Source organism: Vanellus vanellus (assembly GCF_965231255.1).
Source record: "Vanellus vanellus genome assembly, chromosome: 4".
Lineage (NCBI taxonomy): Eukaryota > Metazoa > Chordata > Aves > Charadriiformes > Charadriidae > Vanellus > Vanellus vanellus.
In genome coordinates this window covers 49188648-49260736 of record NC_138909.1, presented here as the reverse complement: position 1 = coordinate 49260736, position 72089 = coordinate 49188648, and positions in this window count along the sequence as shown.

Genomic DNA, 72089 nt, shown 5'->3' with positions numbered 1-72089 from the left:
CCCCTCTACTCTGCCCTGGTGAGGCTGCATCTGGAAGTACTGCGTCCAGTTCTGGGCTCCCCAGTTCAAGAAAGACAGGGATCTGCTGGAGAGGGCCCAGCAAAGGGCTACGAAGATGATTAGGGGATTAGAACATCTTTCATATGAGGAAAGGCTGAGGAACTTGGGTCTCTTTAGTCTAGAGAAAAGAAGAATGAGGGGGGATCTTATTAATGCTTTCAAATACTTAAAGAGAGGATGCCAGAGGGATGGGAGGAGTCTTTTTTCAGTGGTGCCCATTGATAGGACGAGGGGTAATGGGCACAAGCTTGAACATAGGAAGTTCCATCTTAACATGAGGAGGAACTTCTTCACTCTGAGGGTAGTGGAGCACTGGAACAGGCTGCCCAGATAGGTTGTGGAGTCTCCCACTCTGGAGACGTTCAAAACCTGCCTGGACGCTGTCCTGTGCAACCTGTTGTAGGTGACCCTGCTCTGGCAGGGGGGTTGGACTGGATGATCTCCGGAGGTCCCTTCCAACCCTGACTATTCTGTGATTCTGGGATAACTATAGGTCCACAATATTAAAATGAAAACCTTTTGAAAGAACACGGTAATTGCTTTTTTGGTACTTTTCTACTTTCTTCTGTGAAGTTTTTTCCTCATGGAAATATTTTAATTCTCCAGAAATGTATTATATATTACATTTTCTACTTTGCTTCTCCATTTCCACCTTCTTCTTCTCTCCTTTCTCAGAAGAAAAAGAAGGAAAAAAGACAAAAATTAAACCTATAGATGCTGGAGGGAAAAAAATGTTGAGAAGCTTTTTTTGTTCTTTATTTAAACATGAAACCTCATTAGTAAATAATTACTTTCTTGTACAGAATTTTCCCTTCAGAAAGCACAACTTTTAGTTGAAAAAGATTTTAAATGCAAGCTTTAATCACTTCTTGAAAAAAACACCACATTTCAATCTAAAAGAATGTTTGTTTTATTTCCAGTCTGTTGTAATTTCAGAAAATGTACTAACTATAAGGCATCGTGAAATAAATCATGATATATTTCAGTCAATTATATGTTGTAATAAAAACCCTGTAAGTGTTTTGAATCATGGCTGTTGTTGTGTTCTTTCAGAAGATCTCTCAAACTTCTTGCCTAATCTATGGAGCTGTTCACTCCCAGCACAGTTTTCAATCTATTCACTGTTGCAGAAGCCATCTGGTTTTCAACTGAGTCTCTCTCATAAGCTCAGTTTGTTTTTGTTTTTTTCTTCTGGCAAGCTTAAGCATATAAAGACTTTTTAAAGTATGGAGTTGGGCTGGTTAAAATACAATGCATGTTCTCTGTGGAAAAAAAAAGGATTTGAAACAAATTTTCAGATTTTCAACAGTTTGTTCCCCCCTCATCTTTTAAAAAATCAAACAAAAAGTCTAGTCTTCATTTGGACCTCCCCTCCCCCCTGTTTTTTTCTTCTCTGTGATTTTTATTTTGTTTGCCCCCAGATCGAATAGATAGAAAAAGATAAAAGACAGAGAAATACTTTTAGTGCAAGTTCTCGAGCACTTGATTCTTTTCCTAGCTTGGTTCTTTCACAGTACATTAACCTCATTGACCTTCTGCCTGACATTGCCAAAAGTATCAGCATTTGCAATGAAAGAGAACAAGTTTTGTCTGTATGGAATTTGTTTGGAATTTGTTGGAACAGAAGAAAACTTTGAATATACTGAAAAAGAGAGCAGCATGCCTCCTGACAAGGAAAATGACAAAGAGGGTTGTCTCTTACTATTCAGCTCAAGATTATATGAATGGTTATTGCTGTCTGGGTGGGACTCATGGTTACTCTGGTGGATCACGGGAATACGTTCTCACAGTCTCCCATTTTTCACTTCCAACCTAAAATTTTTCCATTTTTAAACCTGAAAAGTCCTAATGGGCTGCACAGAGGTGGCATGACAGATCCTTACTGTCATACAGAAGCATCGTCAGGAGGCAACTAATGTCCTTTATGTTAAATATGCTGAGTCATCTTTATTTGATTAAAGAAGAATAAAAAAAAAAGCAGCTGAGGTGGAGATTTGGCTTTTGAATTTCTTTTATTACAGAATTAATGGGTGGGAGTAGGCTCAACATTAGGTTATCATCCTTCTACAGCAGGTCTTCCTTTCAGTGGGTCAAACATAAGCTATCTGAGACACCAGCATTGTCCTGGCAGAAATAGCATAGGAATTATGGGACACATGCCATGAAGGAAATCCTCAGTTTTATCTGGAACCTACCATAGTGTTCATCAGCGAGCTGAGAGGGTAAAAGCTGCAAATAGGAAGGGCTATTTGCCAGTTCTCGTTGCATTGTGCGTTGCGTTGTGTGTAGTTCACCTTTGAGATAGCCAACTGCTCTATAACTAAATGCCTGCAGGACTTTCTACAGTTGCTTCTCTTTCCCTGGTGTTGAATTATTTATTACTTCTCTTCCACCTAGAGGCTTTCATAGTATATTTTCTCATTTCTATTTAAAAATAGTTTAAAAAAGAAAACAAAACAAGCAATTTGAGAGGTTAACTGGGGCTCTGCCTGTTCTTTCTGATTTCTGTGCCAACTTTTAGCATACGACTGTTATGCTTTAATATATATGAAGAAGTTTTTTGAATTTCCAATAGAATTTTTAATATTTGAAACCACACTGATAACTGAGGATCAAAAATATTCTTTCAAGAGGCTTTTGCGGTCTTCTTAGTAATCCAACATAATTTTAAAGCTATTTTTTAACATAAAGACACACAGAAGAGTTTAGATTAAATCTAATGACTCCTGAAAATGGAGGATTTTGAACAATCTAACTTTTTGGAGGAAATTTATCTCAAAGCCAAAGATAAATCCAGATCTGTACATAATTAGTGGACCGACTTCTGTTTTGGCAAACTCCTGCTGGCAACAGAAGAAGAACAAGGGGGAAATATGTAAGCAAGGGCTAAGGCTGTGTAAAGGAATAACTGGCTTATACAAGCAATGGTCAGCAGGGAACGGAGAAACTGCTTTATTTTTGCCTGTAATTGAAATGTCAACTCATGGCGCTATCGGTGTGGGGTTATTAGGTTGAGGTGATTTAAACCTGCTGTCCAATTTGACCTGTTGCCATAGGGTTAGAAGTATTATGTATAAAAAACCCCACAGGACACTGATAGATTGGGAGCTGGAAATGTTAACTTAATTGGAACCCATGGCTCTGATATGACAGATAGCATCAAGTCAAAGAGGAACAGAGTTACTTGGTCAAAATGCCTGCCCTATACTCGTGCTGTTCAAGTTGGCATTCTGGCTTTACCCTTCTTTAAGAAATTAAGTTCACAAAGACTTCTGTATTTAAACTAGAAGCTTCTCACCTCAGGAGGTTGATCACACCTTATTGTATTCTTTTGCGGCGCTTAGTATCTCAAAGCAGTTTTGTTTCTGGATAAAAAAGGGTCTGTTTAACTGAAAATTGACTAAACAACAAAAGGAAAACAAATGGCAATGCCAAGTATGACAAATGATACATGAGTTGCATAACTGTAAAGATGAATAGCTTTCCCTGTAGGCAGGCCTATTATAAACGGCATCCTCTAGCTGATTTCACTGGACTTTGAAATTTCCCCTTAGATGGTTTAAGATTAATTAAGTAAGGCAATACTAAAAAACTGGTAGCTCTTTGGTATGAATAATTGTCACGACTACCAAATTAGCCACTGAAAAAGAATTAATCATCTTTAGTTCAGTTCCTTTTCATCAGCAATTGGTTTTGTTATGAATGAAGTTCATGTGTATCATTGACCTACTCTTCTCAGCGGTAATGAAACCTCCTTCATTCAGAATATCAGATTTCTCTAAAATTCAATGAGAAAGCAGTATGTTAAAATTACAGAAAGATTGATTTTTGAAGTTTTCTGGAGGTGGTGAATCCAGCTTCACTTGAATACCATCGATCATATGTAGACAGAACTTATATATGTTTGTTTGGAAAGATAAAGAGGCTTTCCAAAAAGCAGCCATAATGACACTTAATCTGAGGATCAAATCCAAGACAGAAAGCTGGATAACCTGAGTCTCTCAAGGAACAAATGCTTTAAAAGTCGCGGCATTGAACACTTGAATCAATGAACACATCTACATGTATTGTTATGCTACCTGTAAGATGAAAAGACCACCATCCTACCCAGATATGAAGTGTCTTGTCCTTAAAATTTAGAGCATGACTTTTCTCACTAGGAATATTATTCAGCCAAATTGGCTAAACAATTTTCTAAGGCCACTACTGAGAAAAAACTTGTGTCAAGAGGCTTTAGTAATATTTGTGGTAGCAGCCTTGATAAGCCAACTGTCCAGTCTTGTCATTTAATGTAGTTCACATTCGACAAATGAGAAAAAATAGGTTTTGTCAGGAAGCTGTATCTTCATCCTTGGTATTTGAGCTTTTTATAAGTCCTGACATGTGACTTTTGACTCTCTTCAAGATTCATGTTGAGATGTAATAATACTAATATTCTCGCTAGGCATATAAACATGCATTCTCTTTAGGTATCACAAATTAAGTTGCTCTTAAGGTGTCCTGCAACAGTGAGTTGCATATCTGGATTGCCTAATAGTTTAAGGGAAAGATATCTGATCTACGAAATGTCAGGTAATAGATCTGACTAACCATATTAGTATAATAAGAGCACATCTTATTCTGGAATGTGTTCATAGGAGAACCTTGTGTCAGCTCTTGGATGTTACCTTTTCCTGTGAACTCCCCTTCCCACAACACCAGAGTGACTGCAACTAGACTGCTGTGTCCACTTTTTTTTGTGTACCCCTTCAGAACTTGAACAGGAACTTCACCAAATATCATGTATAAGGGATTCTTGAAGCGTCTGATTACTGTAAGCTGAAAAGGACAGGTTCTACCTTCTACAGTAGCTAAAACAACAATCTTCCAATGTGTATAGCTTTAAATACAAAGCAGATGAGTTTTTGCTATGTCCAGTTCAAGGTAGGAAGAGAAATATTAGGATTACATTGCAGCAAAAAGGTGTGAGGAGAGATTCACTGAATATTCAGAGACCTTTTCTAACAATAGTAGTGCTGCAGCACAAAACCAGCCTTCTTGGGTGGTTGCTGCATAGTCTTCACTGAGGTCTTTCTCATCAGTTTAAACAGACACCTGTCAGGGGTAGTTTAAATATCATTATCCTGTCCAGAACAGAGGATGATTTAGATGGACACATGGAGACGCTTTCAGAGTAAACAATCTTTTTTTAGGCTGAGCAGTTCTGCTTCCTGCCAAGGATATCTAATTGGAAAGTGAGACCACTTCCCCATTGCCTGCACAGTTTACAAAATATTTCACAGAATCATAGAATCACAGAACGGTTTGGGTTGGAAGGGACCTTAAAGATCCAAGATCTAGTTCCAACATCCCTGCCATGCACAGGGACACCTCCCACTAGACCAGGTTGCCCAAAGCCCCATCCAACCTGGCCTTGAACACCTCCAGAAATGGGGCATCCACAACTTCTCTGGGCAACCTGGGCCAGTGTCTCACCACACTCACAGTGAAGAATTTCTTCTTAGTATCTAATCTAAATCTATCCTCTTTCAGTTTGAAGCCATTATGCCTTGTCATATGACTACACTCTCTGATAAAGAGTCCCTCCCCATCTTTCTTGTAGCCCCCTTTAAGTACTGGAAGGTTGCTACATGGTCTCCCTGGAGCCTCCTCTTCTCCAGGCTGAACAACCCCAACTCTCTCAGCCTGACCTCATAGGAGAGGTGCTCCAGCCTTCTGATCACCTTTGCGGTCCTCCTCTGAACTCAGTCCAACAAGACCGTCGCCTTCTGACGTTGGGGGCCCCAGAGCTGGATGCAGTACTCTGGGTGGGATCTCATAATTTCTAAAATGATGTGGAATGTTACATTTCAAAATGCACTTTCCATAAAGAGAGCCATGACCACCTCCCTTTCTCTGTTGTGTGCCACATGCATTACTATATTGCCTGGGAGATAGGACTGAAAAGACTTCCAGAATTAACACACATCTCACATTGAAATCCATGTTGCTCCAGCACCAGAGCCAGCTGGTTTGAAGCCAGCACGGTCACGTTTCCAGAAGTTTCTGCCTTAGGCTGCTGGTGCTTTCTGACTCTTCCCTGCTCTGAGCACCTTGAGAGCTGTCATGCTCTTTCCCTATGCTAAGCAAAAGCTTTGCTCCCTTTGATACAAATCTCAGCTTTCTTGTTTAGTTATATAAAATCTTATCATAAGTGCTCAGAAAATGTGTAACAGGAATGAGGGGGAAAGTAACCATCTCTGATGTGGCACTCTTCAAAGAATAAGCTGCTTTTTAATTAACCCTATGGAGTTTTAGCAAGACGAGCCAATTTGTCTATGCTACCATTAGAGTCTTGTTTCCATAGGACACTTTGGGCGGCAGATAGCAGGTCAGGTTTATTTTAATTAACTTTGGGTAACTAAAAAAGACACACATTTCTATCTCGTCCGTCATCTCTAATCTTAACATCTTTCTCAAGCAGATTTGAACAATAATAACGTGGTAGGCTCTTTAATTCCATTCATTAGTTGTCCATGAAAGAGAGAAAGAAAAAAAAAAAAAAGGAATTAGGTTTCTTGTAGCCTACAAAGAACATTTTAGTCCTTTATAATAAATTGTTTAATCTGCTCTCAATTAAATAAAAAGTGTTGAAAATACTTTCTTTTCTGAAATGCAATTAATTTCAGATTAAACCTGTTTCTGTTCCTAGCACCTTATCCTTTGGGGAGCATGCACTGGGTGATCAGTGCAGGATAGAGCGAGGCATGTAAGGCTCTGAGCGGTGGAGAAAGGATAATAGTAAAACGGCAAGGAGATGGGCACTTAAACCTAGGAAGCTGGAAGAAAAGTCACCCTGTTTTCTGTTTGCTTTGTTATTTCACAGACAAGTGTTATAGCCATAAAATTTCTGTGACTAGGAATTTCTTTTCGGTCCTTGGCATATGGCATTTAGCACGACGGTATTCTGACCTGCACACGAAGCTCTTGGGTCTATTGCTGCTGCCATTGCATTAGACATTTTTTCCAGCATAATGTCAACCAGATCCCTGAAACACAGAGCCTGTGCAGCAGTGGTGTGCATTATCATTAGGGAAAACACCGTGTCTTACAGCTGCCACCACACAGGGTAAAATCATTAAGAGAGACTACTGTAAGAGAAAGTTTTCTCAGCAGTTTGCAGCCTGAGCCACCGACGTGGTGATGCCCTGAGTCCCCCTGGACCTTTCATCTCAGCTCCAGCAGATGCTGGTTGGAAAACAAACTCATCTGGATCTGGACTTACCAGATCGAACTACATGTCTGCATACTGAAGCTGTGAGGGTTTTCCATGTAAGGGTCATCTGCTTGAGAAACAATTTATAAATCATTAATCAGCTTACTAACAAGAGCTCATTGTAATTTTATTTTGCCAGTGAACTCTTTGCCATACTTATTGGGTGTACTGGATTAAGCCAAGATGAGTATTTGCTATACAGTGATTATCTTATTTTTCTCATTATGTTAACACTCAGCTTCCTTCAACACCCTGTTTGAATCCAGAGCCTTTTTCCCAGCGTTACCTGCCAGTCTCAACATTTGTCATTTCTCACCTTTAAAATTGTGCACTACTGTTGCAGTTGTAGGTAGGTTTTACTATATGAAACTCATTTTTCCTCCTTTATGAATAAAAGAAAGAAGTTTTAAGAAACACTTGAGTCCCATTGCTTGAATTATTCATGTTTTTTTCTAGTAATTTATCTACTAGCTCTGTGATTTTCTTCTCGCTGTATCTTTAGTTTATACTTTTGGTAATACATAAACAATTCCACAAGTAATAAAGAAACAATCAGTTGGCTGAGTGCTTTACTTAAGAAAAAACCCACAAACACCACAAATATGTCCTTTTCAATAAACCGAGACAATTGGAGCTGGGTGCAACTCTGACACAGAGGTGAGCACAGCACTGTGGGCTTGCTTCTAATTTTCACACAATACGAATCGCGTGCCATGGTGGGTCTTTCCTTCCCTCGGTTTATCTGACCCCTCACCCCGCTTCTCCCCATCGGAAATCACAGGAATTAGAGAAGCGGTCTCTGCTGTCAAACCCAGATGATGAAAAATAAACATATAAATCAGTGCTTAGTGGTTTTGGGAGTGAGGCTTTTGAAGTCAGAGGAAAGGCTTGAATTGATTTCAGCGCGCTCTTGAGGGGCTGCCAGCCTTGTTTCCTCAAGCGGCAATAGATGCTTCAACCCTTGTTTGCATGAGCATTTTCCATGTAAGTCACTGGGAATTGCTCACCTAATTTGTGGAAAAGACGGCTTAGCTTTTTAAGGAGCTAAAAGAGTTACTTCAAGATGTGAGGGCCTGACCCTGAATGCACGTCCATTTTGTCCAAGACAGTTCTGGGACCAATGACTAAATTATAGTTTGGTTTTTGTTTGGTTGGTTTTGGGTTGTTTTGGTTTTGGTTTTGGTTTGGTTTGGTTTGGGGTTTTTTTTGTCTGTTTTGTTTTGTTTTAATTAAAGCTCACATATGTGCAAATCTCTCCTTTTAATGCTAAAGGATGAAGCAAAAAAGGTATAGAGAATGTAGTCTGTAACAGGCCTGAACTGCAGAAGCAGGAATGTGTCACCTTTCCATCTGGAGACGTAATAGAGACCATTTTAATTATTTAGTTCATAAACGCACCACCCTTGACATTGCAGTCAACATTTTAATTTCACATGCAATACAGTGCAATTATGACCTACTGAAAGAAGTGACAGCACTGTTTATGTCACTCAGTAGAGAATTAGAATCAGATGAAACAATTACTGGGGCTTTATTTTTGTTTATAAAGAGAATTATGCTCATGCCTTCTTTCACGCACTGGGTATCTGACAGGCAGCTCATGACAGTAACACAATCCTGTGAAGTAACTCGGAGTTATTAAGATAATTTCTCAAAACTACTTCCCTAAGGCAAATGCTAAACTTTTCCCCACCTTTTTTTTTTTCAATCTTAACATGCCTTTTGGTGGAAACTAGAATGAAAAATGAATGATAATTTACATACTTCAAGCCAAATTTGGCACTGGCTGGGGAAAACCTCCATTAGACTCTGGGTTCAACACTTTCAGTTATCTAGAGTTTTAGATAGAGGGTTTTGATCATTTTTAAAAGGAAAAAAAATTACGCAGAAACTGAAGCAATCACAAAAATGTGAACCAATTAAACGGGTAAATCTTCCTAGAAATCTGTTCAAAGCTGAACCCTTAAAATCATTAGACACTGGAAATCATTAGACATCCCACTGGGCTGTGGGACCAGAGCTTCACCAGAACAAGAGATGTGCCTGAGCGTGCCGCGTACATGCCGATCCAGTTATACTGCTTCCCATTTCGGATCTGGCTGATTTACTGCTACTTGCAGGAACCATGTGCAGATGTTTCCCTCATCTCCTCTGATAAAATAGGGTCTCACTTCCACTTGTCCTTTGCTCTAACTGCTCCAGTTTGAAGTCCTTGAGCACTCAGGATGGGAAAGTTACACATCGTTCCAGAGGACTTATTATTATAATATTATTATTATGCATTATATTATATATTATACAGATGCTTTATGCAATGCCGATCACCCAAGTGCTTTGCCTGGGGCTCCATTTCACTTTTCACCCATCACATCACCGGCTTGTAGACTCTCATCAAAGACATGAGGGTCTTTGTCATGGCATTGACAGTGTTCTTGCTTGTAACATAAACCTCTCAGGCATTTTAGAAAAATTTTCCTAGCTTTTTTGATACAGGTCTAGGAATCAGGAATCCCAGAGAACAAACACTAATTTTACGTTGATTATCTTTTTGCACTTGAACAAGAGCTGCTCGATGCCTATTCATCAAAGGTTTTTGAGCAATTTAAGTGGTTCTCCATAGTTCATCTGCTTAACTTTTCTTTATCACAGTTTTTCTACCTGTTAATTTACAAAAAGAAGCAGGCAAATAAAATACCAGTAGTACAGCCTGATAAACACTTGTTTTCTCAAGAGTTTGTGGAGATTTATTACTAAACAATTTGAGGTGTAAATATGAACGGAATATTAAATATGAAGAATATTAATACTGTGCAGACTGTTGGTCTCCAAATATTAGAGCTCTTACAGCTTGTGTTGTTTGTCTACACTGGTCTACTTCAAAAGAGTCCCTGTGATTGATGCTGATGCACTGCAAGAGACTTATTCTTGCTAAGGGTTTTGGAGATATCTGAGGAACTATCCTGAAGCAGCATAAATAGTAAAGCTCCTCTTCTGCTTTAGTATTTCAATATTCCTTGTGGTATTGTTTGCTTAGGGATAGTCAATGATTATCTTGGTTTTAGCCTAGGACTTGGGACACTTGGTATCCAGCCTCTGTTTCCCTCCCCAGAGTGCTTGGGAGATGACAACCTTCTTAAATGTTCAGAATTCACGTGCTAACATGGACTTGCAGAAGCACCTTTTTAATCATCTTTACTTTAACGTTCATTTTAGCATTATCAATCCATTTTAATCACTTCATGTTTTCAGAATTCATTTTTTCTGTGGATCTTGGTATTTCTTTCGAGTATTTCTGCGTGTCTTTGGCTGAATTGTCCCCTTCTTAGCTCTCTGCACAGATAACGCTGAGCTGTGAAGGAGTCAGAGCAAAGATAAACTGGCAGGATGAAGCATAGAGGTATAGAGCCCAGCATGCATATCGATTGATGTGTTTTTAATGTACCTAATTGAAATTCAAATTTCAGATCTAGGCAAAAAATTACCTGGTGTGCAAGATCAGAGGTGTTCATTGTAAAGTTGACCTCTGTGTTGTTTAAAGTAGAAAAAATCACATACATGTGATGAAAGAAATTGTCCCTCAGAGATGCAATCTGTGAAGGGCTCCAAATGACCTAATTAGTAATCTCTTCGAAGAGTATGCTGCCTGAAGGCAGTAACGAACCTTAATTCTTCACACCCAAACCCTGAGTGTTTATCATCTAGGGAAGATGAACTATATTGTGGAGAGATAGGATGAAAATAAGGATATGAAAGGAAACTCTGGAAACATGTGTAGACATCTTTTATTAAGTGAGTTTACATAAGTTCCTTTTATGGCAAGCTGTTCTGTGATAGCACTATCATGTGCTGGGTACATCCTGGCAAAATGAACCTCAAGCCTATTAACTGTATAATTTGCTTTTTACGTTGAGATTTCTCCTGTACACCACTGGGGTAGTTTCTCGTTATGTATGAATTGTTTTTTCTTAAAGCACAGGTGAGATTACGGTACTGACAGCCACCCTGAACAGTCGTCTTTGAAAATGCTTTACTGTTATTACATTATCATGGTTACTTTAAAGAATAATAATAATCCCATTAACCTCATTAAAATGTCTACTGATGTATGATCGTATTTTCTGGCTATGAACTGCAAGGCAGCCTGTGCTGTACTAATGAGTCCTTTGAATGCTGAAGTTGTACAGCAGGTACCCCCTTGTGCCTCTTGCAGAATTTCTCCAAGAAATCTTCATTTTCAATCCCATCTCCTTGGATACTTGGTTGTCTCATTTAACAAGATGTTGTGAAACTTAACACAGAATTCTTTCCTCCATAAAACACATGCAGAGTTATGTTATTCCTTGTTGAATGTAAAAATTTTATTTTAAAAGGCTATTCTCTAAAGCTTTGTTCTGTGTAATTCACCTCATATTTGTGGCAAATATTCCCTTGGACAGACAAAATGAGTTGAAAAATTTGTAGGTTTTGATTTACATGAAGCTTGCCAGAAGATGGAATTTGGAACAACACATCCTCCTGTAATACATTTCTTGGGAACCAAATGCCTTCTCATCATTCACCTGCACTTTTAAAAAATTCATTTAGTGCTGTTGAAATGCCTTACCTTAGCAGCTTTGGAAAGAAACATCATGTATCTACCCCCAGAAAGTGGTCTGCCTTAGGCAAAGCAATCCCAGTGATTTATTGAGTCCACATTCGTAGAGATGCCTGTTAGGCTCCTTCCCTCGTAAAATTGCTACTTTTGTGGCCTTAATTCACCATCCAGTGATACCATGGGAATCCTTCCATCCTGCTTTGAGAAGAATTTTGCCAACAAAGGTCAGACCAGATGATCTTTGAGGTTGTTGCCAGTTCTGCAGTCTGCAGTCCGCAGCCTTGAGACATCCTGTGTTTCTTTATCTCATGGCAGCCTTGCATTCTGTTGTCAGAGATAAGTTCCACTTAAAGAATTACACAGCTTATATATACATTTCACAATACAACTGTTTGTTACATAGTTCATTGCTGCTGCTTGTTTAATGCTTTAGGAAATCAGGCTCTCACATCAAGGTCCCTTCCAACCTGGTATTCTATGATTCTATGAAGCTGTAGGAGGTCACCTTTATTCCTTTAGAAAACAGAAGCTTCCAAGGTTAGGGGTTCCTGCTGAGGGAATTATTTTGGTAGAAGTTTTTTCAAGTCCTGAGTGTTGAATAAAGGCAGCACACAAAACAGCCTGATGGAGCAGTGGAGCCAGAGGAGGTTAATGCAACACAGCTCAGAGATGGTAGAAGTATGTTGGCCACGGCACAGGTCTGCACACTTTCAGACCAAAGTTGCATGGTGGAATTGGCACACAAGCTGGAAGTTGAAGTCTTTGGAGAAGAGATGCCAGAGAAGCATGCACCAGTTATCAGTGTGATCCCATTTCAAAATAATCTCACTGTCGTGTTCTCCATAGGCCACACCAGAAGGTAGGATTTAAATACCGGGTGGGGTATGGGTCTCGATGGGTGAGGAGAGAAAAGAAGCTTTCCTTAAAGAAGGCTGATACCCCAAAATTTGTTTGTTTGTTTGTTTGTTTTTTCAAGGGAAGGAAAACTGATGAGTCCTACTGGAAAGAAGCACACTGTGGCTTTTGCGTTGCTTCCTGAGAGCCTGTTTCCTACTTCCCATGCTGCCTGGCTCCCTGGGAAGCGGGGGAAATCAGTGAGCACCAGCTGTCATACTGAGCAGGAGCATCACAGGCAGCAGCCCATGAACCAGCAGCAGCCAGGTGGCCGGGGAACCTGGCAAACCCTGACCCCAGCTTCCCGGTCCATGAGCCAAGGAGCTGTGGACCCCGGTTCTGATGCAGACCAATAGCCAAAGAGCAGGGAAATCCTCAGGCAATGTGCATAAAACCCCAGATGACTATGAAACCTGGGGGTTTGCCTTCCAGCCAGCAAAGAAGGTGGTGAGCAGGTGGGTTGGCAGAAGACCAGGATCATGAGGATGATAAAGTGATGCAAGTTATGTTTAATATTTTAGAGAAACCATGGAGAACAGTGCAGCAGCAGCAGAGTGGCAGAGAAATTCAGTATGAATAGGATGTTTGTTAACTTTTAATTGAACTTTGGGACAGAAGCCAAGGATCTGACAGAAACAGTGATATGAGTCATAAAAGAAAGGCCACAGGTACTGGGGCATAAAGTTTGAACTCCAAGATGGGTGATAAGCTCTTTGACAACAACAGAAAATGTGAGGCAGATACATGAGAAAGTTACTGTCTGAAAAGAGACATAATAGTGTTTGAACAAAGGGTAGACATCATCATGTTAAAGATATGCTATGATGTCCTTGATGGCATCAGAAGACGCACTCAGTGGAGCAGTGGTGGAAAAATATTTGAGGCATAGCTGGAGTACCCTTTTAAATTGCAAACAAATGAACGTATTTGAAAGAGCCACTTGTCCCTGTTTCCCATTAGGACAGTCCCTCTCAACATGAGAGACCTGTAAAGAACAAAGTGGATACTGACGTTTTCAAAGTCAGGCTGTGAATAGAAAAAAATAAGAGAATGAATTGACTTATTTCACTGGTACCAGCAGACAGATAAAAACAGACTCAAGTTTGTACTCATGAATAATTCCTGAGCTACTCAACAGGTATGTAAAGGAGGAACACTTGTGATGTCTGCAGCACTGGGGAAGATGGGTATGAGCTTGTGCTCATGCAGTGATCTGCTTGAGAAATGTCGTTTTTGTAGTTTGCTGCTGAGGTTGTGTTTTGTACCCAAAGTGTTCCGGCCATAAATATCACCACTGGACAGCAGACAGTGGAAGGGAATATCATAAGTAGATTTTAGATATGTAATAAGAGAATTTTTTGTCTGGGGGATGATCGTAGAAGTACACCCACCTCTTCTTGTGGGATTTGGGAAGAATCAGAGCTAATGGACTGAAACCAACAGGCTGCATGTAACAAAGGAGAAAAGCTAACACAGCAAGGTAAATGGGTTGAACGAGGTAAGTGTGGTGACATTCATATTGTGTTCATACCAGCAGAGATAAAATGGGTATAAAAATGTCTTGGAACAATGATCTATATACCTAATTTATCGTCTGAAACCAGTTATCTGAGAGCACTGCAGTGCTAAGATACTTAATGACAGTGAGGTATAAATCTTTATAGGAGTTTGAAAAATCTGGAAAAAGTAAATTCCAGAAACCTTTGTCCAAAAGAACTCCTGATGTGATTCTACTCTATTAACTTTACCTGCCTGAAAATAGTGTGTCTTGTCAAGTCAGTGTAGATCAGGTTACTTTAGTAACTCCTAGGTTGCTTCCAAGATAATTCACATTGTCCAATTTTTGCATCTGTTTTGGAAAAGGATGAATTTCTCTCTGTAACTGCCTGTCTTCCTCCACAGATGGTAAGCAAGTCAAACGCCAGTACACTGTAATATAAAAGCAGTGTTTTATTTTAGACCAAAGTAGCAGTATTTTCCAGAATTTAATCAGGGGACGATTTGTTAATCTGAATTGGCCATAAGCCATTTATCACTGTTGACAGGAGACACTGGCAAACACCCCCCCCACTCACCTTAGAATACAAAGATTGTCCCCCCACCCCACCAGCCACAAGAGTATGCCTTGCAAATTGAATGCAAACCCGGGCTGCTGGTTTTAGTCGGGCTCTCTGGAGGATTTGACGAAATGCAGTGAAGTGAAGTCCAGAGCAAGACTGGAAACAGTGATTAACAGACGCTAGCATAGGGTGAAACAGAGAATATGTTCCCTGGGCCCATTAGATTTTAAGGAGTCATTTAATAATAAAGGGACTTTTCTCTCTAAGGCTATTAACCTCTAAACTGATACAGAAGAATTTTAAAAGATAAATGAAAATAATGTAGACGTTGAATGATCTAAGTGCAAGCCTAGACACATTTTCTTCTGGCCTCACCAACTATTTCTTCTGAACAACTGTAACATCAAGGAAGCTATTAGGGAATGCATATTCTGAAAATTCAGGTCAGCTTAAAAGACCACGCTAAAGGCCTCCTGGAGGAAAGCACGCAGACATTTTTATATAGCCTGAGTAGACAACTCACGTTTATAGACTTGACTAAGCTAAACAGGCAATTATTGCAATCAAAAATATGTTTTTGTTTAACAGTTTAACATGAAATGTTTATTAGAACATGCCTAACACGGGGTTGCATTTTAGCAGGCATGGAATTAAATAAGGAGTCTGCATAGGCAAAAGCTGTGTGAATCCCATTTGTCTCCAGGTAAGACTGTGCTTATGAGCAGTTGACATGCAGTCACGTGTTAAATCATAGTAACTGAGTTATGGAAGACTTGAGTGTAGAGTTGGAGGATTTCAGTATCAGATCGTAGCAGCAGAAGCCTGTTCTGAGTTGCTTTCTGATGCATTAACCACTGTAAATGTCTCTCATTTAAAGGAAATTATTATCTAATATTTTTAACATCACTGCAGTTGCGCTGTTTCATACTCTGTTGCTGATTCAGATTCACTACTCTATTTTAAAGTTTTGATAGTGTGGCTGTTAAACTAAAGAGTATACACTTTGTTAAAAAAAAAAGATACAAGCTTTGTAAGGGCACTCTGAAAATTAGCTGTCTGAGAACCAAGTTCATAGCTTAAGGCGATATTTCTCACTATTCATTTTGTGAAAAAGAACAATCTGAGCTATTATTCCAGGAACTGAAAACAGTCTGTGCCATGGCCAGGTGAAAGCACCTGGTATTAACACAATTTTGACTTGTTCACTGCTTTAAAGAACTTACAATTGCTGACTATTTATAGTACAGGGTATGAGAAATTTAGTGGTATTTCACTGCTTTTGGTTGTAAAGCTCAGCTGTTGTTGACTTACCAGCCATATTTCTTCGCATAATTGTATTAATTAATGCAGAAACGTTACGTTAATTAACTGAAAAAGAGAGAGGCATCTTATGGGTTGCCAGCAGTAAACCAAGGGTAGCATCACAGCCAGATCCATCAGCCCATCATGTTGCATTTCTTCCACTGTGACCAATGGTCACCATAAGCCATCTCCAGTCTCCATGTTGTTACAACAGTAACATGGTGCCACCTCCTGCTACCATCAAAAGCCTCATTATTCTTGCCTCCATCCCTTATCACGGAATCACAGAATCACGGAGTTTTCAGAGTTGGAAGGGACCTCTAGAGATCATCTAGCCCAACTCCCCTGCTAAAGCAGGATTGCCCAGAGCACATTACTCAGGACTGCATCCAGGCGGGTCTTGAAAATCTCCAGAGAAGGGGACTCCACAACCTCCCTGGGCAGCCTGTGCCAGTGCTCTGTCACCCTCACCGTAAAGAAGTTTTTCCATGTATTTGAACAGAACTTCCTGTGTTCTAACTTGTGCCCATTGCCCCATCTGACTTCTAGGATGCAAGCAGACCTACCTGCTCATAGGAACTGACTCCTTAAGGATTTCATACTGTGTAAGCCAATAACAGTCTTAAAGAGTGGCAGACAGTGAACTTAATTACCCATTGATTTTGACACTGAAAAGAAGAGTGGAAATTTAAAGGAAAGGAAATGAGAAATCTGAAATACTTTCAGGATTAATTAAAACCCCCCGTTCTTCTATTATTATTATTAAACTGTAAAAATAGCCTTTCACATGTCTTTTATAAGATAAGATCGTGGTAGCTGTAGGAAAATCCTCTGAATGCATCAACTGATGCATAGAATTGACTGTGAAAATGGTACTTTCCAGGAAGAATTACAAAGGATCCCAAAAAAGAAAAGAAATATCAAGACAAATGTCAGTGGCATGAACAGGTATGCCGCCTGCAACCTGTTATTTAGTAATGGAAGATGAAAGTTCTGCATAAATCTGGACAACACAGAAGGTGTTGAAGAAGAAGAAAGAATGTGAATGTGCACAAAGTAGGCTAGTGGTAGAGATTTAATAGGGCAGAAATTAAGACATCTGGGTGGTCTTTTGAAACCAGTTTTTAAACCAATGCAAATTAGCAACATAATGCAGGCCTACTATTTGATACAGGATAAGGTATCGATTGCAATCATCCACTTTCAGACATTAACGCAGGAAAAATGATCCCATCTGCCTTTACCCATTGCTTATATCACGTCATTAGAGATCTGAGCAAGCCATGCCATCATGTTGCTGAGTTTAGACTCATTAGACCCGCTTAGAGGAAACAGATTAAGGTAGGAACAGAAGTGTACTGAGAGTGCTCTGATTTCCAAAGCTCAAGTTAACAACGCTGCGTGGCGTTTCTAATATATCACATAGCTTATCTGGAGATAACATGGGTATCTCCAAACTATCCTGCGTCTGGGATTATCAGGAGCAAGTCTCTACCCTGGAGACCACTGGTGGACAGAATCCCATGCCCATGCAGAAGCAGATGTGTTGGAAGGGTGGTTTTCTCAGTGTGCTCACGCATGCTCGTGCATCAGACGCCTCTTGGGCCTTTGCTTTGTTCGTTTCTAGGTCATGTCTTCCAACGAAGAAGTCATGCTTCTGGTTAGCAATGAGCTCATAACTGGGCTCACTGTAAGTGGAATGCATCTCATCTATCTTCAGCTGTTTAATAATGGCTGTTGAGATGGACCTGTGATGAAGCACAGGATATGGATTCACTTTGAAAAAGCTTCTGCAATGCTGTAAGTATTGAGTTCAGGCTCATGCAGAGTGAAGCTAAATAAGCAGCAACAATTTTCTGAGATAGGATGAAATACCGTTATTCCCTCTTGATAAGATTTTTTTCTCTCATTATGTAAAACTAAACATGGCTAAAACAATATAAACTATGATTTTCACGATGGTATATATAGTGATATAATAAAGTTTAATTTGTATATTTTTCGGGAAGCCTTTATTGAGTAATTATTGCAATGTGGGCTTTTAAATATACTAAATGCAGAATTAGGCTTTATTAAGGGTTTTTTTTTCACTCTGAACAAGCTCTAGATGGAGTCATTTATCCATAAAATTATTTTCTTTAACAAAGATTGCGAGATGAACAAACCAGTATAATTGAAAAAAATGCTTTGAGAATTCATTTTCAGACTCAAACTTACTAAAAAATAATATAATTTATTAAAGGATAATATTTTATACAAATGCCAATGAGAAAATAGTTTGTAAATGTTAAACTGAAGCTGTAAATAAATGATGTGATATTATGCTATACATTTTAAAAATATATATAGATATATGCAGATTAAAAGTTACTTTATATATTCCTTTTTGATTTAAATGTAACTACTGGTAGGATTAAATGAGTACTTAGTTCTCTTTCTTAAAATAATTGTTAAATGGCTGTCCTTAAAACGTTGGGGAGGCATATCACATTTCATTTCTGAGGGAGACCTCCATAGTTATTTAATGAACAGTGAGATCATTCTCTTTAGTATATCATATGTGTCTTATATTCATTTAAATATATCTATCTGTCTTAGAGTGCTGGGTAAAAATAACCAGATATTAATAATGTTTCATAATTATGCTAATGACATAGGTTGTTATGAATATAGTGAAACTTACAGACAGATAGATAGATACACAGACTGACAGACCTGTTTATTAGTATTCAGTTTATAGCAATCATTACTCTTTCCATTAAGTGCAATAGTAAATCTCCTGTTGGATTCTGTGCAACCAGAAAACAGAATCAATTCCTCTATAATTTCATGCATGGCAGGAGAATTGCCTTAGTTCTGCTGAGTACCATTTTAAACCCTAATCTCACAACATTTAGGCCTCTGCGTATTTCCAACAGCTTGATCAGTCTTTGGTGCAAGACACATTGCCTTGCAGTTAAGTATGTGCCTAATTATTTGCAGGGTTTGCTTTTTCCTAAACCAGAAGATAACAAGGGAATGAAAAACGAAACGTGAAACATTCTGTATTTACACATTTAAGTTGTTAGATCAGATCAGTTCAGAGCAAGAGCCCAACTCCTCCAGCACGCTGTCTCCACCGCGGCCAGAACCAGCTGCTTCAAGAGAGGTTGGTAGAAACTCTCAGACATGTTGACATGCAATAACCTGTGCTCAATGTTATGTTTGCACACTTCCTCTAAAGAGTTGTGATCTGTGAAGCACTACATTTAATTTATCTTCCAGCACTTGTGTTGTCGTTAAATAGACAACTCTGGATACCCTTGTTGTCCTTACAAATGTCCCTGCTACTTTGTCTATTGCAAGTCTTCACTAGAAATGAGCTTCTTGGTTTTAGAAGGTGTTGTGTGCGAATACAGCGTTTTGTCTGGTTTGACTTTCCCAACATTTAATTTTATTTAGTGGTCCTGTGTAGTGAAAAGAACAAATCATCATTGATTAAATTATCATAATTCCCTTTTGCATAATTTTCTACATTACATCTTCACTTATACATAGGATTTTTAAGGAGAGAATGATTCTCACTCCCTTTTTTATTGACTTAAGCTCTTCCCCTTTTTCCCCAAATTAAAGGCAGCCAGGACCACGAAAACCTAAAAAAGCCTGATAAATCATTGAAAATTCAGAGTGTGACAGATTTTTGCCTGCTGGGACCATTTCAGATCTTTTAACACCTTTCCACAAACCTTCCTCTTGCCACAGTGAACTAGACTGCCGCTTGGTTCTCCCAGTGATATTCACCTGCGTTGCTCAATTTTCTCCCCCCCCAGCAGCAGACTGCAGGTACCAGCTCAGGCACTGAGGTAGGTCAGCCACGTTTGTACAGTGTCCTGTCTGGGAGTTGGTACTCTTCCTCTCACCGTGCCGAATTAGCCCTAAAAGTGCCACGTTAACACCTCTCCCTTGCTTCCAGGGCAAGGAGAACTTGCTCACGCCTGATTTGGCTGCCTCTAGAGAGCACTGCGACTCTGCTTTGTAAGAATACACAGCGTTCGCTCTCCAGAAGCCAACGGTGAAAATTCAGGATTCTAATAATAGGAATCTTAAAATCCGTCATGCTGAAGAGGAGTGAAATGAAGGGCTACCTTAATCAATCTCCGGGGGTGGTGGTGGGGGAAATCTGTATCAGGAATGTCATCCTTCTTATGGTCTTAGTCACCTATGTGTAGGAATTAGGCACCTCTGCACCTTTTTTAATTTCCTAGTCTGAAACCTTTACTGTGCCTATGGACCTTTTCTGGAATGAATGACATCTAAGTTATTAAATGAGCACTGTGTGGGTTACTCACATTAATGTACCTACACAAATTCTTTATAAAAAGATCACTTATGCAGCTAATTCTCTTTGCCACTCAAACACTTGTAAGAAACATTTACAAAGATGGCAGAAGTTCATAAAACCTGGCAGGGGTAAAGTTTCAGCGAAAAGTTTAAGGTAGTCATTTTGTTTTATAGAAAATCCTCAGTCATTATTTTAACCTGACCTTTCCTGTTACAAAAAAAAAAAAAAAGAAAAGAAAAGAAAAAGTAACGCCTAAACCAATCCACGGCTTTAAGTTCAATGTGGACAGGGCAGGTCTTGCATGTTTTCAGCTCCCTGAAAATTGTTCACGATAGCTGGTAATGAGCAGCAATTTGCACTGACTCCGATTAGGACTATAATCTGCAATGTCTCCACCCCAGCACCTCACACAATCACTCAGGCCCCAAAGTGATCAAACTGTGTAATTGGAATACAGTGAATTTAGAAAAGGTACAACCAAATTCCATTCTCAGAATGTTGGTGACTTCCCAACTATGGGGGAATAAAGTTTTAAAAATCACTTCCGTAAAGTCCTAACATCCTTCAGGCAAGTTGTTTTCATTCCTGTTTGCTGTACTTAGCATTTTACAAGTAGGTTGAGCTGTGGTTTCAAGACATTTGATAAAAGGTCTTTATAATTTGAAAAGCTTCCCTTTACTAGCTTTTCTCTCACCTTCACCTGGACACAATATTGTCAAGTGTCCTGCATTCAGTGCACACACGTGCTCCATGCTGTTGCATGGGGCTCTCATCAGACTGTTAATTAGTTCTGATATATTAACCCAGTAGGCTGTGAAACAAGTCTTGTAGAGAAAGCATGATTTACTTTCTTCTTTATGTTATTTTATAGCAGTAGAACTCCATCAGTTTCTGTGGTGTTACTCCCAAATTACACAGAGGCAAGCAGCAAAAGAGCTGAGGGTTGTGAAGTGGAGAGAGCAGCCAGGACAACTTGAGAAGCAAGCAGATAGAAGAATGAAAGTTATTGTTATCACCTTGGCCAGTGATAAATACAGACGAGTTCAGCGAGATGCTGAGCTTCTCATCTTCCTCGGAAGAGCTCAGTTTCTTCAGATTTCTCCTCTGTGTTGCAAATAAACCTAATTTTTAAATCCCCATATTAAATAAAAGTAGAGCTCTGTTCCCAATAGCAATGCATATATTTCACTTACTGTAGGCTTCATCTTTTCCTAACTCTTAATTAGAGCTGACGGATGCTTCTTGCCCAACTGATTTTGATCTCCAGTGCGCTCACATCACTATGCATGTTTATACAAACACTTAATCACCAATGTTACTTGAAAATGCATCTCTCTGCCATGCATATGGGTAGGAAGACTCTGCGACTTCATTCAGCGGTTCCTTTGTTCAGGCATGGACCCTGGTGCTAAATGGAGTATGTCAGTGTTGCCATGGAAACCAATCAAAATTCATGAAAGGACTGATTTGACTGGCTCCAGCTAGCAATGTTTTATTTCATTTGAGTGCACAATTGCAAAAGATATTGCTTTCATCTACTTTAAAAACAGAGTGGATTAAATTGTTGCATCAGAGTTTGATGGTAGCAAGAAAAACAATGTTATTCAGCTGATTGCAGGAAGGTTGTCTGTTTATCCTTGATTGTGACAACCAGCTCCGCAGCTCTGTGCACATCCCAGTGCCACAGAAGCAGCTGCAGCAAAGCAGCGCAGTGGAGGCAGTCCCAGGTCCTTCCCTCTCCTTCCTCTTTGCCCACTCTACAAAGCAGGGAGATCCTGCTCCAGGGTCCTGCTCAGCCGCAGCCCGTCTCACAGTTCCCTGCTCCCCACCTGCCCGCAGGCACGAGCTCCTGGGCTGACTTCTGGATCCAGCTGCAGTGCAGGGGATGCTAGTCATATGTTTAGAGGGTGACTTGCCCTCAGGAGAAGACTTTTGGGCAATAGAGACAGCAAGACTGCGGCTGTGGCATAGCTCCTCCATCTGAATGCAGGGGCACCCTGTACAGCACATAGAGTCCCACAGGGCCAAATGCTCATATTGGTTTGTAAGGCATAGGGTCACTTTCTATGATATCAACTACATAGTACAACCACTAACATAAGCTGTCCCCAGCCTGCCCACGGGAATCTGTGCAGGTGGATTGGAAGAACAGGAGCATTACTCTTCACCCATGAAGAAGAGTGCAATTTTTGCATTGTGTAAAGTCTCAGAATATTCTGATCACAGCTTTGTTTCAACAGCTATACTCTCCAGCGAACAGAACAAACATGATTCTAGTGCTTTCATTGACTTTAGTAGCAAAATATATTACAAATTCTTAGTCATGGGATCATAATATTCCAGCTGGGGGAATCTGATATATAGAGTAATTATTCAGTTGTTACTTAACCTCACTTTACCAGTCATTTAACACAGAGTCTTGATTTGTATAATTTTTTCAACTGGAAGAAGAAACTGCATAAAGTTTTATGCCAGACTTTATTTACTGTCTTGTACGTTGTTACAGTAATAAACTCAGCATGATTGAATGCATAAGTTAATTTAAAGCATTGAAATTTTACCATTTACATGTATGATGTATCTCCAGTTTGAAAGTTCTTAGAGCCAATTCTGTTTGACCCGGAGCAAAACTGTTTTGTGCAATCATTCTCATGAACCACATCCCAAAATTCAGTATAGAGTTCTATTACTGCCTTGCACGTTACAATGAGAAATAACAGCAGAGGGAAATGAAGAAGAATGGAGAAGAGAGGATAGAATAGGCTTGTATTCAGCAAAGGTTTCATAGTTGCTGCTGCTGCATAATCCATTTAGACACATACTGCAATAGGAAACACAGGTTATGTCATGTGAAGCTGTACAATTGTTCTATATGGAGCACTGAGGTGCCATATTTAGTAACATTGGAAACCTCCTCTCACATTAGGTTCTTTAAAAGATAATTATAAATTTCGGGAAATGAATAGTTCCATCGGGAAGTCTATTATCAGTAGTTGTTTCACCTATTATATGACTGAATTGAAAAGGCTTTGATCAAGCATTGTCAAAGTATTTGAAAAGAGAATGGAAGCGCATAGGAAAGAGGGAGAGGAGGTGAGGAAGGAAATACCATCTTAAATCCTCAGTGAGGAACCTTCAACCTAAACTGAGTGGAAATTCAGTGTCACCCTCTGAGTCAGCTTTGTAGAACCGGATCCCACAGACGATGTGATACTGACACAGTGGGCTATGCCATCCCTAACTTTTGAACACTCTCTCATACAAAATAAAGAACCAGCCAGACACAAAGGGATCCCTGCTTAGTGGGAGGAGAAAGTTAAGTATTTGTAGAAGATAAGGAAAACACCTGAATGCTCCTTTAGAAGTTGACTACAAGTCATATTAAGCTCAAGGCTGTACTTCCAAACTTTGCCCCTCTTCAGCATCTGACAGTCCAGGACAGAACTACAGGGAGTGACCCTTCCTGCCTTGAGAGCCCTTGAGAGCCCTGCCTTTTCTTCTGGAAAAGACCCCCCTCTACTCATACTCTCCTGCCCACTGCCTTTTCCTTGAGAGATGGAGAAGGGCTTTCTACTGTCTTTGTTTTCAAAACAAAGCAAAAGCAATTTGCATGTTATGAGGCACCCAGTCTGCCAGTATGTGGTAGAGGTTCTTTGAGCGCACTTGCTAAGAGAAGCCTTCCCTGAGTACCAGCAATCTTGCTGCTCAGCACTGCTGGCCACAGTGCATCCCAGTCAGGAGGTAGACCTGGGCATCTCTGGGTATGTACACAAGATCTGTAGGCACTTACAGGGCATACAGGTTCAACAGAAAGCTCCTCATCCTGCCATAGGGAAAGGTTACCTCATTGGGACTGTGGAGAACCAGACCCAGTGAGGAGAATCAGTTCTCCTCTGAACCGGCTTGATAATTGCCTCTTCTTTCCACGTGCAAGTCATTCCATCCCCACACAGCTCTGAAGAGTTAGAGGTACACTGTTGCTTTGACTAAGATGTTGGAAATAAGCAGCAGAAGTCCATTTAAATCTAGCTTACACGCCCAAATCCTGTTTTTTACCTGTGCTATTAGTCATCCTAACATCAGGTGAAGAGCTATTTGTTATTTTAAATAGCTCAAATTCCTCATAAAATAGCATGTCTGCCTCTATATTTCTTTCTCTTAATCTGCTGCTCTCACCTTTACAATTATGATTTCTTAGCTATAAAAGGAGCTGCACACAAACATCACTTTAAAGTTTGGGAAAGTTTGCACATCAGTCCCACTGTGATGCAACATACTTTCAAAGAATATGCCTTCTCTTCCACAACAAAGGCATATCCATTTTTTTGTGTTCAAAGGACCTTAAAAGAAATTTGAATGGAGTTACTTCTCTTTCCTTTTAATAAAGGAATACACTATGGAGCTCAGAGAGGAAGAAAGGGACCCCGAGGACACCTTATCACTGGAATTATGGGAAAATATCAAGACTAACTCCCCCATAAGATAAAAAAATGCCACCTTTGGCCAAGTTCTGCAAACATATAGGTGAATATCTTTGTATGTGGAAATGACTCCACTCGCGGCACTGGGATAAAACTGATGTTTGAAGAATTAAGCCCTGCTCTAAGGACTTGGAGAGTCAGAAGCACATTGCACAGTACCTGCCTTTATGGAGTTATAGCAACATAGCAATGGCTAAAGAGGGACCGGTTGTTTTGTTATGTTGCAAAACAAAACACCTACTCAGTAGCTTTAAAGATACTGCTAAACCAGGGGGAATACAACTGCAGGTTTTCAAGCATGGGCCAGACTTCTTGGTACATAGGGGGAATCAGTACAGAACACGTGGATTTACTGGGGTGGGCAATGGGCTTGGGCCATGGACCACTCTGCCCAGCTCAAAACATCTGTCTCCATCACTAACATGGCAACTGAACAACTATCATAAATCTAGGAGAAAATCTCACAAATGCACACCTGTTATGCCTCAATCAGTTCTTGATAGACACTTAAAATCAAGTCAGCACTTTATACATTTTCAAAATGCATAAAAAAATGCAGCCCAAAATTGCTCCATACCTCTAGTTGTTGTTATGCACATTATGTTCTCTTGTTTATATATTGTAAGTCATAGAGTAAATACAAAACAATACTTACTGGTCAGTGGGCACACATTTTTTTAAATTTGTTTCTTTGGCTTGTGTATTGTTGTTTGAGGTTTTGTTTTAAAAATTTGTGTTAAGATGATAGTAATCACTTGCAGAAATACAGATGGTTAAAGTTGCTAGCTTTCGGAACAGCAATGAAACAAGAAAAAAGGAATGGTAATTTCAGAGGAAAAAAACATTCACTTTGGAAGCAAAGGCAGTCAATGCTAATGGCTTTAAATTCTTTTCCTTATACAATTAATAACCCAGTGACATGGATCTTTTTGGGCTATTACTGAAGAGCTGTGTGTTTGATACCATTGTCGACACTTTAACAAATTGTTGTATGAAATAGCCCTTCAGAGCTTTTCTTGATTGATAACTGAGTTAAAGAAACTTCCCTTTGTGGAAAAAAAGAGTAAGGTGGAGGGATGCAAATGACTTCTAACTGCAGATCAAAAAAGGGGCACTCCATCATCCTGTCTGCAACTTGTCAACATAAATTTCAGTAAGTGTTGTTTCAAAAAAAAAAAAAAAGAAAAAGGACTGAGAGTGCCATTTTAAACATCAATATTTCAAATAGGTTCCTGCATAGTTTACACAACCAGCTTAACTTTTGCATAAATAAGGAGATAGAACTGTTTTCAAACTCTAGATAGCATTGACTGAGCTTCTCTTACAATTGCTGTGTATCATTTCTACTTTAAAGATTCTCCTAATGTGAAAAACGCGATAGCAACTTTTTATTTTTAATGTCGTGCTTTTTCTCCCCCTTGTAACACTAGGACTCAGCTGTTGCTTCACAGACTTATAGTAGGGCAAAGATTTATATGCTCACAGAAAGTTCAGCTATACAAACCTGTTCTGAAGAGCAGAACGTATAAATGCTGACCCACACAGATGACTGTTTGCTATGCTTCTGTCGTATTTACTGGGTAAAACAAGGTTATGCCAGACTGCAGTTTGGAGATGACTCCTCAAAGCAAGGTCTGTAGGTAAAGGAAGAAGTGGTATAACAGGTGCAGTAAGCATTATGCTTCCTTTTATTAATCAGTACTTTAAAAAAGCCATGTGCTGTTTGAATGGCACCTCTTCTCTGACAGAGGCTGTAATCTAGAGTTTCAGCAGTTAAGGTCATCAGTGTAACAGAGAGTGAATTGCTTATGATAAGTTTTGGGGTTGTGAGCCTGGTAACCTGAAACGAATGTGAATGCGAGATAGAGTTACAATACCGACCAAATGTTCATTAAAAGACATGTAGTAATTTTTACAAATGTTGAAGTGCCCTGGCTAAAACCAAATAGGTGAAACCATCATATGTACCTTCAGGCTCTCCCGCAGTTATTGCAGAGTGGTGTCAATCAGCACTGACAATCTGCTGCCCTCTGCGTATAGCAACGATGCGTGCAAATGTCTTCCGAACCTCTAGGAGGGAAAGGGCGGCTCACCTGAAGCAAGATTAAATCAATACAGAAGGTTTCACCTCTGAAATAATGTCAGAATTTAGGGCCTAATACAGCACGCTTTGATATTCTTTGCTCTAATTTAGAACACATTTACGAGATGCTAAAATTATTTAATTTCCAGACGATGAAAAATGTCCAAGTCAGAGTAACAGCCTTTGAAAAATGTTGCTATTATTTAACTCTAAAAACAGAGAGCAAGCTGTAAATATATGCATTATCCGGCATTTATGTAGCATGAGAATTCATTTTCGGTCCTTCTTATTGGGTAGGTCATCCCTGACAGCAGGAAAGGAAAGCAAGCAAGACAGGAGAACTTGAAAAAAAGCTAATTTAAATCACCTCAGTGTATAACTTGAGCCAGTAGAAGAGACATATTCAAGATTTCTCTTGCCCTGGACAAAGCTATTACCAAAGAAAACTCCTGGATTTGTGTATTTCTGTCCTCTAACACTTCACAATTTCGTAATTATGAGACGTATAAAGTTGAAATAAAGAACTGTGTTTACAACAGATATCACCTAAGGCTAAAGCACAAAAACTGTCGGTCTGGAAGATTGGAAGTGAGTTTTACAGTCAACACAGGCTGCATTTTTTAATTGGTGTGATGAAATAGTTATTTAATTTCACAACTGGGCAGTTAATTGTGGGCAGTTAATTGTGGGCAGGCCAATAGGTCTGCGTACTTAAGGCTGCCTGACACTCCCCATTACAACAACCTGTTTTCAGAAACTCATGCCTTTGACAAATGTGAACTGCTTGGACTGAAATATCTCATGCCAGGTGTCTACCTCAGAATTAATTCTGCCAGGAAATTTTTTCAAGGACAGTTTTTTTTTTTTTTTTTTTTGAGAAAAAGGCAAGGAAAAAATACTGCGTTTTCCTAGTGAAAACATGGACATTTGTTTTTCATTCTTAAGCAGAAACACATCCGTCTTGCAGAAGAGTTACTCAAAGTTTGTTGGGAGGTCTTGTCTATTTATCAGTGTTTTGCCATCATCCACATAAAAATGGTTATGGTGCCTTTTTAAAGTCACAGTTTGGGACGGACTTGCAAAAAAGCAGTTAACCACCACAAACATCCATGTAGTGCATGCACCCACTGAGAGTTGCTGTTGGCTAAGAAATAATATCCTGAAATTTTAGTCCTAGATTGATCTTGTGTGGAGCAGGACAGGGAAAGTATCTTTCCTGCCTAGTTCTGACACTATACTGAGATCCAGGAGGATAGTGGAAAAAATAAAGGCTAAAAAAAGTATGAAAAATTGGGCTTGCTTTAATTCTGGTATTTCTTAATATTTGGAGGTTGTCTTTGTACTATTAACATTCTTTAAATACAGTTATGTGAATATGTTGTGCAGCATCTATCCTTCCATCCATCCGCCCATCCGTGTACATGAAGTGCCTTCTGTTTGCAAGCAGTTTCTAGCCTATTTCCAATTACTTGTGTTGCAATACAGTGTTAGTTTGATATTAATGAAATATTTTGTTCTTCTACCAAGCCCAAATAGCATGTATATTAGGGAAAGGATGACTTCTCTAAAGGGTTTTCCCAATTCCTTTTCCCAACACAACACTGGGAAGGCAACAGTGGATGGGGTCAGTTCAGAGGGATGCGGATGCACTAGGGGTCACATTGAAATGGGCCTTGTACCACTCAGTGGGCCAAGTGACACAACACGGTGAAAAGCACTTCAATTATCATGTCTTTCTCCTGCAATTGCTCCGCAATCTGCTTCTGCAGTGGTGTTGTGACATGACAAACATGGCACCTGTGACCCCATGGAGCCTCCCCTCCACGGCCCTCTGCCAAGTCTGAGTAGAAAAAGGCATCTTAAGTTGGTGAACCATGCCTTCAGATCACAACAGACTTCTGTACAAAAAAAGCTTTTGGGAACTTATTCTCACATTTGGTGTTTTTTAATAAGAGGTTGGCTAAACATCAGTGAAAAATACTGCACGCAGAATCGATCCCATCTTACAGGGGAAGGATAGGTTCATTCATCTTTCAAGAGCTCTTAAAGCCCTAGTTCATGTGATTTTCAGGTCCAGTGATTTTCTTGAATGGTATTCACATTGAACTTATGTGCTGCTCGGTGCTATAGGACTGCGGTTTTCAAGAACAGACGAGTCTCCTTGCGTGGAGTTAGGTCAACCTTAAGACACAGATGTCCGTAGCTAAGCTATTTGCCTCAGCTCTCGTTATAACTGACAGAGCCCTGGAGATGGATTCCGATGCCTAAATATAAGTGCCTAGTGCCATTTTAGACACCTTAAAGTATTTAGTGACTCATTTTGCAGTCCAGTGGATGTACAGGTATCATTTTGGCATTGCAATTTCAAAAGTGCAGTTTTAACTGTTTTAATTCTGCTGTGGTATTATGGTAATAGTCGATCTAGCCCATTCAGGCAAGGACTTTTTCCTCATGCTTTTAACTTACAAATATTTTGTTCCCAAGAGGAAAACCTTTACTCAGGAAAGAAATTATATCCTTACTCTTTGGCCATTTTTGTGGTAAAGTTTACAGAGAATTTGTCTTGGGAATTTTTTCTTTGTAGGGCTAAAGTACTTTGAAATCTTTCTGTTTCACTTTTCTATTACTTTCATCTTTCTATTAAGCAGTATTAATGGAATGATTGCTTTGTTCCTTTTTTTTTTTTTTTTTTTTTTTCTGGAAAACAGGACAAGAAACTTTCTATTCCCTTCTTTCTAAAATGTAAATAGCCTGAAAAAAATAAGAAGCACATTGTCATTGCAGACTGGCCTTTTCAAGTTAAAATGTCCCAATTAAAACCTAGTGCTTGCTTCAAAACATCTGGTGAGTTTATGAGAATTCATATATTCTAGAGATATGACAATTCATACGTACATATTTTATTGCACTGTTCTGGTGAAATACAATGTAGACAGAAATATGGTCCCTTTGGCTCAGCATGCTTGACAAAAGAGAAAAATAGGGCCACAAAATTTTGAACAGGTTTGGAAATTTATCTGATTTGTGGAAGGTAGTTCTAAGAGGAAGACAGACATCCTGTGAGGTGATTTAGATTCAGATTTTTAAAGGCATATAGATATTGGTCTGCTATGTAGGGTAAGTGAAGCTGAATGCTAATTCCCGGTGTCTAAACTACCATAAGCATTTTGACCTGGAGGCATGAAAAGAGATCACTTAGTGGTTAGAGTTGGTGTTAAGAGGTGGGACACGTGGACTGGTGCCTCTCCAGGATGAGGACAGCTGTGAACTTTGTCCCCTGCCTGCTGTTCAGGGTTCCCAGTTAAAGATGGGTCCTACTGCTTTCTCCTCCAGTCATGTTCAAGTGGTGGGGCTGCAGCCTTTGTTGAACTTAAAGTTGTCTGTGTTGTGCAAGTACCCAGGTTGAGATTTTAGGTAATGTGAGAAGATTCTTAAACTGCTGGAAAAAAAACTCTGGAAATACAAGGCAGGAGAACGTTAGGACCACCACCAACCTGTGCATGTGGCCTCTCAGCAGCGGAGGTCTGGGGAGGCTGGGGCAGCTCTCCGTGCTTATGTGGGCGCAGTCTATTCACATTTTGTGATGAACACCTAAGCACTTCCGTGAATTTCCCCCCAGGCTACTAACTCCTCATGGAGGAGATTTTCTGGTCACAATCAGACTCTTAAGATTAGGCACTTGGGAACTTTCACGAAGGCTGAGGAGACCCTTTGTGAATTTTAGGCAATCTCTAAATGGTCACTGCAGTGTGGGCAGTCTTAGCTGTGAAATCCAAGTGCCTTAGGTGTGGGTGCTAACTTTAATCTCAGTCACGTTTCACATGGTTTGGAGCCCATTCGCTGTTACTTTCTTTCCCTATGACTATAAACAAGTAAATTCACTATCCTGGGTCTCTTTCTCCGCGGACCTTTTGTTTCCCTTGTAATAACTCTTTTGGGAAGGAGTCAGCATGTCACTATATGTTATACATGCTCTTGCGAGTTGTGGAAAAGAAGGGAAAGGGGTCTTTTGGTGTTACAGGAACACAACTATTAAAAAGGGAATCCCAGTCCCTCATGGCTGCATAGATATCTGTGAATTACCATGTTTGATGAAAAATGCTTGAGTATTAGGATTGGACAGAAAACATTTGGGAAACCACATGATGCTTTGGGATTCTTGTAGTCAATCTCTGCAGTCTCATAAGTATCCATTTGCTCTAAATTTCATGAAAACTGTGTTGCATATCCAAAAACCAAAGTATTTTTTCCTGCACTTAATTCTGCCATGATTCAAGGCTCTAAAATGTAATACATTATAATTAGTGATTCCCACATCCTCGAAATGTAAAACAAACTTCCTTCTTTAAAAAAATATTATTGCACTATCTTTCCAGTAGGCCTAGAGAACTTAGAATGATGAATTAGTAAAAATGTTCCTATGTATACATCTTTATCCCAGCTTATAAATAGATTGTATTATAAAAAAAAAAAAACAAACAACCCCCAAAGTACATTTTACCAAGTAAAATAAAACTGTTCAGACTTATTACAGCTTAAGAAAAAAAAAAAGCCAAAAAATAAAAACTTCTACAATGTAATGAATGTCAAGGTAGAAGCTATTATTTGTATGAATCTTGTTTAAAAATCAGCATGCTGTTAGCAAAATATACATTTTTCTACAATGTACTACTTACCAATTTTTTTTTTTTTTTTTAATGAATGGGGGAATTGCTGCTATTTCCTGGAGCACTTTGATCATGAATTGTTATATTGAGACATCCAGCTAACTTACTATATTGAAAACCAGAATGTGTAAAAGGGAAGGGAAAGCAAAAAGAAATCAATAGGCGCTAAATGACCCCAGCTGAAAAGAAAGCGCATGTCACAGATGTACTTACGCATGGCATGTCCAGGAGTAGTAAAAATTAGCATAACTCTGCTGCCATGGAAATCAGCAGGAGTTTAATCATAGAGTTCAATGGGTGATGACTCAGAAAAACGCTGAGTGCTTTTGAAAAATCTCACTCCAATAATTTGACTTTTCTTTTTTTTTCTACAACTTGGTAGTATTAAGAGAAGAAAAAAGAATAATAGACTCTACTCCATTTTGTCACATCCAGCAAAGTGATAAATCTGGTTGTGCAGAGATCATTGTGAGTACCATTAGAGAATCGGAATTTGCTGACTGAAAACACCAAATATTTGAGGTGTTACAGATATGAGCTGTATGAATCACTGTCATTTTTGATTTGGTGAGTGAACTGTTTTGAGACTTCTGAAATGCACTGTCATTTATATTTCATTCAAACTGACATGGATATATCAGCCCTAAATCGTAAATAGTTTAGGCTGTCCCGAAGCTGCATTTTCAATGCATAAGTGACTTGTCTCTCCCAAAATACCCACATTTGCAGCTTGTACTAAGAAATGGAAGAAACAGGCTGCTCCATAGCTTGTGTTAGCCAAATGGAAGCCAAATGGCAAATCACTGCCTTTTGCCTTTTGATCAACCCTGGCTGACAGGGATGGCAAAGCTGACAGTGAATGCTGACAGAATAAGTCAGCGCATGGCATGTTTTAAACTGAGTGTATGAGCAAAGGAGTAAACTGAACTGAGAGAAAAAAATCTTTTTTTTTTTTCACAGACTTTGTAATATGAAGCTGCATCTTGTCAAAACCATAAAAAAAATCTGATTTTTTCCTGCTCTCTGAAAAAGAAGTATCAAATTCTTTAATGAAAAAAATATTATAATATTACTACATTCCGTAAAACATTTTCAAACAAATGGAAAAGAAAGTCAATTCTTTGTAAAATGCATTGATTTAAAACATGAAAGGAATATGTGGAGGCAGAGGAAAGAAACATGTCTTGTCTTTAATTACTGAAACAACTTTGAATTATGTAGCCAATAAACCAGAATAAAATAGAGGATATGTGTTTAGATAATGTAAGACAGGAATGATCTTTATACTCAGGCAGCAGACCAAAAAAAGTGATATTGAAATTAAGAATTTCTATTTGAGGCAGCATTTCTGTCTCTAATGCTTTCCAATTGTTTATTTCTATTCATAAGTTAAGGGATTTAATTCAGGAAACTTGTGTATACTTTACAAAGTAGGTAAATAAAATTAATAACTTGTTGCACACTCCTACAGGAAAAACATCTGACATTTGGATTGGGAATGCAATCTCTGTCATCCCATTTATGCATTTCAGCACAAAAGAAAATGGCTTCTTTCAGTCTCTTTCATTTCATCTCCAAAACTTGGACCCAATATAGTCCAAAGATTTATTTTTCTTCTTGTTCTGTTAAGTTTCTCTGCTTTGCAATATGTTTTTTGTTCTAGTGGAAAGAGAACAACAGTGATTTTGACCTTCCACTTAACTCTGATAAATGTAGAAAGCATCAGATATGATCTGCTATACCAACTTCTGAACTATACATGTTGTAGAGGTAACTAAGTAGTCTTCCAGAAAGGATGTGAAGTCAGCATCCTTCAAACTGTAGACAAAGTAGCTATTACAGGATAAATAAGTACTCTCACCTTGCTTTCAAAGTCCCTGGTATCTTGTTCTGCCTTGTGTGTCTCAGATAAGAAAAAGACAAGACTTGAGATGTTTGTTCAACATCAACATTAAAAAGACAGGGAAAAAACCCTTTGATTTCAGCTAGTAAATGCAGACTTTCACTTCTCCTTTTTGCAAAGTGAAAAGTCACTGTCAACTTTTACATTAGAGGTTTGTTTGTAACAAAAGCTTGGGTAACCTGGCATCTCTTTCTTTTCTTTTTTTAGTGACAGTTTAAAAATAAATTCCTAGAAGCAGATTGCGCTTTCTCCTTAGGGTACATCAAACTCAGCAGGTGGGAATATAAACTTCACCAGATAACACAATGATTCTCACCCATACCACTTGGAAGAACAATTTTTGAGGAGAAAAATGAAGTTAAGTTATAAAAATATCATTTTCCGATACATGATCAGAGAAGAGAACATTCAGAAAACTGAAGTCTACATTTGCACAAGTACTTTAAGGCATTTATTCCATACATCTATCTTAGAAAAATAATTTCTCATTTCCCACTGTAGTTAGTGAATAAAGGAATATTTCATCAGATGGTCTTTTGTGTTCAGATCTTGTGCTTCTCTTCATCCATGATACAAAGATCTCAGCCGTGACCAGGTCTCCACGAGGCACCTCCAGTCGAACAACTAAAAGTCTAGAGTGATTCTTCATCTATTACTACTTCCTCTTCCACCTTTGCTCACAACCACATCTTTTATGAGGGAACATATGAGATGGGCCAGGCAAATGTTTGTGTGACCTTTGTGTTTATTACAGGTGTCATTAAGCAACTTTAAAATGTTAGTGAAAACTTTCTGGTCTGCTCCCTACTTTGGCCTCATGTTATTCTCATTCTAAATCCCCATTATTCTCTTCCCAGCTTTTTTTTTTTTTTTACTTTTTTTCTCTACACTCTGCCTCATCCAACATACTCTCTATCCTTCTCTTCACGTTCTCTTCGTTCACTTCTCACATCCTCACTGCACTTAAAGCATGTGTTGCAATTACTATATTAAATAAAAACAAGTAATAACTAAAAACTGAAATTAAGTTACATTAAAGAAATAAATTTGGATTCCCAATATCAACACCCTGTAGCTTACTCATGATTTTAAATCCCTGCCCCTGCCAGTTTTGCTTGCATGACAGCTCTTTCCTGTCTGTGGCTTGTCCCTGTAGGTTATGAAATAATTCAGGCATGGAGAATCTCTTGTTGCATATTTGTGCAATTGGGGCTTGAAGCCTGGCTGCTGCCAAATGTCACATTTACAATAATCCTCATGACATTTTGTTCCAGCAATAGGCATGCCAGGTTTCAAGGACACCTGCAAAGAAGTCAACACATGTTCATAGAATCATAGAATCATAGAATCATAGAATCATAGAATCATAGAATCATAGAATCATAGAATCATAGAATCATAGAATCATAGAATGGCTTGGGTAGGAAGCGACCTTAAAGATCATTGAGTTCCAACCCCCCTGCCATGGGCAGGGACACCTTCCACTAGACCAGGTTGTCCAAAGTTCCATCCAACCTGGCCTTGAACACTTCCAGGGATGGGGCATCCACAACTTCTCTGGGCAGCCCGGTCCAGTGTCTCACCACCCTTAGAGTGAAAATTCTCTTCCTTACATGTAATGTAAATCTACCCTCTTTCTTTTTAAAACCATTACCCCTCGTCCTATCACTACACTCCTTGATAAAGAGTCCCTCCCCATCTTTGCTGTAGGCCCCTTTTAAGTACTGGAAAGCTGCTATAAGGTCTCCCCAGAGCCTTCTCTTCTCCAGGCTGAACAGCCCCAACTCTCTCAGCCTGTCCTCATAGGAGAGGTGCTCCAGCCCTCTGCTCATCTTTGTGGCCCTCCTCTTGACCCAGTCCAACAGGTCCATGTCCTTCTTATGTTGGGGGCCCCAGAGCTGGATGCAGTACTCCAGGTGGGGTCTCACGAGAGTGGAGCAGAGGTGCAGAATCCCCTCCCTCAACCTGCTGGCCGTGTTTATTTTGATGCAGCCCAGGATGCAGTTGGTCTTCTGGGCTGTGAGTGCACAATGATGGCTCATGATGATCTTATCAACCAACCAACACCCTCAAGTTCTTCTTGGCAGGGCTGCTCATTCTCTGCTCAGCCTGTATTTGTGCTTGGGATTGCCCTGACCCATGTGCAGGATCTTGCACTTGGCCTTATTGAACTTCATGAGGTTGGCTTGTTAGGTGAGCGGTGGTAACGGCTCCTATATACACTCTTATCTGACGGCAATAATTTAGTATAATCCCCTTTTGTAATAGGCTAAGATAAGTTCAATGTCAGATTTGGTGCAGGTAACAAGTATTCAGACAAAAAGTTGCACAGCTCCATTGACACATGGTAGCTTGTAAAACTGTTGTAATTTCATTCTGTGCAAGTCCAGTTTGTTGTTTATTTTTGTGTGTGTTTTGTTTGTTTGTTTTTTCTAAAACTGTTACCAGATAAGGAATTAAATAGTCAATAGTCTAGACAGGGAATTTAGAAGCTTGAGTTTGATTCCTGAACAGGCATTTCTTGAGTGACCTTGCATAAATTACAAATAAATTGACCTGTTCTGTTTTTTATTGCTAGACCTGCTATGGGGGTAAAGTCTATGAATGATTATGAAATAGTAGGATACTGTAACAAGGAAGACTGCATGAATACTTCAAAGAGAAATGAAGTTGCAGAACATGATGTTTTCATTTGTATGGTGTCAATTTTGTATTACCTCAAAATATTCCCTACACTGGGGAGGGAATCCTGGTGATCCATATTGTATCATCCCATGCAAAATAAATTCCCGGTTAAAGGGTATTAAGTCCTACCTCATTTTTCACGCAACATCACTTTTGTGTAAACATTTAGGAATATAACTTTAATATCACCTCAATGGAAGGCAAATAATGCGCCCTTTCCATTCAACGGAAGATTAACCCTGAAAAAAAGAATTTACCACCCATTGTTTTTGCCTTTTAAGTTAATGGAGCTTTTCAATTAATAAAAATAAAGTAGGCTTTTACACAGTGTATTAATTTTATACAGGCAATATCCTCACCTTTTTGTCCAGTCCAGTGTCATAATATCCTTCTGATTCTCTTCTAACTCAGGGATATTATTAGAAAGAACTGATAGTATGGCTATTGCTCATCTGTTGTAACTACAGGGAGCCACAGAACTTTGTTATAAAATGCCTAATGGATTTGCAAGTGCTCTCTGGAGCAGAAAAAAAAACAGTACAAATTGCAAATCCGTGTATTTCCCAAGTGTCTTTGCACTTACAATACTTGTAGTAGATACAGTAGGTTTACTAGAGACAAGAGGACTTCAGCAGGCATTGGTTGTTTACGCTGTCTCTGTGGCACTGAGTTTAGCCTATTTCTAATTTAATGCAGCCTGATCTCCCCAGCAGCTTTATTTCATGTACCGGAGGTGTAGAGCAAAAGTGACCCCACTTCCAAGAAAAGATGCATCTCTCCCCACTAATTCCTGACATAAAATGATGCAAAGAAGGGAGATTAGATTTCCCTGTTCTGTTCCACCCACCACTGTTGAGGCAGTCTCTTCCCCTACCTTTGGCTTTCAAGTCACGCAATAAAAAAAAGTCTTTGCACAATACCATGAACCCATTTCTAGGTTTTGAATACAGTTGGCTCTCAAAGGGAATGTCAGTCAGTGAGTCCTCCCACTGAAGAAATATTTAATTCTGTAGTCCAGCATAATCATGAGCATATGGTATTGAGCCATACTAACCACACTACAAGAAGGGACCTGACATACATTGACTGCAGGGTCTGGTGTACTCCTAATCCACTTTACTGCTCTGTCTCATGGCTTGCAAGACCAGAAGTCTTACTGTGGTGCACCACACCTTTCTCCTTGTCTATGTGCTTAGGTTTTCTTGCAAAGGAGTAGGTGAAAAGGGAATGATATCTATTGAAGATTGACCCTGATATTATGTCAGGACCTAACCCAATTGTGTTTCCTAACTCAGGAACTGCTGGAAGCATTGTGGATAACAACTACTCTGCAATGAAGACAACCATTGCACAGTAGCCCCACTCAATTGTTTATTATGTCTTTGTTCCTGAACGCCAAGCTACCTACTGCTAGTCTATTTTAATTTCCATGTCCTGATTTAGCTGCACTGTCTTGTCTCCTGCCAGTTCATTTGCTTCAGGATGCCAGTAAATTGCCATGTAGCAAACACCTCCGTGCATGTCAGCACAAGGGCTGAGGTTCATCTGAACTTAAGCCAGAAGAGATTTGGAAGTTTATTTTAAGCTGCTCATCTCCATAGTCATTGAGAGGGGATTCACTTACAGAAGATGACTCATTCCAGCTGTCTTAGGTATTCATTTTTGGGCATATTGAACTGCCCTGTGGAAACCTCTAACTTCCATTGTCCACAGAGGGCATCTACTTAAATAGGACCACCTGGGGACTTGAGGCAGTTGCCTAGATCCCCACAGGAGATATGATACTCATCTCCTGTGGAGCCATAAGGCAGACAAATCAACCCCCTAGCTCACATGGAGAAATCTATGAGCAGGTTTAATTTCAAGCCAAATCTCACCCTCATGTCTTAATTATCAGGGGACTGAAGGTAGGAGAGCTACGCAATGTCTAGGTCACTTTTACAGGAATTTAGAGTTATTACCCTCCTTTATTTTGGGACATGCTGCAAGTCAAAACCTGGTGATAACAGAAACAAGATGATTTGCCCACAGTTCTAACACATCCTTACTCATGTGTACAGTCCCCAGGAAGAGTAAAGTTGATAATGCAGAGCATAGAAACTATTTGCAAGGAAATTTCAGATTCTACTGTATTGAGAGTAGGTGATACAGTTTTGGTAATGAGAGGCTTCAGGGGACACCTCTGTGAGAAGAGGTCAGCGGCTGCCCTGTGCCAGACACCACAGCCAGCTCTGCAATGGATCCACTGCAGGCCAAAGCTGAGCCCGTCAGTGAAGTTTGTGGTGCCTCCATGAAAACATATTTAAATAAGAGATAAAGATGCTGGAAAGATGGGCAGAGAATCAGAGAGAAACAACAGAAGGAACACCATGGTCAGGGAGTAGGAGATGCTTCATGGTGGGGCAGATACCCCTGAAGAGACTGCAGCCTGTGGAGGACTCATGACAGAGCAGAGCAGATATCTTCGAAGGGACTGCAGCCCTTGGAGTACCCATGCCAGGGCAGAATAAGAGTGAGAAGGAAGGAGCGGCAGAGAGAAACTGTTATGTCCTGACTGCAGTGCCCGCATGCTGCTTGTTGCCTCACTAAAGGGACAGAGAGTAACCTGTGGCAATAACAAGGAGGGAGGAGACGTGCCTGGAGTGAGGTTATGCCTGGGAAAGGAGGGAGGGGTGTGTTTTCCGTAAGTGTTTTAAAGTTTTTTCTTTTTCTTTCTTGTTTTGTTTTGTTTTGCTTTGTTTTGTTTTGTTTTGTTTTATTTCACAATACCCAATTCAGTAATTATATATTTATATTAACTGGCAATAAATTAATTTTCTCAAGTTGACTCTGTTTTGCCTGCTTGACCCACAAGTTTTCTCACTCTCGTTCTTCCTATTCCCTCCCTGCTACTGCTGAGGCAGGGGAGCGAGCGAAGGGCTGCAGGGATGCTTGGCTGCCAGCTGGTGCCAACCCACCACACCCAGGCACTCTGCTTTTGGTGCAAAACACATTGGGAAACTCTAGCAATATATATTAAATCTCTAGTTAATGCTAGTAGTGATACTTTCCACAACTTAGGAAGGATGTAGCAAAGGCTTGATTAAATTGTTCACATGTCGAGGTCAAATGTTATCTGAGAAGCCATAAGGTATCTGAGACATCTGCAGAGGTTTCAGGACATAGTAAAGCACTTTAAGCCCTTTGGCATGACAGTTGAAGGACCAACAAGATACCCTAGGACATTTCAAATGCCACTAGATGCTTTTCAATGTGCACATGAATTGAGTATTGATAATCTATATGCAGGAGTCTTAAGAATCAGACAGGGACTAATTGAAAGTAGCAACAGTGGCTCCCATGGGACTAGACGAAAATACGCTAAAGATTTGTCTCTTTTTAAAAAAAAAACACATTACTGTGGAGTCTGACCTTTGAATGTTTTAATAAGCAGAGGTATCAAGTGTAACAGCAAATTAATAAAACCAGAATCTAACTCAAATCTGAAAGGACTTACACTGATACAGTTGCCGTAGCAACTTTGCTGTTGACAAGCAAATATTTAAAAAAATTTCTGTGAATTCAAACCACTGTTTGATGCTGCTGAGAAGTATACAATGAAATGATCCCATTAAATTTCCCCTGGAGGAAACACTCAAGTGCTCAGATGCATCTCAATTATGAGCACACAATCCACAATCAGGTGTATGACTGTCCTTTCCCATATCAGGGGAGATTAAGGCATGTGTCAATCCATGACTACTTTCAAAGAATTTTATTAAAAAACAAGTGTGAGCTGGGATCATTAACTCCTGCAATGTATTAGGGCTATAATCACTTTATCTTACAGTGGTCAAATATATAACGCGAATTACTACTGTTGCTAATCAGATAGCTCTACTCCATGATCTGTTAAAAGAATTTGTTTTTTACCTGGTTTTCTCGTACATCAACAAGCTCAGAGATTTTTTTTTCTTTTCCTTCCTTTAGATGTAAAGGTTTTCTGCAAAAATCAATTTTGCCTGCTGCATGAATGATGTGGTGGCACTTCTGCAGACACGCTATCAGAAATCTATGATAGTGTTCTTCAAAAAAGGCTGTCTTGTGTGACTTGTCTGCGAGGCATAGTAATTAGCCTGCAGCAAGTCCAGGTTTTCTGATTCACAGAGCCCTTCCTTTCAGCACTACAGAAGACACAGTAGTTTCTTTTAATTTTTTATTTGGCCAAGGAAAAATAATTCATGATGCTTTTAAAATAAAACTACAGATAATGTCTTCCTGACCTTTTTCTGGGAAAACATATAGTGTATGCAATCTTAAAAAAAACTACTCACACTTATTTAGAATAACACAGAAATAATGTTATAGCTCTTAAACATGTGACATGGTCCTTCTCTGCCCTTGTTCATATACATTAAAGACTTGGAAAAACACTCTTTATGTAAATGGAGGATCCAGTATATGAAGGCACATGTAAGAAAATATATCCTCTCATATTGATGTATTCACAGTTCTCATTAAAGATTCAGAGTAGTACAACACTGTCAAGACAGGATATAGTAGTATACAACTTACATTTAAATTAGTATAGGTCAAGTAATTTATACTAAAGTCATATTGATAATTCTTACAGAATGAACACCTCAAGTATTTCAAACTGTGGAGCAGAAATACTCAGTCAACATTGGTATGAGTTGGCCTGTTACTGGAACACTCCTGAGATCTAGGTAGGTGTCTTGAAAGTACAACTTCCTCTAGACATGATCCTTCATTTGAAAGAATTTTGCTGTTTCATAATCAATAAGGATATTATTGAATACAAGGACTGTAAAATCAGCTTCATTTGTTCCAGGAGGGCCCTTGCAAAGTGCTTTCTTTTGAAAGACATTGGGCTTTATGTCATACATATAGTCTGGCTTCAGTCATCACTAGTATAATAGTTTGAATTTTAGAAAAAACACTTTTACTATCTTCTTTAGGTTCTGCTCATGTCCTAGACTAGCAATTAAGTCAGCATGGTTCAAACTTTAAGATCTGTTCAACCAGCTTTTATCAAATAAAAGCTTCAAGTTACTGAACACTTCTGGTGTTACACAGAAGTGCATCTGTTCTCACAGACAACAGGATTTAGAATCAAATACCTACACATTCTTTTTATACAGGAGTTTGATCACTGTTAGATGTTCAGTATCTGTATCAAAGTCCTTTGTTATCTTAGGTCTATTTCTCCAGATTTCTGTTCTGATCTCACTTTCTCAGAGTAGCTAGTACGAACACTTGTCCTTAAAATACTCAGACACACAGATGAAATACTCAATATATAAAAAGACATTTCTAATAGCCATATAACACAGCTAGCAGCAGTTAAAATGCCGAAAATATGATAAGGATTAGAACCAAGTTCAAAGTCATGCAGCTGGCTGCTTTGAACCTCTTCCACTCTCTATATATCATCTGGTATAAACTGGGAAATCTCCTGCTGAAGCTAGGAAAGCTACACTTATTTATACCAGCAAAGCATTATGGGGCAATGAACTGTTTAGACAATTTTATCTACAGCACTTGGTTGTCAAATAAACAGCTGAAACTTCACTTACTTAAATAAAGTCTTCCTTGATTTATACTAGTGCAGTGACAGTAGAATTTCATTCATGTTCCACTCCATGTTGCATGCAGTGGCAGCTACATTTAAAAAGAAGAAAAGTTTCATTGCATTTAATGAAATTGCCCCTAGCAAAAAGCTACTTTTTTTTTTTTTTTTACAAGAAAACAGTACTGAGTTACTTATTTTTGTGGTGCTTTCAATTCTGCAGAGCTCTCCATTAGACACCACATTGTGCCAGCTTAGGACTTGAAGCCTGTGATCATCTCTGTATTTCTTTCTAGTTAAATTCAGAGCAATTGCACACTGGTTAGCTCAAGTGAATCATTATTTTGTCAAATCACAGAGACCATCTGCACTGAACTGTTTCTGTTTCAAAAGTCACACCATGGATTGGCTGTCTCCAAAAGCCTTGAACCAAGCAAAACATTTCTTGCTGCTCATGGGAAATGAGATGCTTATAATTAGATTGAGCTGGTCTTTGCGGTACAAGCCTTATTCAACAAACACTGTCTGCTGGTTGATTGCTTTAAAGAAAATGTTTTTCTCTTTCCCCACTGCAGATTTGACTCCGCACAACTGTAGTCTGTGGGTAGGCATATAAATGCAAATTAAAATATCCTGTAGGCAAGCAACAGGGGACAAACGGTCCTTTAAATAAATGAATATGAAAGCAAACAGGCCAAAGATTTGACCTTTATATCAAGCTGACTTGAAAATGTTTTACATCTGCCCTTAACATCAATCTTCTCCCATGTGTCCGTCCACATGCACTTCTGTAGCATCTTTCCTGGATGGGTGAACAGATTTTCATCAGTGAGATGTCAGTCCGAAGCCTGTGACCCAGGGGGTAATTTATCAGGTTCCATTTCGAGGTTGAAGGTTTAAAAGGTATTTAGAGGACTTATGGCTTCTGACAACTCAAAGATTTTCCAGAGGGTGAGTTCTTCAAATGCATGTACAAGACTTTGCTCTATGGAAAGAAAATAAGTGTTTAGGTAAGCATTCATCTGTTGTATTAGTTTGTTTCAACTCATTTTTCTTTGTGAGGTGGATGTCTTCAGTAGATGTACCATTGACTGATATGATTCCCTTTCACTGAGTTAAAAAAGTCAAAACAAGCTCCTCCTCCCCATAATGCCCCTGGGTAGGTTTAAGAACAACAAGGCACTGACAAACCCAAACTCAATAATTGCAAGATCAGATTTACTAGTTCATGTTACAGCAAAAAGTTGGAGGAAGAAAACATCAACAGTTTATTCTTCTTAACGATAAAAAGAAAAAATACTGATGCAGTAGCAAGTAAGAAATCCACATGCTTAATTACAGGTATTTCTCTTTGCAGTGTGCAGAAGCCAACAAGTTTCTACATATATTATTAATAGACTCAGCATGATGTGTATCAGAATACCATGCTGATTGCAGAAAATCCAAATCAGTAAAATCCTAAAATATTTGTATTTCTTTACTGTCAAATAAAAAATCCTAAAAATAACTTTCAGCATCTCTTCTAATCCTATGCATGTAAATACACAACTTACATTCTCATTATTTCATTGCATGCTATCATTCAAGAGTGATAAATAATCACATAAAACCTCTTTCTCAATACATCCACTACGTGGATAGCTCTGAGAACCTAAAAGCTCTTTTTACCTGCGTAAGATATCTAGCTCGTTCCATCTCTTCCTCTGAATCTGGCTCTACTTACTGTATGTGTGCACTGCTGAATGTGTCATAAAGGTTAAGTTTATAATTTGCTGGTTTCAACTGCCTATGTATGTCCAGCACTATAGGCATATTTACCTTCTAGAGAAGAAATAACTAAAAAACGAAACGTCATAAATTACATCTACTGTATCTCCTCTACTAATAGTAGATACCCCAGAAAACTTATGACCCACAGGTTAGGTCCTTGGCTAGTCTCTATGAGAGCCATATCCACATTACATGACATTTAGCCCTGGTCTCTTCCAAATCTTATGTTGTACCTCTGTAGACAAAATTATTTTGTGGGTATGTTTGTGTTTATTTTTCAAGTGCTTGAAATAGTCTTAAAGGCTGTATCACAGCCTACCAAAGTAATATTTTTATAGTATATGTATCTCATGTCGTAGCTTGTGACATGAGGAAAACAGGAACTGTTTGAGAGGGCAAGGTCATATGAGGTAGGTTTTATAAGGCATAGGAAATTAGACATAGCATGATTTTGTCTATATTGTTTGCATTTAGTTGTCCTGGAAATAAATGATCCTCGTGACTACACTTCCATTTTGTTTTAGCCATACCTAGCTGGTTCTCTCCAGAAAAAAAACCCCATTGCTGAAGTCATGTACATGCAGTTTGGATGACTGGAGTGTCACAACCTGGAAATGTGTTGGTAAGCTCAGTTATTTTACAGCATATACACCTAGACAAACCAGAGCAAGAATGACAGTAAACAAAGAGAAATTGAATCTCATGTGTGTCCTTCAACCTCTTCATACATAGTGTCAAAACTATCAGCATCTTGAATTTAGTTAAATAAAGGTCATTAGCAAGGTAAAAATGGAAATAAAACTCTTAGCAAAATGCAATTGCTGATCAGCCTGTCCATACCAAAATCTGGACACTGGCAGAGAAGCGCACACTGCAAATGAGAGAAGGTATTTAATTCTATCAGGAAGCAGACAAGTGGAATCACAAAGGCTGGGTTACATGGTCACATGATTTTGACTTAAATTTGTACTCTTGATGGGAACCCCACATTCTGGACAATCATTTTCGATCCATCCTTTGTCTTTGAGCCATATGATGAGCCAATATAATAAAATGGTTCCACTGGAAATAATTCCTTTTCCTCTCTTCTCCTTTTCATTTTCAGCCAGGTTAGTCTCTGCACCTATTTAAACAATAGTCCTGTTCCTCAAGAGGGTGTGCAACCAAGTAGTTGAAGGCAGAAGAAAAGCTACGACTGGATAGCTATAGTGGCTGTACAGATTTCCTTTGACTTAAAGTCACAATGTTACAAAGAGAGACCAGGACGAAAAGGGAAAAGTGAGAAGAAAAACTGAAATCTAGATGGAAAAGCAGAGAAAACTCATATTAAAAGGCAGGAGAGGAAAAAAAAGAAAAATAAGTTTTAGAATTAAAAATTAATTGGTTTTAATTTATGATTTAGGCTAACAGTAATATTTTTTACTGGAATACTGCCTAAGATTCTCTATGAAATATAAGAAGAGCATTGATAAGGCCTTATAAAGGCAGGAGGGAGAACTGTGTTAAACCATTTCTAGATACTTAAATACCCTTTCTCTATTTCAGCTAGTTGTCTGGATTCTTCCACACACCTCCTGGAAAAGTGGCAAGTGTCTCCACAGTGGAGCTTACCTTACTTAAGTCAGGTGTCTACAGCTGGTGGCATAAGTCACCCTCTGAGGTGACTGCCTCTTTCTCGTAGCTATAAAAGAAACCTAGAAAATGAGTTTATCATAAAGCTAGCTTTCCATGTAGTTCAGATAAGAAGAGATTAATTGTACCCAGAAGTCAATGGCTCTAGTTATGGGCAAAGGTAGCAGATGTGTGGTCACAGTCTGTAATCCTGAGGGTCAAGGAATACAGTCACCATCCTAAGGGAGGGGAAAATTGCTCTGGATATGGAAAGAACAGCACGGCAATACAGCTAATACACAAATGTCTCAATTTGCCTAACCACGTAAAATTTAGTGTGCTCACACATGACCACCAAGTATTTATTATCTTGTCATTCAAATAAATAAATAAAAAGCTGCTAGGTCAGGTTTTTGTTCTGTATAACATGAGGTTTTGTGATTCATTAGTGCTCATTAAGCTGAATTTTTCCTCTGAGTACTGTAACTGAGAATCATGCAGCAATATGGGAAATAGTCCCGGGGCAACATTAACTTACCTCCTAGCACGCTACACAAACTTTAAGACACTTACATTCCTTTAGTCAGTGAAAATACACATTTATTGGAGAAGGTTCCAGCTGATTCTGCAAGGGTCCCAGCACCTTTGAACTCCAGGGACAGAAGCCAATATGTGGAGCAGCTGCATTTGCTAAGTGAGTGAAATGCCAGTTAAAAACCAAGGTAGGCATTCAAGTTCAGTTATAGGAAGTAAAGGATTCAGGTTGTAGAGCAATGTACTCCAGAAGTACCAGAAGGAAACATTACTACTCCTATCTGCTTGTCTTCATACATCTGCTGACAGCCAGTTCTCATCATGGACCTCTAATCACATGGATAAATCAACCAGTTTGTCACAGGCAAATGATCTGAACTTAGGTTTAACCTAATCCGACTGCATTTGCTTAATACATTTTGGAGACTAACTCACACAAACAGAGTGGTAAATTGAAATGTCCCAGAAGAGTTTAACACTCATTAATGGGTAGGGGGAATTATCCTTTTCGGTGTCACTGCTGGGTTTGAAATGCTAAGTCTTCATGGAAAAGGAGGTAGAGCTCTAACAGTACCTCTGCTATAGTGTGGACACAGTAAGCACTATAAAAGTGCCTGCAACTATGCTTGTATGAAAGAAGATATGACCTATACTGATACAAGAAACGCATAATGTTAGCAAAAACGTGTATATGGAAGTCTTTTAACTTGGGTTAATATTTCAGTACAAATTAAAGCAACTGTTTTTTCATTCCTTTTTCCCTTTAATGGACAGAAGGCAAAAAGAGATAAAAATAAGGGAAAAGAACATTCACAGAAAGGAAAGAAAAAATGAAAGATGAAAGGAAAAATAATACTAATTGATGATTTAAAATAATGCCAAAACCTGAACTTAACTCATTCCCTCTCAGGTAGAGCGGCATCTCCAGTTCCCTTTAGAAGAAATCTAGGTTCCCTTCTATGTGCTTTGCCAAAAACAAGCTAGGCTTTAGTCAGGCACAAAGTCAAGCATGAAGTACTAGATTAAAATTCACAGGAACTGGTTGAAATTACAGGGAAAGAAAATGAACTTTTTGAGCTATTGGTCTTTTTGTCCCTATACCTTATGAAGTTTGAGCATTGTGTGGTTTGAAGCAAACTACTTCAGAAGATTGCATCCTGACAGCTGGCATGGAGCGAGCTAAGTAGTGACAAGGAACTGTACCCTAGCTTCAAAAATTGACAGTAACTTGAATAACACACTTTTTAACTACCATTGAAGCTGCAATCCTGCCAGATCCTCGGTACTTTACAAGTGCTGCTTGATGCACTTTCAGCTACAGTGGCTTATTAAGAGCCATCAAAATGACTACCCAGTTATTACAATGTTAATGTGTTTTTAATAATAATTATTTATTGCATCTGTAATTTTGAGTCAATTACATACCAGGCTGCCCATGTCAAATAATGTAATTTCCTCCAATGCTGAAAACCTCCAGAGGAGGTGCACTTATAATAGCCTATCGTATGCAAAGCATATGGCAGGTCTTAATAGGGCTTAATTAAATGCTTGTTTAAATCAAAATGTTGCAAAAATATTTATTCTATTTTTATGTATAATTAAAGTGCATTTGCAAAATTATGTTAATAGCTAGACACAGGGGGAAAAAGACCCCCCCTCCAAATTCATTAAATAAGCCTAAAAACACTGTGCATTTACCTTACTTAATGTTAATGAGATAACATTTGCAAAGTATTTTGAAGCCCTGAAGGGCTACATTTTCTCTTAGTCATTATTGCTATTCCAATTGCTTTAAAAAAAAATATTGTTTATTCATTTAATTTTATTTAATTTTACAAGGCAACGTTTTTCACACATCTGGTAGATGTGGTGTCAGGCATAGGAATTAAAAGCACTACAGGATCTTATTTTCCCAAGACATTATGGCCAAAGAAGAGTCCTCTAGATACAGTGATAGAAGCATTGCTTGTTGGTATTGCAGTCAATTCACAGAAAATTTGCTGCTGATATCCAACCGTTGCTGTTGTTTTTTCAGCAAAAGTCTCCCTACAGTCTCTCTAAATAAAGGAATATGGTGATAGCTTCCACAAGGGTCATTGCATGCATCTAAGTTAGGTTTTTGCTGAGCCACCCTTTGCAGAAACCTCTCCCTGTTAATCTCATAGACAAACCAAGGAATACACCACTGAGCAGTGTGAATTCTCCTGTCACTGGGTACACACCGGGACCTGTTTTAAACCCATAGCATTGTGTTTTGCTTGATATTTTTAAAAGCACTGAAAGACATGGAGTCCTTTGACTTTAAAGTGAACTAACTAACATTAATTAACCTCCATGTAAGACAGAACAAATCAGACTTCATATGGGGTTGTAGTCACAGTGTCTAACTCCTGCTGAACTCCATTGCTTTTATTCAAGTTGCTCACATCAGGAAGGTTATTCGAGCTTGACCCCGCTTGCAGAAAATCAATGAAAAGTCTGTCTCGGGGGTTAATAAGGCCAAAAGTAGAGCTTGTATTTGAGGTTAAGATTTATCAAGATATTTTACTCTGGAGTTGTTTTACTTTTGGATTGAGTTTTGTTCAGCAAACACAGTTAAAGGTTTCTGTTAAATAAAACACAACTGAAAAATGCATATATAAATTATCTTTGTTCCAAATTATGAAGTCAGATCCTTGGGAAGAATAAATAGGAGGCAGTGGAGTTGAATCCAGATAAGGTTTAGCTTCAAGGACTCTCTTTTTTTCCTATCTGTTTGAGAATACAAAGGAAAACATTTGGGAGGACCCTCTCTCGCAATATTTTATTTTCGTGAGAGGCTTAAATTTTTCCATTTCACTGATTTTAGTGAGTACAAGGATTTGGTCTTCTCTCTTTGTCCTTATCTTCTGTCCTCCTCCCTGTATTACTTCTTTCCCTCTATGTTACTGGGCTTTTATTCCTTTCCTCCCAATTCTCTTGTACTCCCAGTCTATGCTGTTTCTGTTTGCAATAGAAGGTCATTAGACTACATAGTGTCCTTCATAGCCATATCTACTGACTATATCAAACGACCTCTCCTTGACTGTGCAGCACCAATCTATATCAATCCTGCAAATGCTCCTGAACTTCCAAGAACACAGACAATCTTGTTTGGTCTCCCTGGGAACTGATGCCGACATCAGGTCTCAAGAATGGGAAACTCACCCAAACAGTTCACAATTCACCTGCTTCAAACTAGAGATGGAGGAAGGCTAAGTCATATGCGGAGTGACTTTTTGAAGGACTTGGCCTCAAAAAGAAGTTTAAAATATGGACAGGGCAGTTACTAAACCTTTTGTGGAACACTGCAATGAGAAAAGGGAGTAGGGCAGTTTGGTATCTCTAAACAACCTCCCCATTCTGCTCCCTTACTTCTCAAAGCCTCCTACAGGATTTAGAGTTGTTGAGATTGCCATCTGTTGTTGCTCTGTCGTTTCACCTACCCTCTTGTAGGCTTTGTTGCTGCCTGCCAGGCTATGGCCTAAAGGGGCTCTCAGGAGCGGAGCGCAGAGGAGAGCAGACAGATATCAGCAGGAACTCCATTCTTTCTCCATCTGCTCACCCTGCTGACATTCTGTATGTTACAAACATTATGCTGGGTCACCATGTCTATATATTGTGTGTACAGACCAGGGAAGACACAACTGCTGCCTGTTACCTCCTTGTAGCAACGAGACTCTCAGTGAGAGGTCCCACAGAATGCCTATTTTCCAAGATACTGCAAGATCAGAAATAGGGAAAGAGTTACTGCAAAACATTTTCCTTTTCTCTGTCCTCCACACTGTACTTCAAAACGCACCTGATGTCCACGAATGCCCTCCTTTAAATGTTAGGTACAAGTAAATCAGTCTCTGTACAGCAGTGTACAGAATTTCAATGTGCTGAATTCAAAAGGCTGAAATCTCTTATTTTGTCAGGAGAATGTCAACTTTATGATTTGAGGAGAGCAAGGGAGAGGAGAGACAATTCCCCCCTCCCCCCCTCAACCCCTGTAAAACACGTTGCACTGCAGAAAGCTTTTTGATATGTTTTTACATATCTCTGACAGCACCACATGTCTGTCTTGGCCAGTCAATATGATGTAACTGTGCTTTGAGTTTCTATCTCCCATTAACAGTGCTCTCTCTGTACCAGGGCTGGATTGCCACAGCAGATGTAATGGTCTACTGTCTTTTCAGATTGCCCCCCAAAAGATGGATAATTTCATCAGTGGATGGACATTTACTATCTACTTTTAGGCCAGGAGGTTGATGCAGTGTGGGGTCATATCTGTATTTACCTTGTTTAGCTGGAAGTACAGCAGTATTTTCTTTGACTTGAATAAATGACTGACCTATAACTCATAACAAGGTAGCTGCTCTACCGTTTTGCCTCAAAGTTTCCATCCATAAATGAGAATGGGTTTGAATTTGATTGCTTTTATTGATGTGCAGTATAAAACAAATGCATAAACTGTATACAGGGATCATTAATTCACCCTGGAATTGCAGGTAACTAGAGTGGGTGCAGCAATTCTTTAAAAATTGTTTTAAGTTATAAAATAATAGAAATACATATACATATGTATGTGTCACTGATCTATCCACATTTATATAACCAAATGGATATGCAGTACAGCTTTCTTTTGTTTCTTCTTATTTTTGGAATGGTTTCTTCTAGCCTCTCAGAAGACATTCCATACTCAGGAAAATCAGTTAGAGAAAATGGCAGCTGTAGAGTCCCTACACCACATAATCAACAACAACAACAACAAAACAACAAGAGAAAGAGGTAAAGAAAAAGGATAAAAAATCTGAAGTTGGAGAGATCACTGGGTAAGGCAATCAAATCAAATAAGGAAATTCAGTTTAATCAAGACATGCATATTAAAGTACCCAGTCAAAAATAAACTCTTCAGCTGATGGGAAGTAACACAGGTATATAGGGGCTAGGAGAGTCGCGAGACGCACATTAATTACTGAAATCAATGAATCTGACATCCAGCTCTAAAAAAGATACAAAAAAAAGCACCATGCATTCTGGATACAGACAGGATTATGTAATTCCACTAAGCTCCTGCTGTGAACCTGTATTCTATATTTAGTAACTCCACGGACATCTGAGGGTTGGAGTAGGTTATAGTATCAAGAGAGTTTCTGTACTTAGGTGTAGAGGAGTAACATGACATCTACTGACAACGTGGCCACTGTGTTTCAAGAAATCAAATATCTAATGGCAAAGATGAGAAGAAAATGATCTTGCAGTGCTACTCTGGCCAGTGAGATATGCTTTGTGTGTTCCTCTGTGGGTGAGATGCAGCATTTGTTTATGTACCCTTCCACTCCGCAGGGGCCCATGATCTGACAATTTTCCAATCTTTCATCTTCAGTATTATCCGCCTTTTGATTTCTCTGATGAGAATAAGGATGATGAGTGGCGGAAAACCCTTAAAAAGAATCAAAATTCCTTAATCGATGTATGACTAAGATGGTGGGGCTTACACTGTATTCAGCCTTTGGTTTGGATTTGAATCCAAGAGAGCATTTGCAGTTTCCTAACTTGGGAGCTCTTCATCTTCTGTCAAGGTTTAACCTGCTCTCAGCTAGCTCTGCCACTCCTGATGGTGATGTGCATTCAGCAGCAGGTTTGGGTATGATGACTGCACCTACTACTGTCCCCAGCTACCCACACCAACCACCCCCACACCTCCTGAAAGCCCGCAGTCTTTTCAGTTGAGACACTGAATTTCCACTACTTGCATTTCAATGGACTTGTGCCTCATTCTGGGAGATGATAATGCCATTTTGAGTAAGCTGTAAATATCAGCCAGGGGATGCCAGTTACTTCAAACACAAAATACATCCTTTCCCACACAAGCCTGCACATCAGTGCACATTAAACTCAGTGCTGATTTGCATTAATAAGACAGTCTGCAAACAGTTCAGGCACTGTTCCACCACTTTTTCAGCTGTTCCTGATTGTCAACCCACCACAAGATACCAACTTCTTGTACACAAGTGAGACAGACAACTGGATTTAACCTCAGCAATTCCAGTTTATCCATTTGTGATGTGTGTGCGAAGACATGTAAAACAGCTGCAGCTCCCTGGGCATTACCCACTCAAAAGACCAGTGGAGGAAAAAATGCTTTGGTTATGTCTCCTCATTCATACACATCTCATATCTGCCTGCAAGTCTCAGCACAGCAGCTATATTTACTCTCAAGTTTCATTATATCTTCTTTTCCCTACAACACCTGCATCTATAATGCCCAGTTCTTTGGTTCTTCTTTTGTCTGGAGTTGTAAACTGGCTCTCTACTCCAAGGGGGTTTGGGTTGGTTCATGCTCCAGCTCAAAATGAATGAAGAAATGGTGAGGAAACTTCATGACATGAAAGCAGTAAACGCCTTTTTCCACCCTCAGACAGCATGAATACAAGCCATCCTAGACTTGCAAGCACAAGGCTCGCAGCTGAGTAGCAACTATAAAGCCTCTGCAGACCTAGAGGGTCAGTAAAGGAAATAACCTGGGGGATCTCCATGTTCTCTGCAGGAACTACTGAAATTGCTTAGATATGTGCCAAGAGCTGTAGGCTATGAACAACTAATAGTAATTCTTTAACTTAGGCCCAGGAAATACCTAAATATTATTGCCTGCAGCAAAATAACAGGTGTGTATAACTTGGCAGTTGTGGATTTGTTATACTGTGTTGTTATAAATAGGCCCCATCTCCAGTTATCGCTCAGATCAAGCTATATGTTCCATTTCCTGGGTTTGATGTTTACTTCTAGCTTGATAACTAATTAAATATTGTCAAAATAAAACCATTACTGATGCCATGTGTTAATGTAAGCACTGTGTTTAGTCTGTTTGCTAATTTGGTGGGTTTAGATTAAGATGCAAACTGCACACTGAGAAAAAAAAAAAAAAAAAACAACAAACTAGAGAACCCTTGGGTGAGAATTACAATACACCAATTCTTTACCCTAGGTTAGTATTTTTCTAACTGTGACTCAGAAACAGGCTCTTTTCCACTACTTGCATTTCAATGGACTTGTGCCTCATTCTGTGAGATGATAATGCCATTCTGAGTAAGCTGTAAATATCAGCCAGGGGATGCCAGTTACTTCAAAATGTCTGTGGATGTTCATGTATTCAAGGCAAAGGATAAATGTTTGGGGGCTAGTTAGGACACTGTCAACACTTCATTAGGACTGTACTTCCTCGTTAGCTGGCATTTTCCTTATTCCCATAGTATATATATTGCACCAGTAATAACAGCCATGCATTTTAATATTTTGGTATTCATTAATAGTTCTTTCTTCCTTCTGCATGAAAGCTACTTGATCTCCAAGACTACCAGGATTGTCTAAAGCCATTAAAATAACAGATTCTGCCAGGGGATTGAAAAACATACGAGTATATTTTTTTTGAAACTCCCATTTCATAACATTTTCTTTCAGTTTAGCCACCCAAATGTGTCTGTCATGCAGTCACCTTTCCTTAGCCAGTCTGAAACTACTGGGACTTCCTAGACACAGCCTTGTTTTGCAGAAGCATCTACAAGCATAGATTGGAAGTCTAACTTTCTGATGACAGTCAATCTTTTTGATAAGGATACCTTTAACAGCAGTTACAAGATGAACACATACTTCAATTCTAACTTTTGCTTCTGCTCCCCTCCAAACTTCAGTATCACCAGAAATGGAATTTTCAAAGGAATGTTCTAGAGATTTTAGGACATCTACTCATGTCTTCATTGTAGTTTTTGAATCACAGGTAATGGAAGGGAAGATGAAATCGCTATACAGATAGACAAGAATGCATTGGCTGAAGGCAGCTTTTACTTACAATTAATAATTTTACCTACAATTTTTTATCAAAATTTTCTACTGTATGACAGGAAAAGTGCTTTGGCAATGTGATACCCTGTGTTGATTTTTCTGTCACATCATAAGCTTGATTTACCCAGCACTGTCTTTGAAGAAGACCTGGAGTAACAAGGTCATAATTGGTCTACTCTGTTACAGATATCCCTAAACAGTCTTACTACCTGTCCCACAATCCTTATTACACGGAAGGAGATGGGCTGTTTGAAGAAAGAGACAACTGTGTGGAAAAAACGCTGTTTTGCAAGAAGTACCAAGTGCACTCCAGGGCTGAGATCCTTATCACATGTCTAGATATTTTCACTGCATTAGAACTGGTCAGCCTGAGCTCCCTATTTCTAAAGTGTGATTTATCTGCCTTGTTTTAGATGTCTGTTTTAGCACAAGATGAATTGCATTGTCAAAGTGTCTCCTCCTCCTCTCCATTGACTATTAAGGGAATTCAGGACAACAAGGTACAGTGCAGTTATCTACAGAAGGAATGTCTGCATTTGGTCAGATTAATCCCATTCCTGATATCTGCTTTCAAGTCACCAACATACTCTTCAGACTGACATCATCAGTGCCATGAAGCACAAAATTGGGCCTAAGGCTAACACAAATGGTGGATATTGTGTCTTGATTTTCTGAAATAAATCAAGAGAATTGTGCTTACAACTAAAGGACTTGTTGCTTACCTGGAGTATATCAGAAGCACACTATTTCTTTCCGTGTCATGTGTTTGGTAATAGTTCTAGAGCAGGGAGCAAAGCAACATAAACGTGGTGAAAAAGAAATTCACATGGATACGTATAGATCCAAACACACAATTTTCTCTATAACAAGCTAAAATATGACTCAGTTCCTCTTCTGCATTTTTCCTTATTTAAGGCTAAGAAGAAGTAAATAAAACCCAGAAGAAACAGTTGGAGTTCTAAATGCTACCCTGTCCTACACTGTAAGAACAGTCAACATATGAACTACCAGATAAAACTGATCATTAAATGTGGGTTCTAGCTATCACGGATTTTCTATTGACATCAGCTTTTCCATTTGTAAAATAAGGATAACGATATCCACCACAAGTCATAGGAAATTTGGGGGTTTTTATCAGAAAGTGACAACGCATCAATACAGAAACATCCATGGAATTGCTGTAATTACAGTGGTCAGATACAAGAGAAGAAGGAATTAAAAGCTATCACTTAAATTGCTATGCAACCACAGACTAGTATGGCATATCTATTCATACTAATGAACATTACTGTTTTGATAGGAAGACATATCCTTAAACTCAGTCTGGACCTTAACAGCTACAAAAGCAGATTATCATGAGCTGCAGCATAACAGAATCTATGTCATTTTAATGGGTTGAAAGAGCCACACATCTGTCTAAAACTGTCTCCTTGAATTTCTCCAATATAAGAGGATTTGTTATAAATATGAAACTTCACTCCCTCTTGAGGAATATGGCAGTGGGTGAGACATGGCTGGGAAGCAACGTGACTTCGCAGGCAAGATACTTTGACCACTCTTGGCAGCCGGATTCATTCTTGGTTACAGCTGTAGTTTAGAACAGAAAAATATCACTGATCATACTAACTGTAGCAACTCATGGTGAGAGTGCTGGAAGGTTATTAGAAATGTGAAATAAAATATATTCTTTTTGAAGTAAATACTTCTTTTGAAGTAAATGCATTTTAATTTCCTCCTAGGTGGCATGCACCCAGAAATGTGCTAATTACCTGAACAAGCAATAACTCAATATACTGTAGGACCTGATGTCTTGTGATTGTTTAAGCAGACTACGACCCAAGCAAGACATGCGCAACTGAGGTCTACAATGCAGTAGCATGTTTAGGCATACCTGAGCTAACTGGAATAGAGCTATGTCATGACTGATAACTGAACACAAGGGCTTCAGCACCATTCAAAATCCTACATGCATACCCCAGCAGCTACACTGAACTGAAGTTTGTGTCTCAAGTCCTCTACAGTATCACTATTCATACCACCCAGGTTACAGTTAGCTCAGCTATACTTATTGCAGTCACTTCCTAAGTAGCAGCATAGATATACCCAAAGTTCGTAGAGGGGGCTCATTTATGGCAAAGCATAGTATCAGAATAAAGCCCTGTCCGTATGCCCACCTATCTTCTAAATAACAATCTCTGCAGGCTTCGCATTTTCAAATTCAGCAAGAAAAACTGACCTGTCTGATTAGCCTGATGTGCAGGTAAAGCTCTGTATGAGTAATACCCTCCAAATAACAAGCTTTGAGGCCTTTGATTAGCAAGAAGGTCATTGGTGGTTTAATGCCCAATTCCCAGATGACACATTAATGAGTATAAACTCATTTAAAAGATTTGTGATAAGTAATTAGGCTACTGTACAACTGCTTCAGCATATTTCCCATCACTCCAAGGACAAGTAAGGAAGAAGGACTGATTTCCTGTGTGAGCAATAATGAGAGAGAAAGGAGACTTGTTATTGTTTTCCGCCAGGGTGTATTGGTGTGCTGGTTCCTTCCCCTGCCTTACCTGCTATGCTGTTTTTCAAACTCTAGTGCACTGTAAATGAGAATAAACCTTTATGAATGACTGTTATGGAGGAATTCAGGGCCATTGTGCCTTGTTAGTTGTATATCATACAGGGAAACTGAGTACGAGTCACAGGAAGCCAGGAAAGCTTTGTGTCACCCATGTCTGCAAGGAGCAAGGACATCTGGGTCACAGAGTGACTCTGACAGGCATGGGTACTCCTTAACAAATTAAATCACAGTCAATGGAACAGCACATTTAGCCAAAGGAAGCAACACAGTACCTCTGTTTCTCCAGCTACTATATGTTCTGAGGAAGCACCAGGTACTCTTCTGTTCTTTGACCCATACCAGCCCTTGGACAGTGGTATATTGTATAATATAATGAATTTGTATTAGTGCACTAATTAGCAGTCCTAGCCAGGACTCCCCACTTGGTAAATACTGTACCTTCTGAGAGTGGGATGCCGTTTTTAGTTGTTAAATGGGTGAGTGCACAGACTGTGCTTGTCTCCTAGGGTCTCTCTGTAGTCACTTAAGGATAGCAATCCATCCTGTCCTATGTGTCAAAGTGAGGCATGATGAACTGCCCTTGAGAAAAGCCTCTCACTATTACGTAAAAAGGGAATCCCAGTGACAAACATTTAAATGGCTAGAAGGAAGAAAGATAAACAAAAGCAATCCCTTCACTAGAGACTTAGAAATATAAAGGAAGGAAGAAAGAAAAAGAGGCAGATAGAGAGAACTTGGCTTGACTCGGACCCTAAAGATGAACAGCAAAAAATGATGGTTGGAGTTCAGGTTTACCAATTCCCATCAAGTTTTTTTTCTAGTGGAACTCATTACACAAAGCCTACATAGTAAACCAGTATAACTCACTAAAATTTCTCCCTTTTTGACATCCATCCTCCTGTTTCTTTCACATTTTTAGTTTTCCATTTTATTCTATTTAGAAACCACAGACTTTAATGACTCTTCCCCTCTTCCCCTGCAAAAACATGCAGGAACTAAAGAAGTAAGTGAGAGTAGCAAAGTCCACATATCTTATATTTTCCTGTCTTCCTATTGTACATCAGAAGTGTTTTAGCAGATAAAGAATGAAGACAAAATTCAAATTCAGCCAATAATTTTGATTCTGAAAGGTCATTTGAAATCTAAGTCATTTAAATAAGTTAAATTTGTGTCTTTGTAGATATTTTCCTTCGGGAGCAGTGTTTCACAAAGATCACTTTTCCCATCTGTTTTGGGTGAAAAAAGGCCAAGAAGCTCTACTATTTCCACATATAAAGCACCAGCATAACATAATTTACATTCTCTCTTGGCCCAATAAGTTGTGGATCAAAATAGGCAATGGTTTCCTAGAATCCCAGACTGCATGAATGTGAGTTTTGCTTCATAAAAGCAATCACCTGTTCAGCCAGTACTTTCTAAATACAACTAAGAACTGTGTGGATTTTCTTGATGATAAAAGACAATGAAAACGTGCTGATGTATTAAGTTACTTGAAATATATGAGACAAATTTACTGAGTTGTCTTCACCTGATTTGGTGATACCTATGTAGGATAACTATCCAGCCAAGTGAGATTTAAGCCTGCTTTGCATTATAGCTGACTGGAGGCAGCTGCTGGTGAATTTGGGCAGTTGAACTTCAGCTGAAGTATTTACAGCCTGCAGAAAAATGGTTGACATTTGGAAGTGATGTGCAGTGTTTAAAGATTTCTGATGTAATGTGTTTTAAGAGATCCCTAGATGTAGATGCTTGCAAGTTAAAATTCTGGGAGTTTTTAAGTCATCGGATTTGTTTAGTGACTGGAGTTCTTTTTGGTTAACATATGGGAACTTTTCAGCCTAATTGGTTTGCAGCTGTACATTACTTTCATGGTGGAGAGAGATCTGATAAGGGTTCCAGGAGGCTATTTATTATACTTTCCCAAAAGCTTTATCTGTAATGGGAAAACCAAAAATATCAGTGGTTAAGATGCTAGTGTGACACTGAGTTCTAAATTAATTTATTCTTCGAAAGGCTGGATGGATGCTTCTCCAGTAAGTCACATAGTCTCCATGTGTGTCAATTCGGCTAACAGAACTGTGATCATTAAAGACATTATGCAATGTTTGGATACACCATGGAAATAAGGGTTGCATCAGTCATAACTGAATCCACAAAATATGCCTCCGACAGTTTTTGGTCTCACTTTATTCTCAGGCCATGCTTATTAAAATAACATGCCCATTGTTGTCATTCTGACATTTTAAACTCCAGTGTTTGGACTGGTTGACTCAGGGAATGCATTGGAATGTCCTTGTTGTTGAGTAATCCATGGGACTTTTCAAGCACTAGATATATTTCAAAAATCATATGTATGTTAGCATATGTAATGCAAATATTACATCGATACTTTAATTAGTACTAGCACTAATTGAGACATTGTGAACATTCTTGAGCAAGGCAATGTATGTTACTTCTACTGTGCCACCTTCTCTCACTTGCTGTTCCTCTCTCTCCTGCTCTGTTCTATGTAGGCGTTCTAACATACAGTGACCAAAGGTGTTTGAAACAATTTTCAGATCTATTTACATAAATAATTTTAGATGTATATGGAAATAATATTACAAACAAGGTATGCAGTTTCTTCTTCATACCTTCTTTCTTATTGGTAATTGCTGTTAATGTTCTCTTTAGCCAGAGGTTGCATTAGGACCACTGTACTATTTAACAGTTATCCAACTTTCATTCTTTTCAATAATCACTTCATGAACCCTGTCATAATGTTGACCACTATGATTGGAAGTGGGAATGCTCTGACAAGAAAAGTAATTCTTTTTGTTTGCTTTTATAGTAGGTCCCATGTTTTTGAGATTTGAGAGTGAGTAATTATTCCTTACTGACATTCTCGATTTCTTCCATAATTTGTAGAACTCCGCTATAGCTTATTTTAGGTGATGCATTCTATGCTGAGTATTCTTATACTATTGAGTCTCCTGTCACGTAATGTCACTCTAAGATCCTGGTTGCCATTGTTGCTCACACTAGATGATGTCCCAAATGTTAGAGGTACACATGTATTAAACTGAGTGAAAAAAATGTGATAAAGAAATTCAGAGGGAAACTATATAGATATAAATTAACTATATTTTAGTTACAAAGTTTCTGAGATGAAAATAATGCATAAACAGCAAAGTTCTAGAAGAAAATTGCATGGTTTTGTTTTCATTTACTCTTGTAGATGGGCACTATGGACAATCTTGGGAACAGGATGCTGGCTTGATGGACCATAGATCTGATCCCATATGGCTATTCTTATGTTCTCTCTGGACTTTTTTCTAACTTCTTGGTTTAGTATCTCTCTCTGCCTCTTCGTGTGCAATTTGTGAAATATAATTTCCCTCTATGCACTTTGTTCCACCCCCCCACACTCCACCTCCCTTCTTTACATAGCAAAAACAATCAGAAGAATGGCAGGGCATTTGTGTCCCATATAGCTTCATTTACAGAATAAGACAGTCTATTACCTTGCTTGAAGAACAATATTTCTCTGAAGTATTTCAGGAAGCTTTTGAAATATGGATAAAGTGGACACCATAAAAGACAGAGAAGACTTAAAGATCCACCATTGTATTTGTATACTTTTTCCCAGGGTTTATTCTTAATCGTCCAAATTATTATTCTTGCTTTCCTTCACTCTCTGCTTATCCTCTATCACTTACTCTCTGTTTCCTCTACTTTTGCTCTTTGTTGTCTACAAGTTTTTTAACTTGCTGATTGATGTTTTATTCTATTCACAGTTGAATCAAGAATTCTGACATCTTCTATATAAATAAGCAGCAGAACAACACAGAATGCAGCACAAAACACTTTCTTTTGCAGTAAATATAAAAAAAAAAAATGATTGGTGTCAATAACAAAGAGCAAGAATGATAGGAAGAGGCTGAGGATTTTCACAGACATTTTCCCTTTCTGTACTTTCACAGATTCATTCCTTCTCTTTCTCATTTGTTCTGGGTGGGTTTTTTCTTGTGTCTTTTTTTCTGACAACATTGGTGGTTGGTGTTCTTCTGTTTCCACCTGAGGGGATGAAGGCCCCAAAGCCATTTGTTTCTGTCAGGCATCTCTGTAACCATGTAGAGATGAGTATGTTAGACTGGAAATAGTCCCAGCACAAAATATATAGTAAATATGCTGGGATTTAGAAATAAACATTTGGAAAATAGAGGCACTTGCCCTGGTCAGTGGACATACTTTGGCAGGGGTGGCATAAACTTACTGGCTGAAGAAAGCATCTTGAAAGCAGAATGTTTGAGAATTCAGGTGGAAGAAATGACCACAGAGTTCAAAATTACTAAAGCATACACCTTCAAAACTAGTATGTACTTGTGATACCATTATAAAGTTGTCAGACTGTTTTCAGCAGCTAAGTAACTTAAAGAGCTCCTGGTCCCCACATAATGAATGGAAAATACAGAAAATTCAGACTACTGAATTTAGAAGCCTGAAGTAGAAGGCAATATAGAGTGCCTCACAGTCAAAGACCAAGACAGGTATAAAAGACATTAGGCATTGCACAATAAAACAGATTTGTTTAGCAAAATGGCTTCTTTCTTCCTTAAAACCCATGAGTCTATTACCCTGTTCATGGAAGGATATCAACTATTGTTCACAGATGCTGGGTCAATGCCCTCTGAAGGGAAAACAGCACACTTCCCATGGAAATCTGACTACATACCCTTTTTAAAAATGGTGCAATGTTTCCCTTTTTCCAGTCACCAGGGACTTCAACTGTCTTCCATGACTTTTCAAAATCATGGAGAGTGGCTTGGCAACTACAGCAGCCAATTCCCTTAGGACTCTGGGATGCACCTTGTCAGGTCCCATGGACTTCTGTATGTTCAGGTTCTTCGGGTGGTCACAAACCTGATCTTCTCTTACAGTGGGAGGGACTTTGCTCCCCCAGTCCCCATCTTGTGGTCCATGCACTGGAGAGGTGTGGGAAAAGAGGTTGCCAGTGAAGACTGAGGCAAAAAATGTGTTGAGTACCTAGCTCCACCTTCTCCTCGTCTGTTGTAACCAGTTTGCCAGTTTTGCTCATCGGGGGGCGTATGCTTTCTTTGACCTTCCTTTTCTGACTGACATACCTGTAGAAGCCCTTCTTATTATTCTTTGCATCCTTTGCCAAGTTCAGCTCCAGCTGCGCCTTGGCCTTCCTGACCCCATCCCTACATAACCGGGCAGCATCCCTAGACTCTTCCCAGGATACCTGTCCCTGCTTCCGCTGCCTGTGCATTTCTTTCTTGCCCTTTAGTTTGACTAGAAGGTCTCAATGCAGCCATGACAGACTCTTGAAAGTCTTCCTTTCCTGATTTCTTACAGCTCGGGATTGAGAGATCTTGTGCTTTATGGAAAGCATCCTTAAAGATCTGCCAGATCTGTTCTGCTCCCTTGTCCCTGAGGGCAGTTTCCCAGGGGGTCCTGTTGACTAACTCCTTGAAGAGCTGGAAGTTTGCTTTCCTGAAATTCAGGGTCCTGACTTTACTCTTTGCCTGACCCATATCCCTCAGGACAGCGAACTCCACCAGTACATGATCACAGCAGCCCAGGTTGCCTCCAATCTTGATGTCACCAATTAGCTCACTTGCATTGGTGACCAACAGGTGCAGTATCACATCCTCTCTGGTGGGGCTGTCTATTACCTGGCTTAAGAAGTTATCCTCAGTGCATTCCAGGAGTCTCCTGGACTGCCTACAGCTCACTGTGCTACTTTTCCAGCTGACGTTGGGATGGCTGAAGTCCCCCAGCAGGATGAGAGCCTGCGAGTGCAATGTCTCCTTTAGCTGGACTAAGAAGGCTTCGTCAGTAGGCTTCCCTTGATTGGGTGGCCTGTAAGAGACACCAACCACAAGGCTCCCTTTGTTTCCTTGGTCTCTAATTCTTGCCCAAAAGCTTTCAACCTGCTCACGGCTAGTCTTCAGAGACAGCTCTTCCCACTCTAGCCATTTCTTGATGTAGAGGGCAACCCCTCCACTCTTCCTTCCTCACCTGTCCCTTCTGGACAGCCTGTAGCCATCAATAGCCTCAATCATCCCATCAAGTTTCAGTAACGGCAACTAGGTTGCAGCTTTCTAGCAGCACAGTGGCTTCCAGCTCCTCCTGTTTATTGCCCATACTGTCTGCATTGCTGTAGAGGCACTTCAGCTGGGCATACCACCATCTTAGAGGAACACCCCTAAATTCCTTTGAGGTATTTTACTGGTGTTTCCCTCTTGGCTCCTATTACCTCAGAAGCCCCTGGCTCATCTCTGTAAGACTTCAGGTGCGCTGCAGTGTAGCCAGCATGTCTCAGAGCAACAGGCTGAGGGCCCTCACTAGCACCCTGTCCCTCTAGCTAGGCCCTGCTACCACCCTCCCACCAAAATTGTGATGGTGACACCAGCCAGTGTCCTAACTTAAGAAGTATGAAAAATGAGCTACCTCTGTTTCCCTTCTTTTCTGTTATACTAACAGAGAAGGGAACAATCACTGAGATTATGCAAAGTGAGGTAACTTCACAAGCCACTTCTGAAAGCAAAGTTAGAAGAGTAGTCACCCCAAATGGAAGCTCCTCCATACCTCCAAAAGCAAAAGCCTCTAAACTGAGCCTAGCAGTCCTGGCTCCTTTCAACATAAAGAAATAGCTGGAGGCTGGAATGTCAACTAGCTTTTCTATCTGAAATCCATGACAATGCTGTCTCTCACATGCATTCGCTTTCCAGACTTCTTTCCTCTTATATTCCTGTTCTGGTTCAAGAGCTTTCATGGGGCATCCCAACCTCTACACACTCTGCCTCTAGTTTTCTAGAAAATTTGGAACAATGTAAAAACGGAAAAGAAAAGAGAAGAATGTCTTTTTCCAATGTATGATGAATTGGAGCTAATGTATGTGCAGAGACTATTGTCAGGTGGAATTCTGAAGTACATCAGGATTCAAAGAAAAGGGTCTGAAGATAAGGCTCATAGAATATGTTTGTGATTCTTTCAAAAAAACTCTTTGTGATTCTTGACCATTGTACCTAATGGAACTTTTATTTGTCTTGGTTCAGACACCATACCCAGATTGTGAGAAACAAGTGTCTGTGTGACTGCTGCCATTTTGGACAATTACAAATACTGAGCAGATTAGAACCTAAAACTATGCATTTCTGTGAAAGGAGCTGAAAAATGTATATGCTACATTGCAATCTGTAGCAACCCCCCTAAAGCTTCTTCGAATGAACACAACAAAAAGATCAAGCAGATCTTTCTCCTTCTCCTGTGATCAAATCTAATGATGCTCATTTCGGAAACAGTATAATGCTGTTCACTGGCAGCAAAGGATTCCACCTGTTTCTAGTTTCTACCTTCTAGTTTCTCTCATTACATTAGGCCACTTGTCATTTCACTTAAATGCTTACATTAGATTTCCTGATTTTTTATTCATCACTGTCACAGAAGACAAGGACTGCTGGATCTAGTAACAGATAGACACACATATGCTGGTTCAGAGCTGCTAATCAAGGCGTGAAGGAGCAACTACCTGTAAGAAGTCTCACTGTAAATATAGCATGAATTTGAGCTATTGCATTTGGAGAGTAAGACTGACTGCAACTGGTGCTGCAGACATAAACTCTTTAGCTTGTAGATCCAAATTCAAAACTTTGCTTAACTGAAAGTTAACTGAAAGTTAAGCAACTGAACTGCTCTACAGCCAACCATCTTGTAGCTGTAAGCAATGTCCAACCAACTACATGCAATCCCTTTTGATCTTGCAGGATCAACATACTGTGAAATGACTTTGCACAGTAATGATAAGTATCCCATATCATAGCTCTTCATGCAGGGCATAGTAAACAATATTAAAGTTCTTCTGCTTTTAAGCTTCCTGCTGCTGTAGTTTAAATAGTCCCATTTATTCACAAGCAAGTGAAAAGTCCAATCTCTTTCTACTTGTTTCTGCACTTCTTCAATTTCGAGAGGCATCCACTCTGTGTGCAGAAATGCAATTATGGTGATCAAGCTTTTTGCAAAGCAATAGCACGGGGCTTTAATGACAGTAAGAACTTTTCTGATGAAGGGGCAGGAAGCGAATGAGACTTTTGCAACAGATCATGCCTGTCTGGAGGAAAGCTGGAGTGGAAGTTGAGTCATCCTTGTGTTCTCTAATTAAAGTTTTTCAATTGCTGATGAAAATTTCCCTCATGGATTTGTTTAGCATTGGAGAGTGGTGCACACTGTGCAGAGAAATAAGGAGCAGAAATTTACTTTACTCAGCTTCAGATAAGATCCTGATATCTACTCACCCATTTTCTCTTTTCTAATGGACAGAGAAACAGGCACTTCTAGGATTCAGATGTCTAAAATAGGTGAGATAAATGGCTTCAGAGGAGGACCCATTTCTCTCCACTGATTAGAAAGGGAGTTCAGAGAGCAGGGTCAGTTGCAGAGGTTTACCCTGAGACATCTGTGCTAAGACAGGTGAATCCCAATCTCGTTTGTGAGTTCTATGAGAACACCTGCTTCTCATGACTGCATCAGCACACAAGGCAAAGTGAAATGGATCAAATATTCTCTCTCCTATATGTGGGCTCTTTGTCTTAGTTGCTTTCCCTGTATCTTGTCCCATATATAGATGTTATAAGTGTCCTTTTTCAAGGTTTGTTTCAAAGCATTTTTCTAGTCAAAGGATTTTCATCATCCTCTACAAATTTCAGAACCAACAGATTTTCTGTTTAAGGGAGTTCCTTCTGCCAATAACTTCTGCGATGGATGTAACATTGAGCTTCACTTTGTACAGCATATTGATACCAAAAGTCTAGTCTAGAACTTTCTTTTTAAATAATTTACTGTTCATTTACATAAAAAAGTTTGTGTTATAAGTTAACAGCGTTGGCACGGAGCACAGAAGTATCATTAAACATCCAAGATGAAGTTGGCTTGTCAAGTTTAACTTTGTTCCTTGTATACACTGGTGAGTCTTTAAATGCAGCTGATGTCTTAAGGAAGGGAGGAAGAGGGAGTGAATCAAAGCAAATCATACCTTATCTGAACATTTTCTTAAGGTGTTTCATGTGTTTGGACAGTTTTCTGTTACACATCAAATTATGACCAAGCCCCAGGCACATCAATTACAGCAGGACTTGAGAAGCATCCTGAAGGATCTAAGTCAGTGGGGTCAGGCTGTAGAGGTTGCAGAAACTTTGGAAGGTATTGAGCATTCCCTAGGAACTCCAACACAGTCATGTATTAAATAAGGATTAGCTCTGAAGTGTGGATGTTTCCCTTTGGTAATTACCATCTGCAGCTCCAGCTACTCTAATGTGGAGTGAACCTCTTCCCATTTTGTAGGGAAGTCAGGATAAGAGCCGGGCAGTTTAAAAGGTACAACAAAACTGCACCATTTTCAAAGGCTTCCTGAGAAAAGCGTAACAAGCAGCTGGGATATCTTACCTTTCTCTATGGCATTATAAAAATGAAACACACAGAATTAACATTGGGGCACACTGGAATGATTATAATTTTTTGACTGTATTAGACCTTATGCCACCTTTACGTGCCTCCTCCTGAAGTTTCTGCCACACTGTGTGGGTGTGGAAGACTTTGGAAACACAGCCACTTCACGGAACCCGTGACAAAAAAAAAACATATTCCCACTCAAACCCCCCACTTCTACCGCACCTCAGTATTTCATGAGCTGCAAAATCATAGATTAAACACCGACCTACCAACGGCCCCTCTCGCCTAAACTGCCCCACCAATGCCGGCGGCGGCTGCTGCCGCTGCCCCCTCCCCCCTTTTAACTGCCCCGCCAACGGTCGCTCGCATTTTGAATTGCCCCACCAACGGTCGCTCGCCGTTTTAACTGCCCCGCCGGCGGCCGCTCCTCCCTCAGAAGTACCTCAGCAGCCACGCGGCGTGGCGGCACCGCGGCGAGGACCCCCCCTCCACTCTCCTCCCCACCTCTCTGGGCTCGGCTGGTGCCCCCCCAATGCCTTAAGCCCTCGCCGTCCCCCGCCAGCCCCCTCTCGCCACCCCGCTGCCGCGCCGGGTGTTCCCGCCGCCCGCGGGGAGCGTGGCGGCCGCCCCCCAGTGCGCGGTGCGGTGCGGGGGTTTCATGCGGTGGCCCTGCGCGCCCAGGCGCTGCTTTTGCGGCATGAGCTGATAGGTGAGTCAAGCCTGGGGAAGGTGGGGGGGAAATTCTCGAGTGCTTGGAAAGAAGTTAACGTTCTGGCCCCCTGCCTCACCCCCCGTTTCTCTGGTTACTCTCTGACTTGATGGAAAGGCTGTGGCAGCAGTAGTGGACTGTGGCAAGAGGTTCTGCAGCTCAGCTGTGAATCGTGTGGTTTCGTTTTTGTGTTGACCCAGGAAGCGTTCCTTGTTTCTGCCTTTGGTAACTTAAGGTCATGTCCTCTGACACGTGACACACTTTATTTTATGGACCAGCAACACATTGTATAGTGGGGGCGCTCCATCCGCAGCCTCTGACTGATTAAAAGACATCTGCACCTCCTTCCCATATTACAGACACAGTAAATCAAGTACAATACAGGAGCAGAAGGCTAACAGTAGAGGGGTATTAGTCTCCCCCAATGTCATGAGGTTGACAGGAGGATAATGCTGATTATTGTGAGATGCTAAACTTTGATGATGGGAAGGTCTGTCCACCAGCAATGGTTGATCTGCAGCCATTGCCAAGATGTCCACTGCCAAATGCATCCCTGTTACCTGAAATCCTCAGTCAATGTAGCCCAGATTGACTGGAAACGTTCCAAAAGCTGCCTTTGCCCTTATCAGCCACAGAGCAGTGGCGATGCTAGAGCTGTTTCTGATCGAGCCCCCTTCCAGACTCTGCAAGTGAAATGAAAGGGAGACAAAATGATGTCATCACTAAAATGTTAGGATGCTGGTTATGCTAAACAGATTAATATTGTTTCAGTGAATAGTTGTTGTTTTTTTTTTTCCCATTATTTTTTGGAAGGAAAATCAAAGGGCATAAAGGTGAGTGTTAGTAGAACCTCATCATGCTCACATAGAAAGCATGGTTTTACATTTGGAGCATAGGATCTGAAAACTGATTATGTCTTTGAAGACAATTGCCATTAGAACTTGATTAAGCTTTTATTAAAAATATTTGAATTGTAGCACATACATTTACAGTAAAAACCATAAATTCCTCTGAAATTTAAGTGTCCTTCACCCTCTTTTCCTGGCAGAAAGCCCTTAAAACAATAGGGAAAATAAGTATTGGAAATTGCACAAATTAATTAGACATAATGATAACTTTTTGGGTTGCTGAGGAATTGAAGAAGTGGATTGAAGCTGTTGATATATAATGATGTTACTGCGAATAGAAATAATTCTAAAAGTGTTAAGCAAGGATAATTTATATTATCATTTTATTTGTATGTGACTATCATATCTATTAAATGTATTCCTTTCATAGTATCGTTATCTGTTGGGTTGATTTTTTTTTTTTATAATAGGAAGAGAGTACACATATTATGAAAACTGAGGCTGTCCCTCTGTGTTGGGTAATCGGACCCAAGGGCGGACAACCAAGTGTCAGGGCTTGTTCATGGTGTTCCCACTTACCTGTTCCCAGGTCTAAAGCTGGAGAGTTCCTAGGGCCATGCCTTGAGAGATATATATGTGTGTGTGTGTATTTGTGAGGTGGGGGTTGTAACGCATAGAAATCCCAGACAAAAATCACTAGGAAACTGTCCTAAAAACTTCTGCCAAGTTGCTGAGAGGGCTGCTGTGTTCTAAGAGTGTCCTAACCAAACTTGGAACTCAATGAACTCAATTCATATTGAGTGATTTTACATAACTCTGTCCCTAGATCTGACAAGTCCCTCTGCCACATAATCTACCTTCAAGGCAAAACCATCAGAAAGGAGGGTGGATCCATTACTCAGCTGCTATGGTTTATTGCCCAAAACATCTGCGTACATAGGGAAATTGGTGTCCAGGCATCAGAAACGCAGTACACATGGTGTCGTGGTTTTTCTGAAGTTAATAGAAATACAGAATGGGAAGCATCAGAGAAATTAGCAGAGACTAGTGTTTCCAGTAAGAAGTGGTTCAGTTGCAGCACAAATAAAGGGATTTTGCCATGTATCCGTAGCCAGTCTGTGTCAGAATTGGACATGAGAATCTCAGATTCTCACTTGTATAGTCTACTTGATAGTACACACTTTACAATATTTGTTGTTTAAGAAGGTACATGTCATGTTTAGCATAAATGCTAATTTTGGTATTCAGAATTGGGTTTTAATCTATATAAATGATTAGTTTTTTGAGTTGTTATTTGCATTTACCTACCTCCCATTTATCACAAGCAATACATGTTTGTAATACCCCTCATCTACTGTATCTTAATTTTTTTTTTGTGCTTTACAGATATTCATATGAGTCATTGTAACAAAAATCAGCTATGTTTGCTGATACTTTTGTCTTCAAATGCATCACCCCATGTTGTAATGTGTTAGCATTATTGGCCAAGACCATTAGATATATTATTATATAATTAATTTATTTATTATAAAATCAAAGTTGGGGCTTTTTAGAAGAAAATGAATGAGATTAGAAACGGGGTAAGATGGAGGATTTGTAAAGGCCTTTAGAATATGTTGTAATCACAGAAAAAAGCAGACTTGAAGCTGCTTGCTTATTCCTCCTAGGTGTTCCCTCAGTCAAACCTGTATGAAATTTGCAAATAATGAAACTTACAGGATACAGAATTAGGAAAATTAACATCTAAGTTGCTGGAAACTGGTCTGATCTTATTTTTCTGGTATTTCCCTGCTATAATAAGCTTCCATATATTTAACTCTTTTAGCTTATGTCTTTCTGTGTTTTCCATTTCCTTGAGAGTTTTAGACTTCAAAGGAAATTAAATGAGCAACTGGTTAATATAAAGTGAAGGAGACATTTCTGAGTCTCTTAGAAACAGTGGCTGAAGAATGAAGGTGGGATAGATCTGCAGATGATATAATGTGTAGGTTATAACTGTTGTCATTTGAGAGAGCTCTACAGAATACATGGACCTTTTTAGCAAAAATCTTCCATTGCCTGTTTGATTTATTTGCATTTTCCCTATGGATTGTTCCAACACCTTTTCTCTTAAGTCCAAATTTACTAACCAGAAGCTCCCACTTTTCTCCTTTGAAAATTAATGGTATTATTCTGGATCAGGCTATATGAGGTTCAAGTACCTCTTAGTAGTTTCTGAACTTGTTAGCTAACTGAAAACAAATTTGAATTAACGGTAGTATTTTCAAAGACATTGTATTTCTGAAACTTTTCTAAAAATGGATGCCTGGGTTAGAGGAATGAGTTTCTATTAGCAACTCCACTGAAAGAAACGGTATAATACATTACTACTCTTTGGAGAATGGAGAAGCTACATCACAGAAACAACAGTTCTGCCTGAGAGAGCTGTGGATAGAAAGTTCACTTTGTGATACTTTTGAGGGTCCGGTGATGACTTTAATGTTTAGGAAAAAGGCTTCATTAGTTGTGTTTCTTAGAACTGGTTTTCCCCTTCAGCTCTTTTTCAGCATAAAGTTCCTGCAGAGGTTACAGGTAGGGGTCTGTGAACTGAATTGTATTTTTAATTTTTTCCTCTAGGTTTTATTTGGGAATTTATCTGATCTGTGGCTGAGAGCTTTGTGCGAGGTAGGGTCCCATAGAAGCCTTCTGTTGAGGATTCCCTTATTCACCAACCATAGGGGTGAAGTAGAACTGAGTTATTTGTGCATGCTGCAATTAATTTCTGACACTAATAAGAGAGACTAATATGAAGTATAATGCATTGGTTTTCTCACTATGTTCCTTTTTGTATTGACTTGCAGATGATGTGAGTATAAACTTGGTAAAAAATGCTTTCAAACTAATACAAACACACAATTCATTATAATACTTCAGCTATAATATGTTTGTCATATTAACACAGCATATAACCAATAAAAATGTTACATGAAAACAAAGGTTTAATTTCTGTGCAGCTGGTAGTCAGATGTTGTTTTTCATCTGGCAGAAACAAAGTGGAACTGACTGCTTCAAAGATTCTGCATTAGAACACAAAGGGTGAGATAAAAGTCTGTGTAGAAGTCCTCATTTTAAGTTAATACTAATTCCCTTATCTCTGAGTTAAAAGCGTTTTGATATTTTAGTATCGGAAACATTCATCTTGACAACACAGATAGCTCATTCTTTCAGGCAAGCTTCTAAACAAGGTGCAGCATGTGATTGTATGTGAAGAAGTGATGTGTGAGGGGTGCAATATGTTCTGTGTATAAGGAAACAGAGACTTATCCTGACATATTGCTAAAAAAGAGAAATATTGCTCTGCATGTAGATTGAAAAGGGTAGAAAATATTTTTGTTTAAAATAGTTCATATCTGAAGACACTTTCATAGGACTGGGGTTCAGGAAAGAGGATAATTGCAGAAGTAATCATTCTTTCCACAGGAAAGGAGCCTCCAAAAATTAGGTTTTTTGCTTTCTGGAAGTTTTAGGAGTCTTTGAAAAAATGTCAGCCTAAATGTTGTTTTTCTTGTGTTGTTCTAGAAGAAGAGTATGTTAAAGGTTCATAGTTGTTAGGATCCAGTTATTATTCCTTCCTGGTTATTTTGCCAGGAGTAGGATAAAATAAACACTAGTATTAAGCATTTTGTCAAGAACTAATGAAAAATCTATGTATTAGCACAGAAATGGGACTTCAGAGGCATGTACTTTTGGAATAAATTTCACTTGAAAGAGTAAGAACAGGCTAGTGAGATAATAGTGTTTTCATCTTGTGGTTAGAGAGAGAAGAAAGTGTTAAATCTCCAGGGTTTGTCTATTGCTGTACTTACTGACTCATCTTGGACAAATCACTTAAACTCCTTTTGTTAGGTTTACCGACTCTGAAATTGCTGTAGCTGCATTTTAATGACTTGTAAAGCATTTCATATTTTCTGAAGAAAAGTGTTGCTGAAGTCTTAAGCACACAGGATAAGTATAGCTAAATTGAAATGCTACTAAAATAATGTAATACAGAGAAGCACAAAAGCTGTACTGAAGTAATTAACAGTGTCCTTACTGGCACTGGAGAAGTTAATACTTCTCATAGAAAAGGTGAGCTGGTGCAAAGGATAGAGCATGTGTCGAGAGAGGAGCAAGAGAGTTATGAGCTCTAAAAATGCTATACTTGGTGGAACAAAGTATAGACTTAGCAAACAGGCCTGCTCTGTAGTTGAAAGAAACTAGCCATGTTCTTGCTACACTGGTTGTTATATGGCAGTGACACCACTATGCTATTTCCATACCTGAGATAGTCTTTCTGTTTTGATACATTGTCCTGACAAGATTAAAAACAGGTTATTGTTAATATTCCATAGAAATAGCACCACAAAACTAACAGACTATTTCTCTTCAGAAACATCTTTCAGAAAAGTTAGGCTTATCTGCAGTTTTTCCAAGTTGTGTGTTGAAGAAAAAAGTTGATGGCCATTAGAATGTTGGCAGTATGTGAAAGATGAAGGAAATGGATGATAATGTGCCTTAGAATAAGGTTGGGTAAAAATTGCTAAAATAGAGCAGAATTGCTCTGTGTCCAGGAACCCAAAAGTAAGAAAATTGCCTTCACTGAGTAAATGACCTTCACTGAGAGCAGAAGGAAAGGTACAGTCAGGTTGTCTGAAGATCCACCAAGACTCCAGAAACAACTCAGGTTCCGTCATGCTTTTTTTTTTTTTTCCCCTTTTAGTCCAAGTTTACATAGTCTAAGTGTTGAGCATCTCTCCACTGCCACCCAAACAGATATTACAAAGTCCTGCTGAGAGCCTCAGAGCCAAGAATTAACTAGAGTTGATCACCAATTTTGTAGTGCTAGGGAAAA